Below are 62,007 nucleotides of genomic sequence, written 5' to 3'. Positions count from 1 at the left end.
GCAAGGTCGAAGACGGTGTAATTGTCTTTTAATATTTTGCCTATTTGAATCCTCCCATGGATTTCTTCAGGAGTCCCTCTTTCATTAGTATACTGTCAAACATCTCAACAGTGAACATTATCAAGGAATCCTTTTATAATTATTCCAGAGATTCCACAAACAGTTTTTACATTCCAGGTTACCTTTACAAGTTTCTTCAAGAGATTTTTCGAATAATCTCCAGTAGATTCTCGAGAAATTGATTTGAGTTTTTTTTTCAAAAATTTCATTTGGCATTTCTATTAGAAATCTCTACCCTAACTTTGAATAGAGCATATCTAATATGTATAAAATTCCGAAAATACCTTCTTGAGAAATATTTTAAGTGTTTAAGACTAGAGAAAATATGGGCTTCTATCTAAATGTGGCCTATATTAGATTTTCCACCAAAGATGCTCTAATAGCAGGGCTCATTCGCTTCTAATTGTTAGGCATGATTTAGTTTTCGCTTTGTTCGAGATTTTACTGACGTTTTCTGAATTTTGAATGTTGATAACTTGCACATAATAAAAGAACTTCTGGTACAAAAAATCGCATTCAATTATTTTCATTTTGAGCGTTGAACTGAACAGTTCAAGCTTAAAGCATAAAATAGAACAGTTATGGCGTTATGTTGTTGGGGAATTCAAAAAATATATAAATGTAAAATTTATTAAAGCCGCCATAAATTGTCAACCTCCTAGAACGCGATCAATTGAGCCAAAAGTCTACTTCACTTGGGCTGTTTATGATGAATGATATTTTTTGACATTGTTAGACCTTTGACAATGGTGCGCTTCCAGTAAGGTTAAACTGTTTACAAAATCAGAAAAGTGAGAAAATAGAAAATAGCAATATCAGTGTTCCGATTTAACCATATAAATCAATTTCTAGAAAACCGGGAAAAAATTTTTAGGTACCGGGAAAAACCGGGAAATAACCGGGAATTTATTTTACCGAGTTGAGTGGCCACCGTGCTACTTTCCCCCTACTATGACCAATACTCACGATGGACTAGACGATGGCGTCAACTTGAGCAAAGTGTGCAGTATTTAGTATTGGGTCGTAGTAGTTATCAAAAATACAGTGTCGCTTACTGTTCCCATCCCACCCGTATTTTGTGGAAGCTCTGAAAATGTAATGTTGTGTAGAAATCCTCTACATAGAGATGAGCGGAAGTTACATACGTCGATTTGGCAACGCTGTTTGTTTTGTTTACAATAGCTGCCAATACTTGCTACAAAGCTAGATGTTCAAACTTTGTGCGTGACTTCGTTGTGGTTCAAGTTGTTTTGTTTACATTTTCTAATTATGGTAGAATTTTTTTTTCAAAATTTTGTTGAAATAGCGGAGAAATCGAAGAAATCTGAAATTCAAAGCAAAAGTGTTGCGCTAATTATATCGGCAGAAGTGATGCAAGAAGCAGCAATGGAAGTTTTTTCGACAAGTGCAGCAACAAAAGTGTCGTCATAAGCATGAGCTTTTGAAAGCAGAATTAATAATTTTTTATCTTTTTATTAAACATACATATGCCGCCAATATCTCGATATTAAAAATAAATCATTTTTATTTATTTAGTTCCGATTGCAATACCGTTCAAACGACGCCTTCCTACGAACGATAGGCATGTTCATTTGGCTCACACTTTGACAGTTCTCTCTGCACGATTGGCTCACAATGGCCGCCTCCGCAGATCTCTATAATGTAGGATTACTAATGTTGTGATACTTTTGAAGACTAAAGCCTGCGCACTTTAGAATCGGTACGCTTTCTACCGGCTGCAGATCAAAAACGGTTTGACCTAGAACAAAATGTTGTAAGAAGCAAATGAAGCTTATTTATTGTGTTTTATAGGAAAAATATGAAAAAATCAGTTTTTATTTGTTCAAGATAAAATTTTGACCTGATTGTGAAATTCATGCCATTTTATTCTGCACAAACCAATGATCGTCAATATTTTCAAATTTCACAGCTTACGGGCTGATATTTCCACAATAAACAAAATTATACTGATCAAACATATGCACAAAACAAGTTACGACATTAAACTTTTGGCAAATATGGTTCACAAGACCATAATAAACTTATAGCCTTATTGGCCATTCACGCTATATTCAAAACATAATTTTACTCACACTATTTTTTTATGAAAAACTATTTCCTGAGATCGTTTTTTGGATCTACAATTCCCCAATTTAAGTGGCTCAACTTAATTCATATCGAAACCTGGATTATTTTTGGAATTATTATCAGTTTTCCCTCACAGTAGTCGATAATTAACAGTCATAAGGCTAACTCCTCATAATAAGCCTAAAATAAGATAGTTTTCATGAATGAAACACTGAAAACCATATAGATTATGGAACTCTAGATGTGATTCTATGATCACAAATAAAAAACTTCTGAGTAGATTCAGTTTTATTAAAAAAAAATCGTTAGATATTTCACGCCATCAAAACACATCCAATGAATTTCGTCAGCAATAGTCCATACAGCTTTCGAGCTACGATTAATTATATTGTTCTGCATCAAATAATTGATTTCTTGTATACCAATACTAATCTATAGTATCCTTCCCGTATGCGTATTTGCCGAACTAAAGCTTATGCGAAAACAACTTTTTTGACCCTAAATATCTATGCAAGTCTTTGATTTTCCATAAAACCTTTCAAAGGCTTACCATAGCTATATTGGAAATTTTAAAACACTCATGGAATATTTTACCTCCCTTAATCAACAATCATAATACCAGGAACTATTATATACTGTGTAATTGATGGGTTTGATAATTATATATTCCTACACAAACCTTGAATCTGACAATGATTGGTTTTTGCTCAATGTGTGCAGAAAAAACTGGCACTATTTACGAATTCAGATCAATAGTTCATCTAAAAATATAAAAACAGCAATTTTTATACTTTTCCTACAATCTACAATAGATAAGCTTCAATTGCTTCTAACAACACTTTTTTCCAAGTGACTCCGTTTTTGAGCGGCAGCCGGTTGAAAGTGTACCGATTCTAAAGTGCGCAGGCTTTACTCAGTGACAATTATCAGAACTAGCGTTTTTAGCCGGTATGGGCAACTAGATTTTCTGACATCATCTCCAAACAATAATCAAAAAATATCCCAAGTTACATTGTGCATTCTGAAAGTTATTTCAAGTTAAATACCAATTTTGTTATGATGAACCGATGTTGGTCATCTACAGCACTGGAATCATCTTCAAATAACTCTCTTTTTGAGCTTCCATTCGATGTTGTGGACAGAAAACTTATCAGTCGAACACCTTATGTTAATATACAGTATCTTATGTCGTCGCTAGTCGTCTTTTGCTCCTCTGTGTTCATCTCTTGTATCCCTATGAAGTCTGAATTATCCTTATGTCCACCGTATCATAACATAGTTTATATTACATTCAAATTACTAAAGTTTTCCATGTTTCTAGATCCTGACAAAAGAACAAGATTAAGTTTTAATTCAGATCACACCATTGTTTAAAGCAACATAACTCCTGCTCTTTTGCTTTTATTGTCATTAATATCGTCTAAGTAAGGTCGTAAGGCAAGGTCGGTTAGTTTGTTATTGTATTAGAAATTAAAACTAATACAGATCATTCATCAACTATGGTGTACTCATCCCTAACGGAATCTATAAAAATGAGAAATTAACTCATTTTAAAATAATGATTTTCTTCATAATCTTCTAATAGTAGTTAATTTGAATGTTAACATAAAAGCTTCAACTGTAAGCAAACTTGTTGTTGGGGCGTGATCGTAGTTCCTATATTATGTCATATAAACACCAATTGTAACACACCCTGTACACCACTACATTATACCCTAGCTCTAAGTAGATCGGAACTCTCTCTTACTAGCCTTCGGCTAGTGAACAATACAGAAGGCACTCGGCCTGTACCTATTATTTTGTCGATAGGATAGAATATCTCTATGTAGAATAATTATCTCAGTTGAAATATATCGCTCGTACAGAACACATCATCCGCGTTTATTGCCCATACCCTAAGTGTCGTTTCATACACACCGCGTGTTTTCGCCTACCACGTGTTCGAGTTTCAACGGTCTTTTCGGATCTTTGGGGAATCCGTGTTCCTACATATTTCTGGTCCTTCGAGCCGGATGCGCCGCGATTTATTTCGGACAATCGCGCGCAGTCCTAGTGTGTTTCGCGTTTCGCTGTTCCCAAAGTGACCTTTTCTTGCCGTTGAATCTCGATCTTTTCGCCGCGAGTGTGCCACGTTGTTGGCGGGTTGTGTTCTGCACAGTGAACCACCGAACGAGGGTGCCGAAGAGAGTGTCGCTGCTAATTTGCTTCAATTAAGTGCTTGCTGCTGTGTGTTATTAGTGCAACCGGATTAGTTCGGGAATTTCTTCGACCATCAACCGGCGCGGCGCGTGCCGCAAAAGTGAGGCTGCTTGGGTCGCCATTTTGCTGTGGGGACAAAAGCTGCTCCATCCTATTCACCGCCGGGTCTAACCAGACTTGACTTCGTCGAAGGTATTTCTAATTGGACCGCAAACGTGAGTACAACATTGCATGCAAGTTGGAGGCTAAGATCAAATAAAGTTGATATCGGACGTTGTTTTATTGGGCATTGACTGATTGATTCGCTGCGTTCTATCCGCAAGTCGATGTTTTCATCCCAGTCTAGTTGGTGGATTGTTGCATAGTGTGCTCTGGTTTGACGATTTGGCCGGTCAAGCAATTACAATTGATCACTTTCGAGCATTGCTGGTCGCTGTGGACAATGGCACCGGGATTGCGCGAGCTTCATCGTATGGAGCGTTTCTATACGAACACGTTGGCCAATGCGAAGCAATTTATGACTGATTATGACAGTGAGCAGCACAGCGGACAACTAGAGGGATGGAAACAGCGAGTTGATGGACTTTTCCAGAAGTTCGAAGCAAATCGTCTAGCTATCGAACTGTTAGAAGAAGATCAGGATGAGGATGCAAAAGGGGGTGATGATGACGCGAAGAGCGTCGCCGACGAGAAACACCGTGTTATCCATCAGCGGTTCGAGCTCGATTACGTTTTGGTTTCCAGTTTCATTGCTAACGAGATTCGGAAACTCGCGCTTGCTACCCCTTCTAACCCGCCTCCTCAAGTTGCTGGACAATCGCGCGTCAAGTTACCCGAAGTTAAACTTCCTACGTTTGATGGCACTATTTCGGAGTGGATCACTTTTCGCGATTCATTCAAATCCCTCATCGATTCTAACCAACAGCTCACCCCGTTTGACAAGTTCTCGTATCTCGTAGCCTCTCTAACTAAAGATGCAAAAAAGGTCGTTGAATCGATCGAACTTTCGGCTGCCAACTACCCGGTCGCTTGGCAGCTGTTGGAGAAGAGGTTTGAGAATAAGAAACTGATTCTCAAAACTTATCTCGATGCCCTTTTCGCTATTGACCCCATGAAAAGGGAAAGCTACGAGTCTCTGATGCGGTTGGTCGACGATTTTGAGCGGAATTTGAGCATGATCGACAAGATGGGAGTTCCAACGGGCGGTTGGAGTGTCCTCCTGGCTCACATGCTCTGCAGCCGTCTGGATCCGTCTACGCTGAAGCAATGGGAGTCACACTACCGGTCAACGGACGTTCCAGAGTACAAAGACATCATTGCCTTTCTTCAAGGTCATTTGTCAGTTTTGCAGTCATTACCACCGTCCAAGTCACATTCATCGGAGTCCAACAAACCAGACCAACAGCGTCCATCGAAGTCAAAGATCAACACCGTTCACGCCGTTACCAGTCCAGCGACCAGCTCTTGTCCATTTTGCTCGAAATCTTCGCACTCCCCATTCAAATGCGAGTTTTTCCAGGGTTTGGCCGTTTCTCAACGATTTGACCTTGTGAAGAAGAAAAACCTCTGCATCAATTGCTTCTCTCCTTCGCACATGCTTCGCAGTTGTTCGTCTAGCAGTTGCAGAGTCTGCAACCAGAAGCACCATACTATGCTCCACCAATCGCCCAATGATCGCTCCACAACTCCAAGCAAGCCAACTACTCCTCCCGTGTCTCGCTCAAGTCTGGTTCCACCGGAAAATCCACCCGCCTCGCCGAATCAGTCTGCCTCGCAATCGCAGCCAACGTTGTCGTCTTCGTTAGAAAATCCAAAACCATCGTCATCTGGTACCAGTCTCGTATCCACCACCGTCGTCGATGCCCCAAGAAGCGCTCCTGCCACCGTGCTGCTGCAAACAGCAATCGTCAAGGTGTTTTCAACGAATGGCCACATCCAGTGGGCCAGAGCCTTGTTGGATCCAGCGTCGCAGTTGAACCTCATCACCGAGAGTCTCGTTCAAAGGTCGAAGCTACATCGCTATCAGTGTCACCAGGAAATTGGAGGCGTAGGCAACTCCGCAATCGTGTCATCTCATGCCGTTCTCATCCAGATTGGATCTCACTGCACGGACTTTTCCGTTGAACAACGTTGTCACATCCTGAAGAAGATTACCAGAGACCTTCCCAGTAGGTCGCTTGATGCTTCAGCCTGGACACTACCATCGAACATAATCCTCGCAGATCCTAAGTTCCATGAACCGGGTCCCATTGATCTACTACTCGGTATGGAATTGTATTACGATTTGCTACTCGAAGGATTCACCAAGTTGGGTCCTGAGAAGCCGATTCTACAGAACACTGTTTTTGGTTGGGTTGCCTCGGGTAAGATCGGTTCCAGTCTACCTGATCGAACTCCAACGGTTGCCCATGTATGCAGCAAACAACCACTCGATGAGTTAATCTCACGTTTTTGGGAAATCGAGTCCTGCTGGTCTCCCAGTACGCAGTCTATAGAGGAAGCTGCTTGTGAAGACCATTTCGCTGCTCACACTTTTCGAGATGACTCGGGTCGGTTTGTGGTGACGCTTCCAAAGCAGCCGTCCGTTTTAGCCCAACTCGGCAGCTCAAAAGAGATTGCCACCAAAAGATTTCTCGCTCTCGAACGTCGCCACGACGACAACCCCAAACTAAAGGAAGCCTACACTGCCTTCATAGAAGAATACCACCAGCTGGGTCACATGAGGGAACTAGACTGCTCTGGAACTTCTTCGCCTGCAGCACTGTCGTACTACTTACCTCACCATGGAGTCGAGAAAGCAGACAGTACAACCACAAAACTGCGGGTCGTTTTCGACGCCTCATGTCGGACCGACAGCGGGGTCTCCTTGAATCAGGCGCTGATGGTGGGTGCTGTAGTTCAGGACGACCTCTTCGCCATACATCTTCGGTTTCGCATGCACAGGATCGCCATTATTGCAGACATCGAAAAGATGTATCGTCAGATACGCATCCATCCGTCGGACTATCCACTACAGCGCATACTGTGGCGTAGTTCGTCATCTGAACCGTTGCGCACTTTTGAGCTAGTGACGGTGACTTACGGTACCGCATCTGCTCCCTTTTTGGCCACCAGATGCCTGAAAGAGCTGTCCATACAAGGTGCTGACAATTATCCACACGCATCGCTAGTTTTGGGCAAGGATTTTTACGTGGACGATATGCTTACCGGGGTCGACAACGAAGAAGACGGAACAGAACTTAGCAGTCAACTCCAGGAATTGCTACAGTCAGCTGGTTTTAGTCTACGAAAGTGGGCGTCCAACTCCCCAGCTGTCCTCTCGAATATTCCGGCCAAAAATCGTGACGAACGGTCGGTGTTTGCTTTAGATTCGCTCTCGTCTCCGATTAAGACCCTCGGAATTCTGTGGAATCCTTCCACCGACACGTACAGCTACGCTGTTCCAGAATGGTCCAAAGAAGCTGTCATTACTCGTCGCGTCGTTGCATCCGACACTGCCAAACTATTCCTGCCTCTCGGACTGCTAGGTCCCGTCGTTGTACTTGCCAAGATATTCATTCAATATCTGTGGCAGACTACCGTGTCCTGGGACGAGCCTCTGACTCTAGAGCAACAGCAATATTGGTCCGAGTTTCGTGACAGCTTAGAGGACATCACATCGATTTCCATTCCTCGATGGGCAGCATTTGCTCATAATCCTGTTGTGGTAGAGTTGCATGGGTTCTGCGATGCTTCAGAGAAGGCATACGGGGCTTGTCTCTACATTCGAACGGTGTCAAGTGATGGCACCATTTCTGCCAGACTACTCGCCGCCAAATCGAAGGTGGCGCCTACAGGAAAATCGAAAAAGCAGACCACGCTCACCCTACCCAGATTGGAACTTTCGTCAGCGTTACTCCTGGCTCACCTGTACCACAAGGTCACCGAAAGTGTCGAATTGAAAACGAAGTCGTTCTTCTGGACGGATTCCATGATTGCTCTCTGTCAGATTCGCTCGCCACCAGCTCGTTGGAAAACCTTTGTAGCGAATCGCGTTTCAGAAATCCAACGCCTGACGGTCGGCGGAACATGGGCTCATGTACCCGGTGCTGAAAACCCCGCGGACATTATCTCGCGTGGTATGAGCCCCGCGCAACTGAAAGATACGCCAGCCTGGTGGAACGGATGCCAGTGGCTAAGTCAACCATCTCGTTTCTGGCCTCCCATCAACCGTCCTATCCCCGAGGATCTACCTTCTACCGAGCTCGAGGAACGCTCGGTCTCATTGCCAGTGCAAGCCACACAATCCAGCGAAATCTTCGAGTGTCGCTCATCGTTCTCCAGTCTAGTTCGGGTAGTTGCCTTTCTACACCGCTTCCGGCACAATTCTTCGCCGCGAAATCGAACTGCTCGAAAGGGCGGGCCTCTCAGCACCTTGGAGCTGAATAATGCTACCAAGACGCTCGTAAAGCTTGCTCAACAAGAAGCTTTTGGAGCAGACATTCTCGCAATTACCTCGAAAGGACAAGTTAGCTCCAATTCCGCCTTGAAAAGCCTCGCTCCCATTCTAGTTGATGGGATTCTTCGTGTTGGCGGTCGTTTACGTCACGCAGCTATTTCCGAGGACAGGAAACATCCTATGATCCTTCCAGCTCGCCATACACTTACAGAACGCATTCTGGTTCACTACCACCTGAAAAACCTTCACGCCGGCCCACAACTTTTGGTAGCCTGCGTGCGGGAGAAATATTGGCCTCTTCGAATCCGAAACTTGGCTCGGAAGGTTGTACATTCCTGCGTGAATTGCTTCCGCTGCAAACCCACCAATCTCGAACAGCTAATGGGGGACTTGCCCCCTGAGAGAGTGACACCAACTCTACCGTTTTTGAACACTGGTGTAGATCTGTGTGGGCCCTTCCAGTTTCGGAAGCTGCCTAGAGCCCCTCCTGTCAAATGCTACGTGGCTATTTTCGTTTGCCTTGTCACAAAGGCTGCCCACGTAGAACTTGTGTACGACCTTAGTACAGCTGCATTCCTGGCGGCGTTGCAACGTTTCGTCGCTCGCAGAGGGCGACCTGGGCTTATCCAGTGCGACAACGCCACAAATTTCAAGGGAGCAGCAAAGGAACTGGCACAACTACGCAAGCAGTTCTATGATCAGCAACATCAGGCAGAAGTAATCAGCACGTGCGCAGATGATGGCACCGAATTCAGGTTCATCCCGCCCCGCAGTCCCAATTTTGGGGGATTGTGGGAGGCGGCGGTGAAATCGTTTAAGAAGCATCTTCGGGCCACTATTGGAAATTCGGTGCTTTCTCAGGACGAGTTTGTGACCCTGCTAGCTCGCATCGAGGCTTGCCTGAATTCTAGGCCATTGACTGCGCTCTCGGCCGACCCTAACGACCTGGAGGTCTTGACTCCGGGACATTTTCTCGTTCATCGGCCTCTCACCGCGTTTCCTGAGCCCAACCTGTCCGAAGTACCGAGGAACCGCCTCGATCGGTGGCAGACAAATCAGGAACTACTCCGACGCGTTTGGAAGCGTTGGACCATCGACTATCTGTCAGGCCTCCATCCACGTACTAAGTGGACTCAACAGCGCAACAACATTGAGATCGGCACTTTGGTGTTGGTCAAGGAAGACAACCTCCCACCCTTGAAATGGAGGTACGGCCGTATCATCCGAGTCTGCCGCGGCACGGACAACAACATCCGTGTAGTCGTAGTGCGGACTGCCGATGGCGAGTATACCCGATCAATCTCGAAGATATGCGTTCTACCTGTACGCCAGCCTGCATTGAACGATGCCGGCTCAATCAACCCAAACTCAGAGGACTGAGTTTCGTCCATCGCATTGCTCCGGCATTGCGCAACGTGGAGGCCTTCGGGCCTCCGACCATGTAAGTTAGTTGTTTATTGAATTTTCAAAAAGTTTAAAGAATGTTTTGTCCTCCGACATGTCCGGGATCCCGATGGCTACTCCAACCCTGAGTACGCCCAACCCTGACGATTACCGATGTTCGGCCGGCCGGCGCCCGCATCCGCGATGCCAAGACGAGGAGACCGAACCATACGAAGATGATTGGCGAACCCCAGCAGCAGCAGAAGACATCGGTGGAGTTCATGGTTTTTCGGTTGAAAGTCGACCCTTTCAACGGGGGCCGGCATATGTTGGGGCGTGATCGTAGTTCCTATATTATGTCATATAAACACCAATTGTAACACACCCTGTACACCACTACATTATACCCTAGCTCTAAGTAGATCGGAACTCTCTCTTACTAGCCTTCGGCTAGTGAACAATACAGAAGGCACTCGGCCTGTACCTATTATTTTGTCGATAGGATAGAATATCTCTATGTAGAATAATTATCTCAGTTGAAATATATCGCTCGTACAGAACACATCATCCGCGTTTATTGCCCATACCCTAAGTGTCGTTTCATACACACCGCGTGTTTTCGCCTACCACGTGTTCGAGTTTCAACGGTCTTTTCGGATCTTTGGGGAATCCGTGTTCCTACACTTGTCTTATTTTTATAATGCCAACTACATTGAAAACATCAACGTATAGAACCTGTCACGATGTCAATCTAGTCAAGTAGTGAGCCATTTCTGTCGAATTTAGTCAAGTCGCGACGTTCCGGCATCAAAAATCCGTCTTACACGTGACCAGTGAATCTATTTGATGGTTAATCACACGTTGGAAACAGAATAGTTATGTTCTTACCTTAGGTGTTTTTTTATGATTTTTACTCACGATTCCTCTTCATTCGATTCCGCTGATTATGATGCATGGTGTTTTGCCTTCGGACGTGGTGATAGAAATACTCGGAGTATTTATTTTGCTCATGTAAAAGGAAGGGAAAAGAAAAGAAGGAAAGGAAAGGATATGATTAGTAGTTGTTATTCAGTACAATAGTTTGAGAGGCTGTGGTGATACACTGGATTCAGTTTCTATATGGCTGGTCGATTCGCAAGATGAAAATATAAAACAATCCAGTGTGTTCACTCAATGGCTATTCAGAATGGTTCCACGGACATGAATAGCAAATCATTAAATATTGTAACATATCGGATGTGTTTTTAAAATGGTTCGTTTATGTAATGTACCCTTTCCATAAAGTACAAAAACACGCGATCACGAGATAATGATTTACATCCCATCTTCAAGGGATCACTACAAGCTCAATGCATCATTCTAGCCCTTTAGAATATCAGTGTTGATGAAGCTGTTCAAATATTACGTAACATGCTTAGGAAAGATTAGATTTTAATTACACAAAATAAATAACATTACATAATCTTTCAACAACCTCTTACTTGTTCTCCCAAGAATCCTGCCTCGACCGAGTTGGCAGGACGCTGCCCAAACCCTCTCTGAACTGAAAGGCAGGGATCTTCTCTTGACTAAGGAGATTCTGCAAAAATAAATTTTAAATAAAAACTTTTACTTTAAATTTATTTTTGTGATTGTGTTTTCTACTGAAATCATTTTAGATCATTTATAAACGTACGCGTAGTACCGTCGCGAGTCGCTTCGTACATGGAACTACAAATCAACCCAAATGTAGGTTTTTTTGACGCAACCTTGCTTTTTCCTGGAATTACTCAAAAATGCTTCAAACGGCGATAGTCGTTGCTTGACCGCGGAAAAAAATCACTCTGTGGTAAATTACTTTCAATCATGTAGAGAATTGTAGATACTAATTTAGAAAAATAATACTTATCTAGATAAATTACAGCAGATCTAGATCAAAACCAATGAGGTAAAAGTGAAGTACTAACCAACGCAGAGAACTTTGCCGAAGACTGCAACCCTCTAGGATGCATAGCTAGAACTCCAAAAAGTCATGTAGAAAACTAAAACTTATCTAGATAAATTATAGCAAAAAAGGTCAAAACCACAGATGAAAAAGTGAAGTAACAACCAATCCAGAGAACTTTGCCGAAGACGCAATTCTATAGGATGCCTATCGAGGATTCTAGAAAATTATATAGAAAAATACAACTTATCTAGATCAATTACAGCAGATCTAGATCAAAACTGAAGACGTCAAGGTGAAGTACTAACCAATCCAAAGAACTTTGCCGAAGACTGCAACCTTCCAGAATGCATATCGAGTATTCTAGAGAGCCATATAAATAATTAAACTTATCTAGATCAGTTACAGCAGATCTTGATCAATATAGAATACGTGAAAGTGTAGAACCAATCAATATAAAACACTTTGCTGAAGACTCGAAACTTCTAGGATGCTTATCAAGAGCACTAGAATACTTGCCGGTCGGGAGCCGTGTTCATTTGTAGCTAGGGATGTTCAAGATAGCTACGCAAATAGTTTACTACCTCTATATCATGCCTTTTTGCCAAATATACCGATTTCTAGTTATTTTACGTGATGACTCTTAAAATTTGGAACGCTAATCAAAAATAGCGAGGTTTTTTTTAAAAATGTTCCTTACACGGTCTGGGGGAAAAATGAGCATCCCTAGAAACATATTGTTTACAGAACACAAAAATAGAAGAGTTGGGTAGAACATACCTAAACATTTTTTTTGAATCGGACCACAGACGGCTGAGAACGAGCTGCTCAAAGTAAAAGTTCCAACTTTTTTCTGATCACGGTATTCCGCGTGAGTTTTTTTTATCACGGTATTTGAAGTGTTAATTTTATTATGGAATCGGTAGTTTCCACAACAAATTTTATTTCAGTGTAGATATCTCCAGATATCGCAGATTGTTTGCATATAGATTGCATGCTGGACAATGCTTATGCTCCTAGGATGTTGCAACATCACCGCTTGTTGATTCTGTTTTGATGGCGCCAGGATATCGAATGCGCATGATTATAGCAAGGGACCTCTCTCCTTGCATCACGAAGAGACTGGGCCCAGGGTTGACGGAATAAATAGTCTGGAATTCATATCCCAGTCTGAGATGAGCTCTACAGGTATGCAGATAAAAAGCTGGAGGAGAAAAATCGTACCCGAAGTGTGGAGTCCATATTTTTTCAATGAAAAATTTTAGTTGAATTTCAGTAGGAATTTTCGATAATACTAGTGATCGGTACAAAGAAATTCATCCACGTTCGTTACATAAAAAAAATCGTTGGCATATTGCTTGTTGCGTTCCTAATCAGAACATATTTCTGCAATGAAAAAATCAATTATTTGCAGTTTTTGTGAAAACTTACCTTTGATACCAAGAGTGATTGTTTAGCTAATAATGAAATTTATCAAAAAATGTGAAAATATGTTGTTTAGTGCATAATTTAGTAGCAAAATCAACGGCCAAAATTTACACTAATAGGATTTGTGCGTCGATACACAACAGGTAGCCGATAACATCTCGTATAAGAAAATCAATATCGATTGTCGCAAAAACTGAAAATATGCCAAAAGTAACACGTTTGAACTCATATTAACATATGTTGCATTATTGGCAGGATTTTAATTGCAAAAAAATGAATTTATTTTACAAAACTTAACATTTTTGCGATTAATCGATATTTTTCACTACATCAAAACAAGTGCAATATTCTGTGTGAATCGTTGTGTGCGGGAGTACGGAAAAAGATGAGATAATTATCTCTTTCGGAGAAAAGCTGCTGAGAAAGATCGTGTTTTTGTTGCAGTTTAAAGCGAGAAACTACCTTGACAAACCAAGTGAATAGAACACGATTGTCATCGACGTGCAGACGTAATTAGTAAGGATTAGTTGCGTTGCTGCTTGGCTAAATTGAACGAACAACGTTTCCAAAATGTTGCCCACGAACGTTATGTCGTTTATGAAAAAGGTAAGCATTTTCCTATTTGTGTATTTTGTCTTATATGAACCATATGTTGTCAGTCAAACATTGAAATAAGTATGTATGATGTTTAATAAAAACACAATAAATGATAATATGTCCCACTTAATATTGGCGCAATATTGAGTGACCGTCATGGGTAATGATAAGAAGGTTATAGTTAAAACCATAAAAGAGAAAATGAGAGATATTTGTGTTGAGCTATAAAACAGGACATCAAACAAATATTTTCAAATAGGTTTATGAATTTGACATTCAACATATACTTTCACCAACATATAGGCTCGACTCGACATGTATGTAGTAATACATTATAGAATGCATTCCAGATATTAAAAAAATACACATGATCGGTTATAAAAATAAAATTAGGTCACTGGGTCTTATCTTAAGCATTGCGAGCTTCATTAAGGGAGCTTTTGGTCTCTTGAAGTGTTTTCGAGGTCAGTACTCTTGTTTGAGATGAATAAAAAACAGAGAGACTTTTGCTATTTCTTGTTTGACAGTATGGGCACTGAGAAATGTACTGATAGACAACTATTGTACTTCCACAGACAAACAGACTTAATACTATGATATTGTTACCAGTTTTATTTTTCTTTCGATTATAACTTGTGCATATTTTCCTAATTTTAATTTGCATTTATAGGGCTTTCTATCGTTTAGGAGGAATACAGCTCTACACTGAAAGACGGCTTGCGGTAATGACCAACATAAAAAATGTTTTCAAATTTACCATGGCAAAACGTGATCATCGACCAGCACACGCTTCTTGTATGCGTTTTGTTTTCTCCCATGTCAACCGGTTCGATAGCTGAGTGGTAGCGTAAGAGCCTGCACTGAGCCAACTCTTCCGATCACTGTTATATGTCAATCATATATTACTGCACTATTGGAATATCATATGAATCTAATCTAAGGTTGAAAATGGGAAGTGAGAGTTATATGCGACGCATGTGGTATGACTCTCAGGTCGCTATGATACTGTTATATGTCATGCATTTTGCTTCTATCATGCGGGCTGGGTGCGCAAATGTATATGCAACTCCAATAATATCCTTCACATTTTGAAAAAAAGTTTCTTCGGCTGGAGCGGGAATCGAACTCACAACGCCTAAATGACCGACGCCGCTAGCCGCACGACCACGAAGCTCAGTTACTGGAATTGCGGAATTCTGCAAAACGTGTTCCACTTTATCTGCCAATGTTGCTTTTTCACTCGGTCAAAGTTATATGCACAGCTGATGTATCGATCGTGTTATGTGCATATAACTCCGATATGCGCAAGTGTCATTTAGTTTCATTAGAAGGTTTTTCAATCGAAACTGTTTATAATATGATACGTATAACGATTCATTTGAAGTGAACGTGTCAGACTAGGGGTAAAATGTATGTGTAGCGTCTGATGAAATAGGCTCTTAGAATTATTTCAGTGTGGTGATCTCAAGGTTCTTTATTTATTTATTTATTTATTTATTTTATTATTAATTCATCTGACATAGTCTTAATGAATGTAGTAAATCTATTACTAATTAAATAAAATCCAGTCTTCGCAACCTAGTCACAAACTGCTTAGACGTTAACCCAAAGTCAAAAACTGATTCTACGGTGTTGAACATTCGGACCATAGCACTAATTAGTTGGTTGTATCCATACAGAGGACGATGAAATCCGGTTTGCATTAGACTTCGCTGTCTTAGCATCCTGCCAGGTACATGGAAGTCGAGCAGTGACAGGAGTCTTGGGCAGTCGATATCACTATTTAAGAGTTTTACAACGAATGCAGCCTGTTGAATTTTGCGTCTTCTGCCAAGAGTTTCCAGACCGAGCAAACGACATCTGTCGGGGTACGCCGGAAGATTCAAGGGATCACGCCACGGGAGACTCCTAAGCGCGAGTCGAACAAACCTTTTTTGCACTCGTTCAATCCTCAGATTCCATGTGACATCATGTGGGGCCCAAACAACCGAGGCATTCTCCAGGATCGGGCGTACGAGGGAGCAGTAGAGCGATTTCAGGCAATGTGGATCTGTGAAGTCTTTAGCAATCTTGAAAACAAAACCAAGTTGTCGATTTGCTTTCGAGATAATACTCGCATAATGAGATTGAAAGCTGAGCTGGCGATCTAGTATGATTCCAAGATCCGTCACTTCGTCCACCCTCTTTAGAATGGAGCCATTGATGTGGTAGTCGAACATTATCGGATCCTTAGAGCGGTAGAAAGTCATCACTTGGCATTTAGGTACGCTGATAACAAGCTTGTTCTCCTCGCACCATTGTGCAAACATGTTAAGCAAGGTTTGCAGACGAAGGCAGTCTTCCATGGATCGCACCACCATGTAGATCTTGAGATCGTCGGCGTAAACGAGCTTGCACTTGAAACCAAGTGTCGATGCTGCATCATTAAAGAAGATGACAAATAACAAGGGTCCCAAATTGCTGCCTCAACACCAGACGAGGCAACAAACGGCGCAGAAACGTACGCTCCGTGTTTGACACACAGCTTTCTGTCCGTCAGGTACGATGAAAACCACGCTAAGAGCCTATTCGAGATTCCCAGTCTAGACAACTTGCATATCAACACCTTGTGGTCAATTTTGTCGAACGCTGCCTTCAAGTCCGTGTAAAATACGTCTACTTGCATCCTTTCTTCCATAGCTGTCAGACAGGTAGTTGTCAAATCCAGGAGATTGGTGGCTACAGACCTACCGGGAATAAAGCCGTGTTGATCGCTCGAGATGTAGGCTTTCGAGGCGCGCATTAAGCGATCACTTACAATGATCTCGAATAGTTTCGAAGCGGTAGAGAGACTGGTAATCCCGCGATAGTTTTTCACATCCTTTTTGTCCCCACTTTTGTGCACAGGGAACATGTACTACGTTTTCCAAATCGTAGGGAACTCTCCTTGTTCGAATGACTGTCTAAAGATGAACGATAGCGGTTCCGCAACGGCACTAATGCAGCGACGAAACACCACGGCGGGAATGCCGTCTGGTCCAGGAGCGAATGAGTTTTTCAGCTTTTTTGAGGCCTCGACAATCATATCGGATGAAATTTCAAACGTGTCCAGATCTACCGCATCCGGAGTAACACGAGAAGCGGCACGTTCCGCCTGGTCGCCAGATGACGGCAATTGAAAGACTGAAGCAAAGTGCTTTGCAAAGAAATCACAAGCTTCCGACTCATTCACAGACTCTTGCCCATCATAATTAACGTTGGAAGGAACAGACGAACTTTTCCTTTTGCTATTCACAAATCTCCAGAAAGATTTTGGGTCTCGGCGTAAACCAAACTGCACCCTTAGAACGTGAGACTTATAGAGCTCCGCATTCATCTTCTTATAATCGATGCTCACCCGCTTGAAATTGCTTTTGGCACATGTTGTTTTATGGGACCGCAAATGGCGCTGCCATTAGTTGCGTTCACGCTTCAGCTTTCGAAGAAGGGGTGTACTCCAAGGTGGCGATAAGGGCTTCTTTTTCAGAGGAACATTTTCGTTCAACCATTGGCATATTGTATTACAGAAGTTGAAAACCATGTCATTGATGTCCGTACAATCATAGATGCAGTTCCAATCCAGATCTGACAAGAAAGCAGAGAGGCAGTCGAAATCGATTTTCGGATAGTTGAGCGCTCCATTACTTGTCAACGGTAAAAAGCGCGTGCTTTCGGTTGCAATATTGATACGGATGTTGAGCGGGGGATGGTGAGTGTCAATAGGAAGCAAAGACTCCTCAGAAGCATCAACGGAAACACGACTCACATCAGACGCGAAAACCAGATCTAGCGTGCGGCCTAAATGGTTCAGCTGTGTATTTGTTTGAATCAAGTTCAAGAAGTCCATGCCGTCGACTAACGATGTGCCCGCTGGAGTCAATTGGGATGAACTGACAAATCGTATGGTTCCACTATCATCTTTCGCCCATGCAATATGTGGTTGATTATAATCTCCGCACACGATGACGATGTCGCCAGGGGAAGCGTAGTCACAAATTTCACGAACTGTTGCGATGTGCTCCTCAAGCAAATCGGCAACACGGCTTTTATCCGGTGGTATGTAGACGTTGCACATCAGGAATCGGGTACCACGAACGTTCGCGGAAACACACACCTGCTCCAATCGTCGCCCGTTGTTCGAAACAAAGCCAGAGCTGCTGTGGCGTTCGGATACAGCAATGAGAACACCACCAAAGCAATGTTTGTCGCTGTTTGAAGGACCACGGTAACAACGGTAAACGTTGAAAGATTGTCCAAAAGCTTGCGTAGAATGTATGCTGTCGTCCAGTCCTGTCTCCGTCATCATGATAACGTCGAAATCGCAGTCGAAGCTCGTCAAATAGAGATCATCCAGCTTGGTTCTCAATCCTCTCACGTTCTGGTAATAAATCCAGACGTCATCGTCTGGAGAGACATCGGGGGAAGCATGCTGCAACACAGGGCTATTGAGTGTGAGATCGAAAGGAATACTATGACAATACTCGCCTGTGATGGGAGCCCGTGGGCTCCCACCGTCCAAAGAAGAGCGCGTAGAAATGTTTACTGTTCCATGGCAGCTTCCGACGTTGCAGATGTTGGCGTCAGAGCTACGACCGAAGGTTTCCGAAATTTTTGAGCATTAAACTCCTCAAACTCTCGGAACAGGATTCCTTTCGGCCAGGTTGATGGGTCCAGTGCGTTTGATTTCAAGGCTGGGTCAAGCCCAGCCTTGAAGGAAATGGAGCTCATGTTGCTGACGTCAGCTCCCTTAGCCACCAGTTTCACAACATCGGGGTCCTCGTTTAACTCTAGGTTTGCACGTACCATAGCAGAAATTTCTTCGTTTGTCACGCTGGGGCGAATACGGGATAAATAGAGCCAAAATTTGCTCACAGGTAGGAACGGATACAACGTTTATTCCCATACCTGCTTTGAGCCAGACCGACATTCAGGTATCTGTGAAGAGTCCGGTCCACGGGGCCGCTTCGCAGCACGAACGGGTAGATCGATTGAGGGCCAACGTTTGACTGCCGGAGATTGGACGGAGCGAATAGATTTCGAGGCCAACTGTTTAATTTCAGTTTGCAAATTCGTGATAGCCTCCGTGAGCGACACCAATGGGGATTTTTCGTCGGCAGTTTTCGAGATAGAGTGCAGTTGAGAATTTTCGAAGCGCTCCCCGCATTTATCACACATCCAATACAAATTTTTGCGGTGGGCAGGGAAATAATTCATCAGGGCTCTGGTGACTCCAGCACACATCATATGGAACGAGCACTTGCAATATCCACGGCATGTAACGAAGTCGGTGCCGGTTATCGCTTGGCAGCACTTGGCGCAATTCTTTTCTGCATTCATCGTCGCAACGAAATGTAAACACAGCACACGTAGGGACGCACAGCAGCAGCGCACAATAGCAGCAAATTCAGTCGAATTGTATTTCGATTTATTAAGCGACATTCGGCATGTACGGTACTGATTGCAGCTTATCCACAAACAACGGACTATTATTCAATATATGGTCCGGTAATTAAAAGTTATAACGAGATACAAATGCTTAAAAACAGTTAAAAATCAACGAACGGAAAATATAGCAAAGCTTAACACGGCAGGGTTGCCATTGGTTGGAATTCGGTTGCCAACAGAAACTTTAAAATCTTCAAAACTTAATTGAAAATCGGGTCCATGGTATTTAAAATTGAAAACATTTACCTGTTGAATTGAAACGAAACTCAGGCTGCACTTATTTACTGGCGTTGTGTAATTAAATAGACCCTCAGAATAGTAATTTCAACCGCAAGCCGTCTTTCAGTGTAACAACCGAAGTGGTTGCATACTTTTAAGAAATTTCTGGCGATAAATAACTGTTAGACAGGCTAGACATATGCTGCGAACTGAAAGGCGAACTGCCAAATAAAACACAATTCCAGGCTAACTGATAGAACAAATATGAAACCTCGTCATCCTGTGAACGGAAATTGTTATCCCTTTTGGATAATAGGGAATATTGTTTAGTATTATATTGTATCAAATTTATGTTTTAAGTAGTGTCAATTTGTGACGTCGTGTCTTATTTTTTTTGCGGCTGGGCACCAAGCGAAAAATAAAATAAAGCCTTTGTAAGGATCCATATAATTTACGTAACAACATTTCCTAACGGTTTAATTCAAAATTAATTTGATAATTGGCCAACAGCCCACTCGTGGCACTCGTTTTTTTTCGTGCTTGACGTTTGCCCACTACCGCCACCTAGTTGATAGTTGGCCAATTTCAGTTCTTTTAGCATTGGGTGATCATGATTCTACGACTATGATTTCAATCAAAAAATGTTCGAAGTGCTACGTCTGGTTGTCTGTGGTGCTTCCTTATGCCGTTTATGCCGTCAATAATTTGATGATAAAAAATGTGATGATTCTGATTTCTTTATTTACTAACACGAAACTAGATACTTTTCATAAACGAAAGTTCCATTAAGCTGAGCATGAAGAAGCTCAGTTTTACGGCCACAGTCAATGGAGACATGGAACAGCTCCGGAGCTTGGAAGTAAAAAAGTGCCAATGTGCCAATGGGTTTTGAATTTTTTTTTTCCATTAAACTCGTGCTTTCGATGATTACATTCATTATTTTTATTTTTTTGTTTATTTACTACTATTTATTGCGTAACTTAAGGCCATTGCACACTTAAAATAAAGTACCTTATTCAGCTGTTCTATTTTCGGTAAAAGTTCAGATTACCGAATGTTCAGCAACATATTACCTAAGTTCGTCAAAAAAATACCGAACGTTCGGTAAACTCTACTGAAACATCGGTAATGTTTACCGAACGTTCGGTAAAGATTAGCCGAACTTCGGTAAAACTGTGCTGAACTTCGGTAATCCAAACTTTTACCGAAAATAGAACAGCCGAACAAGTGACTCTGAAATAAGTGTGTGCCTTTTAATATGTTACATTAAAAATACATTGCTGGTAGATAGTTAAGCACGATTTGTAAATAATGAATTGTACAAATATTGTCGTCACGGTTGAAACCCGAAGTTTCCTCACACGCGACAATAAAGTTTTCTCCAAAAACAAACGTTAAACCTAACGTCGGACGTAGTGCGCTGCGCAGTGGATACCCTCTAGCCTATCCTCGACCATAACCACTGCCTTATCCTTTACCGTACCCTCCATTCCACAGTGGTCCATAAACCAGATTTACGAGGAAAGATGCATGTTGCTACGTCATTCCGTTCAAAAGATATTGATGATTTTCTAGAAAAAATAGGCACTGAAGTATTTTTTACTTGAGTTACAAAAATAACACCGCTCTAATTTTTTGATATGTTTTATAACAATACTTCTTCTTTTGAAAGCTGGGAAAAGATATTTTTTATCTTTGCCCCAACCCGTAATATCGCCTTTTGAATAAACTACGATTTTTAAAGAAAAACACTCATAACTTTTAAACCAAAAGAGATAACGATCGTCTCAGCGCACAAAATAACGCGTTTTCAAATGCTCTACAAATGTTTCTTGGGTGACTTTGATGAGAAATTGAAACTGATAAGGTTAAAGCCAGAAAACCTGTTTTTCTTGAATCACCCTAAGCTTATTCAGAAATATATCTCTAGATCGGTCAATTTTGAAGCTACAAAAAAACTGTCTTCGGCAAACTTGCTCAAAATTAATATGGACCACCCTGTGAAAATATGGACCACCCTAATTTTCATGTAGATTGGAAAGAGGGCCTTATTATTAGCAACAACTGTGTAGAAGACCATATTTGTCTAAAAAATCATTTGAAGGCGCTGCATGCATCTTTCCTCGTAAATCTGGTTCGTGGACCATTGTGCATTCTAACCCTTCACCATACTCTCTATATTGTGCTTAATCGTACAGTTTACCCTACACTCTTCCCTATTGTCTACCCTACCCACTACACAAACCTTGAACTTAGATTTCAAAATGGTGTTGGATATTCATTTTTGAATTCTACTCGTGAAGCCCGATCCACAGACAAACAGACGTATCATTTGGAACAACATGCGATAAAAATCATCGTCACGAAAACATAATCGCCCAATGCTAATTGCGCTGTGGTTCGCAAATTTACTGAGTACATGGCGGTAATGAGCAAACTTCAAACAGGAGCAAAAACCATGCGAGCGCCATGAGCGAGCGATTTGCGAACTACAGAATATTTGAATAATCCGTTAAAAAGGGAAACGATGGGAAATGAGTAGAGTGAGACGTCTATTAACCATTGTCAAGATTCCAGGGAAATATTTTGTTTTCGCATTGGAAATGAAACACATATATCGTGACAATATGTAATCTTTGCAGCATCGTTTACACACTTAATTTATTTCGCTGAATCTCGGCAATTTTTCTCGCTTTTTACCGAGATTGGCACCGCCGAGCACTCAGCAAACTTGTTTTTCAACGGGATCTCAGCAATCGTGTTGTATGTTTGCTGAGACTCAGGAAATGTTTTGCCGAAATTCAGCTAACAAACGTAATTTTTAACCGAGATTCAGTTCAAATATTTGCTGAGCCACGGCGGTGCCGGCGTTTGCCGAGCTCATCTTAGTGTGTACGCCACCTAGTGAACCAGTAACAAACTATATTGGCCACTATGAGCAAGGTATGAATGTGGAGAACATCTTCTCTGAAGAAATCATTCTGAAATTTTGCAGTATTCTGGGGTTATTCACGTGAAACGGACTGTTCTATTTATAGGACGCTGGGCGTTCGGGCATCTGTCCTATAAGTGGACGCTGGGCGGATATGGGTTAAGTTGGGAAAAAGCTGCCTAAAAAAGAGCTATCCTTCAGATATGTGCTTATGAAAATTCGAGGTGTGGCTTCGTTATATATTCACCTTTATTCTTGAAAATTACCCGTTTTTAGTCAGTATAGTAGGATGCAGTTGTGTGATTTTATAAGCCTAAGACCGGTGCTTTCGAATGCTGTATGATTTACTTTGCGAAAACTTGCGATAGATTTCGTGGTTTTCATATGAGTAAAAGGTTTTGGCTGGCATTTGTTCAGCCACGCACTACTGTGCACCGCCAGGAAACTGTTGGAACGGATCACTCTGTCGAGGCTGATGACCTATACTGAGAAACCTGATAACTCTGGCCTCTCGGATAACCAGTTCGGCTTCCGGAAGGGTCGATCGACGATGGGCGCTATTGGGGCTGTAACCAAAATGGTCGAGATAGCGCTCCAAGAGAAGCGATCGGGAATCCGTTATTGCGCGTCACGCTGCACGTAAAGAATGTGATCAACAGCGAGTGCGCCATACACCTCTTAGGAGTCCCGGTTAGCGTATGTCGGATACTGGAGAGCTACTTGAAGAATAGGGTGCTAATCTATGACACCGAGAAAGGCAAGAGGAGCTACGTGGGGTACCTCAGGGCTCAATCCTGGGCCCAGTATTATGGAACGCGGCGTTAATGGCGTATTGAGGCTCAAACTTTCACCTGACGTAAAACTGGTCTGCTTTGCCCAGGGTAATCGTAGTATACGACGAGTCGATATCAGTGGAACTAACAGCAACGCACGCAATTGGCATAGTGGAGGACTGGATGGGATCGAAACAGTTGGCTCTCGCGAACCACAAAACAGAGGTGGGGGTGGTAAACAACCCCAAGTCTGAAGAACGGGCAGTGATCACCACAGGTGGATGTACGATCAACTCATACGCAAAACGAGTATTGTGGCATATTAGTCCTGTTCAATGAAGTAGGTTGAACATTGTTGAAGTTGCCGCATCCTGCTCTTACCTATTCGTCAACAAACGGGAAACATCAGGATGCAGCAACTTCAACCTACTTCATTGAACAAGACTATTGATATCATAAATGTGATGTTTCGAAAATGAATGTATAGACTATTGATTCCCTTATTCAGTATGTGGATTCCATTTTCATCCTACTAAAACCAAAGAATTCGCTATTCATAATCGCTTATTTTCGAATAGGATAATTTTGGGAGCGTGGGATTACTTATGGCACTCGTACCCTATGTATTCTATTTCTAAAGCCAATTCTTCCTTTAATATCACCCTTCACAGATGGTTGCACCCGAGGAGGTTCCACAAAGCAACATGGAAAGCACTGGAACATTCGGGAAGCTAAAACAAACACTATCATCATCACTTCTCACAGCTCAAGATAGAGGTGATGTGTACCAAATATGCTTTAATGTGTTTTAATGCAAACAATCGACATAATTTCTTCTTCTAATACAGTGAACAAAATGTCTCCAAGACCATCCTTAATTCCTGATACAGAAAACAGCGTCCAATCGGAACCTACGACAAGCACACAACAGTCCAGCAGAGCAGCGGAAACGCCTAAACCGATAGGACGATCTGGTTCATGTCGTATTTGTTTGAAGGCATTCAAGCCTAATGAGTTCAGCAAAACATGCGTAGAATGCGACCAGAAGGTGTGCGAGGATTGCGCTAGCTATAGCAAACTGGATGAATGTGAATTTATGGTAGGTTTCCATAGAATACAAATGAAGGTTATGAACAAATTTTTTTTTCTTTTAGGAAACATGGCGTTGCAGCGTTTGTCGTAGAAAAATGGCTTCTAGAGTGTTCATTCCACAAGAATCAACGGATTCTGTGTTAGAGATTCCTGTATTGGAAACTCTACAACGGCGTCATTCAGATGTCAAGCTCGGCTCTACGCAATGCTTAGGTGTGGACAATGGTTCAGCCCTGGTCCCACCTAGAAGCCCAGAGTTGAGGCGTCATTCGGATGTATCGCCTGCGTCCCTCAAAGAACTAGAAAAACTAAAAGGTGCGAAAGCATCTGACACAGAATGGAGGAAGGGTCACAGTGCAGCACCAAGCAGATCATCTAGTCCTCCACGCCGAATGGAGTTGGAGACGGCTACTTCTCGAATAGCTTCGAGGCGGCCGTCAATGCGGATGACTAGGCAACGTAGCTACGATGACGACATAAAATCTAACACTGAATCGAAAGTTATGGAACCTAGTCTAGGATTACCAGCTCCCATGCCTCGAAGGTTCTACCAATCGGCGTTATTAACTTGTTTGATTTGAATAACACTATTTTATTCACATATCAGAAAATCAGCCTACGACGTTTATGCCCCTGGAGTTTTAGCGAGCGCTTTGCAAGCTGCATCCCTGAAGGAACCTGACGCTCCTGGATCCAGAAGACCATCGTTCAAGATGCCCGTTAATGATAATAGTTTAGAGCATGAAGACATGCCCAGTCCTGATCATATTATTCAATCCGCTTTAACTGTAGACGAGGAGCGCAGAAATAAACGACGAGGATCGCAACTGTAAGATAATACCTGCATAATTGATGAATGTACATTCTAAGCTCCAAACTTTTCCAGACCGGACATTTCAGCATTGCGGAATGCTCAAAATGCCGGAAATCTTCCGGTTTATCAGATCCCAGCACTTGAAGATTTGGAAGCTCCTAGGCGGCAGACGTCTCTCGACGGTGAAGCTATCAAAATTGTGATTCATGATGTTGATTCGGGACCTCTCTGTGCTTCTAAGAGGCGGGTTGTTTTACAGAAGGATCCAGCGGACAAAGCACATAGAAGTAAGTATCTGTTATGAAGGTAGTTCTTCCTGACCAGTTATGGATTTGCAATTGTTTAACTTGCGATTTTCGACTGTGGAGATTACTTTGAACGAACTTTGGTCTGGCGTGCAGTCTTTAATAAATTGGCCTAGGATTTTTTTTTCTTGGCTCCAAAGTTTCGATCCCAATTTGGATCTCTATCAAGCATCTATTCTTATTTGTTTGACAGACAGAAACAATAATTATTAGTAGTCGTTTTACATATGTAAATTTATGTTATGATATGTTTTTGCCTTTTTCATTTTTGTAGCGCGTGGTTTTGGAATGCGAGTGGTTGGCGGTAAAACAGGAACAGATGGCCGACTTTTTGCCTATATTGTGTGGACGGTTCCTGGAGGACCTGCTGAAAAGGGCGGTTTGCAGCAAGGTGACAAGGTACAGTCTAGTAGAGTGATTACATACATAAGAAACTCGGTTAGACACTAAAATACATGTTTTCATACTTTTAGATATTGGAATGGTGTGGTACTTCGTTGGTAGACCGTAGCTTTGAAGAAGTTTGTGCCATAATGGATAGAACCGGTGACGTTATCGAGCTACTGGTAGAGCATGCTACAGATTTCAGAATGTGTGACTTGTTAGATGATGGAACATCAGGAAATCCAAATAATCAAATGAAGTCGAATGCGGATATGTCAAATCTGGGATTTACATCAGGTAAGTTCTAAACTTGGTTCCAAATCCAAAAATGTACGCCAATTCGAACGGGTAAATAATTATAAAACTAACGTCCGGTGTGAGAGTTCGTCGGTGGTGAGAGTGCAAATGTTTTCCTCACAGTTTCACAACTATACATCTACAAAAAACACGCATTCATTTGAACGTGATTACCATACCACCGAAAAAATGCAATAAGCATCACACTTAGAATAGATCGCCGTATTCGGTGAAACGTCACCGAAACTGGTCTGTAAACAATCAAACTACAGTGTTGCGGTGAACTCGAAGCAATCACAGGAGACAATTTATGAAATCTAAGAATTTATCAAAGACCCGGTGAAATCAGGCTTATTTTCAGGAGATCTGTCAAAATTTTACTGCACAGATCGGTGATGGGACTGAGATTCACAGTACGTTGACGTTCAGTGATTTATAAAATTTGGTCGTATAGGACGTATTATTATTATTATTATTATTATATTTCATTAAAGACACTTTACCAAATAAGTTGGCATTCGTGTCCATTGGTATAGGTCGTATGTTTGCTGTGATTCCTATGCAGATACGACCTATTCAAACCAAACGCCAGAAATCACTGATCATATCATAATTACATAATCATTACTGATGTATCGTAGCTGTTGAAATTACGGTGAAATTTTACCGTAATCCATCATCGCAAGTCTTTGGAGATCGGTGTGGCTGCCAAAAATCAAACTGACATTTATTTTTATTTTTGGAATTACCAATTATAATAGGGTAGTTTACACCGTACAAAAGTGTAGCATAACGACCTATTTTTCCATGTGTTTTAAAGTGTTGTATAATGAAGCACATTTTATGCAACAGAAAAGCGATGCAGCGCGACATTGACATTATGTGATTATTTTTCTAATACTCGGAAGCAGCGCCAGTAGCTTCTTCTACTTACGCGACGATAGCCCGAAAACTTATGACAGCTGCGCGGTTCTGCCTCACCATAGCCTATCTGGTCGAACAAAAAAGTTGGCTTATACTAGTGGATGTTCACACGTGGGTTCCTTTGAAACATATGCTAGTGCAGCTAGAAAATATCATTCCCATGGCATATTTAAAAAAAAAGTATGCAATTTGTTGCAAAACTCGTTTTTTTTTTTCAGCACTCGTCGTATTTACCCAGTCAACCAGTGATCGTATAAGATGTTGCCTCCTCTCCTCCTCTCCTCTTGTTGGCGTAACGTCCTCACTGGAACAAAGCCTGCTTCTCAGCTTAGTGTTCAATGAGCACTTCCACAGTTTTTAACTGAGAGCTTCCTCTGCCAATGACCATTTTGCATGTGTATATCGTGTGGCAGGCACGAAGATACTCTATGCCCAAGGAAGTCAAGGAAATTTCCTTTACGAAAAGATCCTGGACCGACCGGGAATCGAACCCGTCACCCTCAGCATGGTCATGCTGAATACCCGTGCGTTTACCGCCTCGGCTATATGGGCCCTTATAAGATGTTGCATAGGATGTTAAAGTGGAGGCGATATGTGTACATTTTACATGCGCCTAAATGGAGGCATGCACGCATATAGCCTCCACTTTATCATCTTATACGACATCATGTATGAATACTGGTTGTCTGGGTATCCAACTCGGCAAGCATAAAAAGTGTCCATACTACGATTTAAGGCTTTTTACGACATTATCAGCATCGGCAGCCATGTTGGATATGTGGCTCGAAATTTCAAAGTGATAATTCTCAGCCACGAAAGCGAGTATTGGTATGAAGAAGTATCATCCCATATGCTCACTCGCAGTGATTGCGATGATACTTTTTCAGCTGGGTTACCGCAGAATTATCAGTTTTTTATCACTTCAAAAACGCGAGGCAAACAATCATTGAAAAGCGAAAAGTCAATGATTCGTTTGAAAGCACAGTGATGCATCATGACTCCTTAAGTGCATTCAAATCTACTTTGACATAAAAATCCATGGCTACTATGATCAAATGGTGTGTATTATGCCTCTCGAGAAAAATCAGAATATGGCGATAATCTGCCTTCGGCTACTGATATAAGCGCAACAGTTACTAACCATAACAGCGTCACCAATTCCGATAAAATTCCATCCCATTATAAAATCGGCCTTTTTAACACCCCCCCCTTTGTCACACTTTTTGTATGGGACCTCAATATTTTTTGTATGGGTCGTCACGCTCTGCAAAACCCCCCCTCCCCCCTAAAAGCGTGACGTAATTTGTGCACGGCCCCTTGCCGTTCAGCAGAAACACAATCAAAAACATCTGTCACTTCGCGAATCTCACGTCCTTTTGTTTTGGGCGGGAACATATTTCCTTTTGTTTGCAATGATGTTTCAGATTATGTGAAAGCTATCTGATTTCACGAGTACTTCCCCTCAGAACCAGAACAAAAGGCAACAATAATATCAAACTAGCTGTTCCCGCCAAACTTTGTCTTGCCTTCGAGTTTTGACTTTCTAAATCCCAAATTCCAATTTTTGAAAAAATCGATTTTCAAACATATTGATTTTTATTTCTTTGAATCATGAACCTTTCTTGAGTGAATACTAACAAAACAGTACAAAGATGACCAAAATTGAACCACAGAGAAACCGAAGTTACACCACAGACAAAAACGATGCGAGCGCCATGAGCGAGCGATTTGCGAACTACAGAATATTTGAATAATCCGTTAAAAACGGGAAACGATGGGAAATGAGTAGAGTGAGACGTCTGTTTGTCTGTGCTCCTACTTTTCTAGAAATTGTGCACTACTTTTCAAGAAATTTAGGAAAAATAAAAGCTGCAAATTGATATTGGTTTAGTGCTATGGGCACCAGTCTGTGTGGGGCTTTAGGAAAATTCCCCGAATTCCATTACCTCGAATGCCATTAACTCGAATTCAATTTCCGCGAAGGGTTTTAGAAGCATATTACAGCGAACCCGTTGGACTGAGACACGTGAGGAGTTTCAGTACCCAACGTCCCCATCCCTATTCCCACCCAATAGGATTGTTTGCAGCCAATATCGATTGGGTTTCCCCATTGACAATGCATTTGAGTTCCCTAAACATTGGTACAAGATGCCCTGGTGGTCCCAATCCTTCCTGAAGAAATATATTTCTATGAACTGAAGGCTTTCTAAACACATTTAAAATTATAGTACAGTACCTACTGAACTTTAAGTTTGCTTCAAAGCCACATTTTAATTGAGGATTCTCAAATTTTGTCTTTTCAGAAAACGAACCAGTTGCTGACAAATCTCCTTCGTCACCAACCAGACGAAAACTTCCAAAAACACCGGTATAAATCTGCTAAGTTATCATCATCTTGTTTTATGTGTACTCAGAAACATAAACCAACCAATCATCTTAATTTCCATAATGTAAACACTTATCACGAAATAGGATTGGAAAATGTGTAATTGGAATAATTTGAACAGTCTGGAAGGATGCCAATCGTCAGTTTCGGAGAATGTTGGCTTAGCAGTATACTAAAATTACATGTACGTTCTCAGTAGTAGCTCTAGAATTTTCCTTTATAGATGGCCGTTTAGATCATCGGAACAGAATCACGTTTGGTCGAAAGAAGTTATTCACTTTGTTTATCGTGACAGTTGAGCTTATAATTTATTTTAAGCATATGCACTATATTTTCTATAGCATACCGGTCTAATAAGCATACAAGAGTTTCTAGAGTGCTGAAGACGGCTTTAATGGTATCCCTGGTAAAGTTAATTAAAGATAGTGTTATCATAGATATTACCCAAAGAAACAGACGTAACACTAAGATCAAACTATATTAAAATTATCGTCACGAAATCGTAATCGCCCAATGCTAATCATGGCGTGTTTGGACAAGCCGCCACTAGATGGCGGTAATGAGCAAACGTCAAACAGGAACAAAAGCGATACCAGCGCCACGACTGGTCAATTGAACTACCGAATATTTGAACCAACCGTTAAAAAGGTTATTGGTGGGAAACGAGTAGAGTGTGACGTCTGTTTCTCTGTGGATATTACTTGTTTTAAACTAAGCTATCATCGGAATAAAATTCAGTTTATTGTTTTTTTTAATGTTCTTATTAAAATCTGGATTTTTATAACATCCCCAACTGAGCAATTACGTTGAAATGTAAAATGATAGAAAGTCAAGCCTTCCGTCTATCGTTATTCTTTATCAGCCCTTATTTTTAATACTATGTTTTACCAGGGATACTTTCTTAATCGCAAGACATCTAAGCCAATGAATCATGATGTTTTATTTATAACTATGCTGGTGTCGACTACTTTTTTTTACAAATCATCTCATGAGGCCAAAGTAACACAATAGCAAAGTAGTTGTTTGATATCTATTGGGATAGAACTTACCGTTAGCAGTTGAATATTATAGAACAGTGGAATGATGGCACAGTTTTTTATTTATCTACTTCTAGCTTTATGTTTGCAATATTTGATTCCAAAAACAAAGTTTTAAATATTCACTCTATTTGTTAAAATGGTACACAAAACTGTGATTCGTGAATTGACAATAGTTTTCAAAATCAGCATAGAGAATTGTTGCTGACTGGTCAATAATTAGTATTGTTTTTTTTTTCGTAAAATATACATTTTTAATTTTTTTATTATTATATTTTATTAAATATATATTATTATATTTTATTAAATACTTTACCAAATAAGATGACATTCGTGTCCAACATTTTTTAAATGTTTTCGTCGACGTTCAGTAAGTTCACTTTGAGCATCCTAAGAAGTACTACTTGAGCAAAGCCTGACATCACACTGGAAGCAAATTGATAAAAATTGTTTATTTACAGCAGCAAATTTATATCTCAATTCGATATCAAACCATTTAGGGTAATTTTGATTTCTAATTTGGTTTTGATTTGCTGTTATTTCAAATTATTTTGAGTATTATAGAGAACAGCAAAGTTCGTAATGAGAGAAAATTACTTGAAAACTTTCTAGAATTTTTTGCTTTGAACAAAAGGTGTTAACAATGTTGTAAAGAATTTTAAGGAAGGAATGCATGGTCTGAATACTAAATTTTAGACATCTGTAAAAGCTTATAAAAAAACTGCGGAAAACCTGTTTGACATCAGAATCAGAGTATTTGTTGTAGAACAGAGAATTTTAAATTGCAAGCAAATTTTCAAAGTAAAATTTTGTAATCCAAGTTTTTAAAAATCTGGAATTTTCTCTTCAGTTTTATTGAGCTTGTTGAGCAAATTATGCTAACGAAATAACTAAGGTAGACGTCCAAACAAGGGATCTTTCTGAGGAAATCTCTAGAAGATTTTCAAATGGAATTTCCGAATTTTTCTAATAATTTTTGAAGGATTTCCTGGGAGTACAGTCACGGGAATCCATCAAGAAAATTGTGATTGTGTTTCCTGCAAAGCCTCTAGCGAATTCGACGAGCACTTTTTTTTTAATACCGCCAGACGGGGTGACATTGGGCATGGGGGGTAACTTTGGGCCGAAAATGAAGAAAAATGTTTCGCTCAAAATACAAATATTTATTAAAGTGTTTATCAAAAAGTGGATAGTATATGGTAAATGTACAACTTGCGTTGACCATCCGGTGTAGGAAAAAGTCACATTTAGTCAATTTTCCATTAAGAAATTGCACAGCAGAAAACAGCTGAACACCAAACATGCAATGAATTGCTGTTTTCTAGGTGTATTGAGCAGTTGTTTTGAAAAGTACCGTAATCCGGGGTCAAATTGATCACTTTAAAACAACTTTTGCGAATAACATCAGTGCCAATTCAATTATTGCCAAAAGAATTTCTGTAAAACCAGTACCCTGTAGATCTCCATGGAACCATGTGAAGGAATTTTGTTCAACAAATTTAAACTTTATGTTAAATAACTCCAAATATCAAAAAATTGGAAATGCCACTTTGGGGCGAAATTGATCAGTACACAATTGAGCATCGGTCGGAAAAGAAAATTTCCTTCTCCGCTTAATTTTGCTCTTCTAAAACCGAATAACGCGTTTAAAATCTTACAACTAGTGAATTTAATACTTTAAATGCAAAATTAAATTTTGAAATTTCCCCTTAAACGCCTAAAGGTAGGCAATTTAATTTGAAATAAGTGTTTTTTATCGCAATAAATGACTATTTCATCATAAAATGAACTTTTTTACAACTATTTCATGTTCTGATTAGCTTCATAACTTCCTAACCAAGGTTCCACAAAAATGTTAAAACAGAGAATTTACGGGAAGTCCTATTAGCAATCGATTGTTTAGTAGCAATGATTTCAGCTAAATGAATAATACATTTCAAATTCCTTAAAAAATAAGGCAAAACTAACTTTTTTCCAAAAACTAAAAGTCTACACTCATCTCTAGACAGCTACGAACTAGATGACGTAAAAAGTTTAAGATCATTACGACGCTTAAGAGTTCCTAGTATGGAATTACAATGTAGAACCCGAATGATCAATTTCACCCCACTGATCAATTTGACTCCGGTTTACGGTAATGAGTTTTCTTGGTTTTGTATGCTATTTTGCATGAAAAACTCATCTTCTATATATATAAAAATGAGTTTGAAGTCCCTTTGAGGCAACAAAACTCGATGAACCGATCAGCTTGACTCTTGTACGGTTCGGTTCGTATTCGTGTTGGCTGTGTTTATATGTCCAAAAAGTTACGAAAAACAACTAGAAAAGTAAGAAAATTGATAAAGTACTGATTTTCGTGAGCTGGGAAGGAAATCAACACAATTGAAATGAAACCAATCTAGAGTGCGGTGACGTTATGACCTCAACAGTTGTCAAACCACCACAGCTTGGCAAGACAAAGTTTGTCGGGACAGCTAGTTTATCATACAAATAATTCATTTTGGGGGTGATTTTGGACCATATAAAAGCAATGCAATCAGTACGAGAACCCTGCAAATGTGAATTAAAACAAATGTTATTTTATGCATAATACGGTGTAATTTTTTTGGAAATAAATCAGGCCAAACATGTCTAAAGGTCCTATCTGCAGAAGAGAGGCTCTCTTTGGTTTCCCTCTCTTTCGGTAATATCTCAGCTGTTTATTTCAGTAACAAATTTTGAAAACGACGTATAATCAATGGTTTAGCATTGATTATACGTCGTTTTCAAAATTTGTTACTGATTTGTATTATAATTGTCTCCTTGCATTGAACGATGGTCAAAACAATCGTCTTTTGATTTGTACTGCAAAAATAGTTGAAAAGTGTACCATTACATTGCAATAATTGAAAGAGAAAGTGATCAAAGAGAGCCTCTCAAATGCAGATTGAACCTATTGAAATGTTTGGCCTGAAATGTTAGATTCATTCAAGATAAAAAAATGATTGCATATCAGTTTCTATGTAGATGATAAAGAAATAATACTTTCGTCTTTTAAGAATGCCAGTTGTAGTTAAATTTAAGGGATAGTGGATGTATTGTATTGATTCATTGATCGATTGCAATGAATGTGATCCAACTTTAACGTTTGTTTGTCTGTGATGTTATAAAAGTGATTTGATACTGATAGGTTGTGCATAAGTATCTTTATATTCGATAGTTTAGATTTACAAGCGATATTTTCTTACATTGACCTGTTTTGTTCAAATTTTAGCGGTCGGCCCAATGTCACCCCCTAGAAGGAGTGAAATTGTGCTAATTTAAATTAATCTATATCGTTGTTAAAATTAAAGTTGAAGCATTTATACTTTAAACAATCCTAAATTGTATAAAAATGAACATGTCTACCGTGTTCAGCATGATTCAGAGCTAAAATGTTGTTGTAACGACTGACAAAGGAATGGACTACGCAATTTTGGCCCAATGACACCCCCACTGACGGTAGCTGAAATGTTCGGTAAAGCAACTGGTACTATTCTTTAAAATATTATTGTGTGAATTTGTAGCTAAGTTGGCTAGATTTATTAAAACAATCTCATCAGTAAGGTAAAATTTTTGGCAGAGCGGATGAATTTCCAAGAGGTTTTTCTGAAGGATGATCCAAAAGTTTTTGATGAAATCGTTTGCAAAAAAAAACCTTTTTCTTCGTAAGCTACAGGGAGCGGCACGAAAAAATGCGAAAAGTTCAAGGCACTATTACACTCTAAATATGGGATATATATGACTATTTTTTCATGACAGTGTATCTGTCATTCTGTCAATGTCTATATTCCAGCACTGCAAAATAAAACTGAACATATTTGATGTTTAACATGTGATAATGTAAGCCTAATAAGCGGGTATCAATAAACTGCGCGCCCAATGGTCATTAAACAAAATGACTATAACAGTAAAAAAATAGCTTAAATTCGTTGAACAACCAGACCACACTGATCCAGAGCCATGTAGTTTCACATACTAGATGAAATAAGTACACATATTTGATGATATTATAGAGAAAATTCAAAATTTTGTTTTATCAGATACAACATACATTGCGACCTGTGTACTTTTCTGCGGTTTGAAAATTCTGATTGTCTTCAGCTTCAGGCGCCGCCCTGTAAAGGTTAGTCACCAAAATGGGAAAATGTTGAATTAACTTTTCAGAAAACTAGCCTATTAGAGTTCATGGAACATAGATTGGTTAACGTCAAATGGACATAGATTGGTTAACGTCAAATGGACGAAAACGCTGTTTGAAGTTGAAAAACACTTTCGCATTTTTTCCTGCCGCATACTGTATAGGCATACCCCTAGGAACGGAAGTGTGAATTCCGCAAAAGCTACCGATCGCAAAAGCTTGCGATGAAAACAGAAAAATACATACGCAGTCGGGTGCCTGAAACTTTTACCAGTCTTTAGGCTGACCATCCGTCCCGTATTGAACGGGAACACAATTTTCAAACACTCGCCACTGCAGCACAGTTAATGTTTTTGACTCAATCATTCGGTCTTTCCAGCTGAATTTGCATTATTATCAATATGCAGTTCTGTTTTTGAACATTGATTTATTTTTTGTTGGGTTTCCAAAAAGTGTCCCGTTTTAAAACGGGACAAATCTGGTCAGCCTACCAGTCTTGGTAAAGGTGGTATGAACTACCAACCAAGCCAATCTGTTTAAAAGCACAGGTCGTACGGCAGAACTTTCACGCATTCGATGTATTCGTTGAATACATGGCCTCCTCGCCTAATTTCACCTTCTATAAAACAATTTTCACACTTGTTCGAAACCTAGCGAATAGGGTCTGGGACCATTTGGGCAGCAGCACCTATTTTGGGCACTTGCTGCTATAACTCAGTCATTTTCAAATCGATTGATTTGAATTTTTGAACATAGCTAGATACTGCGCCTTCCTGATCGTGTTTCAAAAATCAAATCAATCGGTTCAAAATTGACTGAGTTATAGCAGCAAGTGCCCAAAATAGGTGCTCCTGCCCAAATGGTCCCAGACCCTACTATCATATCTATTATTTCATTATCCACTTCGATCTCTACTCCCGTATACTCTGAGTAGAAAAAAAAACGATAAAGCCATAAAATGATTAAGTTATAAATATAATACGGTCTATAAATCAGAATTTGATATAAAAAGTTGTTCTTGTACGTTTATAACAATTCAATCAAGTATTTTTAAGTTTTTCTTGATTATGATCATGACAAATTGATTTGCATTAGTTATTTTTGTACATAACTGAGCCTAATTCCACAACTATTGATTGAAATAGCAAATAGAACATCATTTGTCAATGAAGTTAAAATAATTAGAGATATTGTGTACCTACCAAACCTATAAAACTCTTATATCTAATAAAAAAAGTGGCGAACGAAAAAAAAACATAAAACGATTGTTATATTCAGATTCGATTTCGAAAACACGTAACAGCTGAGAGAAATACGCATTTAGATGCATTGAAAGGTAAATAACATATTTTATAACCTTAGTAAAACCATAAATAACGTTGTTTCTAGTCTCAAGAACCCGGTGATGTGTAATCCATTTTCGGAATAACAATGCATGAAATTTAAGTACTTTTCGTATTCTTTTCATAAGTTACTGTATTAGTTCCGAAACATGCGATGTGCTGCAACAATAGAAAAACGTACATATTTTCTTATATCCAATCCTAATACTTAACTGTGATAATTCAATAAGCAAAGAAAAATTATAGAAATATTTTCCAAAAGAACATCTGCATGTAGCATTATTATCTCACTAACAATAATTGCTTCAACCTATAAAAGGCTGTACAATACAACTCAAATTCATGTATGATAAGTTATAGCATGACAATCTCATATTGTTCCATACATTTTGTTAATGGACTTCTAAATTAAGAGCATGTAGCATATGTTGCCCGAGCCGAACAATTTTCCAGTCTTATTATTACTACTAAACTGATCCATAACTCGTGATAGAAAAAGCAACATAAATCCTGACATTTTTATTTTCCTTATTGTAAATAATTAAAAATCGTTTCCTTTTTTTCATCCATTATAAGTAGCATGTATGTGAATGCTTGAAGTAAAATATGAAAAAAGAAGAAGCAATAAAGTTTGTACAAGAAAACACTGTAGAAATTGGAAACGATTTAGACACCTTTATTTTACAAAAGCATGTATTTGAAAGAATATTTATTTGTCAACATGAATATTTCCTTTCTGGCTCCTATATGCGTTTGTCGGTTACGTTTCTGACTAGACAACACTGTTACTATCGTGTTAAATGTACCTTTTTTCCCCATGAATTTGGTTGATAATCCTTATGAATATTTCAAAATTATGATTGAACTTGTCCACGATTGTCCACGATGAGGAAATATGATAGTTATTTGTCTATGGTTATTTTGTGTACACTGAAAGGCGGCTTGCAGTAATGACAAGCATAACAATGTTTTTAAATTTACCATGGCAAAACGTGATCATCGACCCACCAACGCTTCTTGTGTGCGTTTTGTTTCTTCTCACATCAACCGGTTCGATAGCCGAGTGGTAGCGTGCGAGCCTGGTGATGTCAAGGTTCTTGGTTCGAATCCGGTTGCCAACAAAGACTTTTTTAATTGAAAATCGAGTCCATGGTAAAATTGAAAACATAATTCTGTTGAATTGAGACGAAAATCAGTCTGCACAAATCAAGTGGCGTTGTGCATTTAAATTGAACCTCAGAATAGTAATTTTCACCGCAAGCCGCCTTTCAGTGTATACACTGATTTTAGAGTCCCTTGTTCGGCTGTTTCAATTTAGGTAAAAGTTAGTATTACCGAAGTTTAGCATAAGTTTACCGAATTTCAGTTATTTTCACCGAACATTCGGTAAACATTATCGGTGATTTGGTGGAGTTTACCGAGCGTTCGGTAATTTCTTGCTAAAATTTGGTAATGTTTTGCTGAACATTCGAAAATCTGAGCTTTTACTGAAATTCGTCTTCTTTTTTTTATGGCTCGACGTTCGCATTGGAACTTGGCCTGCCTTTTTTCAACTTAGTGTTCTTAGAGCACTTCCAGTTATTAATTGCATGGCTTTATTCTTTGCCTGCCATTGCATGAATTTTGTACATTCTGTTGCAGGTACAATGATACGCTATGTCCAGGAAGTCGAGAAAATTTTCCCGACCGGAACGGGAATTGAATTCGCCGTCTCCATATTGGCGATCCATAGTCTTAACCACTAGGCTAACTGGAGACCTGAAATACTGAAATTAAAAAAGCTGAATACCGCGCTCTATTTCAAATGAAGGATATACTAAAACTGACTTATTAAAATGGGTAAAGTTGTGTAAATGTGTGATGCAACTAAACCCCACTGTTCGGCAATGATATTATGGGAGAAAGTTTTGTATAGTGTATCAAACAATTGTCCGTAAGGATACGGACTCCGTACAGCATTTTTTTCGTCAAAATAATTTTTCATACGAATGTTCATAACTTTTTTATAAGTACGTCAATAAAAAACGCTGAAATTTTGACTAATCATAAATCATGTATTGAAGCTCCATTGGTAAAATTTTGAGCGTGATTGAGTAAGTTTTCTGAAAGTTATAGAACTTTTAGTAAAGCCTGATAAAAAAGATCATAAAAATACAACTAAATGGGTTATTACAATACGTTAAAACGAATGGTCGTTACCATTAATTTAAATGTTTCAAACGATAGAGCAACTACAAAACCTATGGTTTTCCGCCATAGCATTTATTGTAAAACTACATTTACAATAGAAAATGGGGGTTGCTATGTATCTTAACCATAAAAAATCCAAATTTTCTGAAACAAATTCAAGTTGACTACCATTCATTTTATATTGTTTTTGTTATTGAAATCTCTAGTGCCATTGATGTGCACGAATTGTAGTTCCAATACAGCATTTTAAGCAGGAAAATACGTATACAATATAGTATGTTGTTTAGTAATAAAAATTATCATTATTCTATGGTAGTTTATGGTGATTTTATTGGAAATTTTTATCAGGGTTATTAAACATAATTTCAATACTCTATGTCTCAAAGAATATTGGATGAAATATTTTCAAACTTTTTTGGTGATACTGTAAAAAGCTTTTATCCGGGAGATAAAAGGTGATATATCTGGGGTTCGAGCACAGATTTTGTCCAGTCTAAGAGAAATCATTTAAATAAAAAAAACCAAGAATCATATGATTACTACCAATGTGTCTAATAAAAGGTTTCAATCTATATTTTGTAGGAAAATGCAGAAATCAAGCTAATAGGGTATATGTACCATTCCTTGGCCTAATTTGCAAGCCGCCTTGTCAATTTTGACCATAACTCATGAATTAATAGCACTAGGAATAATATGTTGACCCTTTTACACACTCTAGGCAATGCATGTTTCACCAATTGAAAGTAAACTAACGTAAATATTCAAGAATTTACTTAATTAAGTTGAAAAGATTCGATGCGATGGTATGCAACGTTGGTCTATGGTACAAAAATTGGCCTATTAGTGGATACAACGTTGGCCTATTGCTTTCCATTAACTAGAACCACTTACTAACTCATTTTTTTAATATTTCTGCTGAGGTATTATCTGTATTTGTTCACCAATCTTACTTTTAAATTACATTTTTGGAGCCGAATTTTCAAAAAACTATAAATAAATCACTTGAACTAAAGTTCTTTCTTAATTTAGTAACGAAAACAACGCAACCTTATTAGGCTGACACAAATTTCGATTTTCTCTAATGTCACCCACCCCTCGGTAAATTTTGGTCGGAATTCGACATTTTGAGGGGGAACACAAATAAATTATTCAAAAATTTAAAAATTTTGAACTGAAATTAAAGTTGTCGAGAAAATTTCTTAACAAATCCGATGAGTTTTACGATTTTGCCTTATTGTTAGGGTGATTTTTCATCAAATTCATTTATTATTTATTATCCTCCCCCTTGACGAGCCAACGAGCAAAGTGACAAAAGAAGAAAATGAGATTTGTTCCGGCCTTATTGTGTTAAATTTTTACAGTCACCGCACACAAAATCTTTCCTCCTGTTCGTTTTTTCTGGTTCTTACGCAAGCAATGTTGTTGACGTCACTTTATCGGTGTTATTGACGTCACTTTACTGATGGGCCAAGATTTGGGTGTCCTCAATATTCGGCCCACATTCAATTTGTAAAATAGCTATTATTCATTGAAAACAAATATACAAGTTCAAAATAGCGTCTTTGACCGTCGCATCAAATGTTCACTTATTGAAAAATCAATTTGAAATGTTCCAGAATCATGCCATTTATGATCATGTGTATAGACTACCCACTAAGCCGAAGAATCGTGGCGTCTACAAAAGCTAAACAAAGTGACATTTTCATTCAATTTTAATGCTCCAAAGTGCTAAAATTGAAACGAAATGTTACAGTTGTTTGGCGCATAGCTTTTCCTTTATCCAGTTATGCGTGTTTGTTGGAATTTTTTGTTTACATTAAGATAGGCCGAACGAGGGGACTATGCCAACGAAGCATCCCGATACCCTACTTGGTTTTTGTATTAAAAGTGGCATCAAAGCATTATTCCTAATCCTAAAATTATATTAGGATCTAGTAAAAAATAAATTTATACTGATTTAGAACGCACTATGGCCAAAACTGATGAGAATTTTCAACTTATATGTAGATATAGGGTGACGATGGGTATTATCGGCAGGTTTGTTCTCTTCGTCATAGGGGGTTTTTGTGGACCGAATTGTCTGAAATTGGGGCATATAACTTAGCTTGATTGGGAAGGATTTGAGGCCAACTCTGAGACCTACAGGTTTCAGAAAACCCCCCATGACGAAGAGAACAAAACTGCCGAGAATACGTAAGTTCCCCTATAATGCGAGGTATGCACTTCAAACGGAATCGCTCAAGTAATTTTCGTTCAGTGCATTATTTTTCCATGACCGGAATGGTCAAAAAATTTAACACAGCAAGCCCCATTTGATTTGAAGTTTCGTTTTAGCTCCGTACTAGATCCGGAAAAAAGCGACGCTTTATTAGTTCTTGAAATGGGGCTTGCTGTGTTATATTTCTTGACCGTTCCGGCCACGGAAAAATAATGCACTGAACGAAAATTACTTTAGCGATTCCGTTTGAAGTACATACCTAGCATTATCACAGCAAAAGGTACCGTGATTTCGGGTGAAATTGATCACTTTTCGAAGTTTTTGGCGAATAATTTTTGAATAATGATCGATATGGTTAAATTTAATGCTTATAAATAAGTACGTCCATGGTTTTCATCAGTCAAAGAGGTTGAAAATTCTACTGCAAATCATTTTATTACAAAAAATATCATTTGAAATAAAAAATCAAAAATGTTATTTTCGGGGTGAAATTGATCAGTCAGTGAAATGTTGTTGTAAGTGCTGAAAATATTTTTTCCACCTAAACTAACCACCCCGGAATGCGCAAAGCTATGCAAAACTTTTACAAGATTACTAAATTTTTAATTATTTAAGTTCGAAGTTTAACAAATCTTAAGAAAACGCCTGAAAGTATGCAATTTCCATATAAAATATGTTAACTTCCAGAAAAATACAATTTTATGCATAAATTTCAATATTTATAGAACTTTTGCTCATATAGGCAACGTTTTCATCATGAACGCACACAACAGTAGGATCTGGGGTCTCCAGTTAGCATTGTGGATAAGAATTTGGATCGCCAATCCGGAGACGGCGGGAACTTTTCTCCCTGTTCGGAACAATGTTTTTACAAGAAACGAATCAATTAAAAGTTATTGTACGGAAGCTAAATTTCAGGGTTCACCCTAACATAATTCTTTTAATAAATCTAAAGTTAACACATATGTAGAACAATGGTGTCTTCAGCAAAGTTGCTACAAATTAGTTCGTCTAAAAATAATTAGAATATTGTGTGAGCGTATGCAGAATAGTCAAAAAGCTAATGTTTGGACCAGCCACAATAATGAGGGAAAATATAAAAATAAATAAGAAGAAACTTTCCCAGAGACACCATGTTATGTGCCATGTATCTAAAATTAAAGGTTTAGACACCAGCATTTTTGCCTTCGTAAATATGGCTCTGGCCCCATTGTGTAATGGTTGCTCCTCCGCGATTGATCAGATTTGATCTAAATTATTTAGACTGGGGTCTTCAGTTCTAGTGCTAGTAAGGCTATGGATCGCCAAACCGGAGACGGCGGGTTCGATTCCCGTTCCAGTCGGGAACATTTTCTCGACTTCCTCGGCATAGTGTATCATTGTACTTGTCTCACAATACACAAATTCATGCAATGGCAAACAAAGAAAGCCCTTCAATTAATAACTGTGGAAGTGCTCTAAAAACACTAAGTTGAAGCAAGGCAGGCCAAGTCCCAGTGGGGACATAGAGCCATAAAGAAGAAGAAAAAGATGAATCTGAATAAATAAGGGTTAGGATATTCCACTTATTCTCATACTGCAATTTTAGCAGCTCATATATTTTTGATCAATAACGGCGCTGGCCAAGATCTTACAGTCAGTTGGGAAAGCAATGTTATAATGTTTGTTTTGAAATAGTGGATAGAATGTTTGGAAGCATTATTAATAAAATTTCAGGAAAGAGGGAGAGGTATAGCGCATTTCTTAAAGGAATTGCCTAAATGATTTTCTTAGAACAATTGCACAATATTTTATAGAATAATACGGAATTCGTGAAGGAAATTTCCGAAGGTAACTACGAAAACATTATGTAAAATTTGCAGAACGTAATGTTGAGAAGTATTTTTTGGGAAAAACCTAGACTTTTTGGAAAAAGATTTGAAAGAAAACAAAATAACTTTTAACAAGATCTTGGGAATTCTTGGAGAAATTTCTGGATATAGGGGAAATTACCTATTCTCGGCCGTTTTGTTCTCTTCGTCTTTGGGGGTTTTTTGAAACCTATTGAACTCAGATTTGGTCTCAAATCCTTCCTAACTAGGCTGAATTACATGGCCAAGTTTCAGGCAATTTGGCTGACGAAAACCCCCCATGACGAAGAGAACAAACCTTATCGGCAAACCATTGTCACCCTATACCAATAATTTCTGAATAAAAGTACGGGTTGTTTTACAAAAGTTGGAAATTATATAAGTTCGTTGTTGGATAATGATCTTTTCAGCTAAGAAATGATCGTGTCAAAATTTTAAGCCCGTATCTCAAGACTAAGTGGTCCCTCAAAAGGCAGTTGTTAAAAATTATATGGGACCCAAAACATGATTTTTTTTCGACTAAAGCCGATGATTTTAGGACGCTAAAGGGCCAAAAAATGTGCTCAAAATTGCCATATCTCAACTCGTTTTTAAGTTATTGAGCAAAACAGGGTAGGTTTCCTTCGAAATTTAAAACAAATTGTCAAAAATGATGATTTTTCGGTTGTTTTTTGTTAATAACTCAGAAACGAATAAAACTAAGCACATTTTGGCCCTTCGGTTTTAGTAGTTTAGTGTATTTTTTCGTCGAAAAAAAGTTCATGTTTTTTTAGTCCTTTTCCATTTTTGATAACTCCTGAAAATAAATGACATCTGGGCACCGGTCCTTCAGCAGGGCAAATAAAACACATTGCAGGTTCCATTGCCACATGCTACAAAGCTATAAGTAAGTCATTTTATTAGTATAAACATTTAATACACTAAACATATATGATATATGCACCTAAAACTTACATTTACGGTGTTTTCTACACATAAGAATATATCGCTATTTTGACGCCAGTTCTGTCACTTGTTTTCACGGATACTGTTCAGCGTTTGTGACATTGCTGACAGAACGTGGAATGGCATAGAAATTGTAGTGTCTACCTAATGGTTGTGTGCATAGGATATCTACCTACATGAAATACTATTCATTACAGTACCTAAATGTCTAGGTATGATTCTTTATGTCTACCTATGGTAGTATAAATACGTGTGGTCATTGGACCACACAGCGGAGACTGCACAAGCCTTGAACTTGTCAACATCTTCATTATTCTTCTTTTGAAGGATATAAAAGTGGCGACGAGGATCAAGGAACGTGTAATTTCTTTTGAGTTATTCCGAAATTATTTCCTTTTGGTTTTCAGGTTGTTGTAATAACAAATTGTTATTTTTGTGGAGAACGGAATTGTTCTTTTATGGTTTGCCATTATGTTGTGAACAGAATGTTCTTTTTGGCCGATGTTGCATTGACGAAATTGTCTTTTTGTTTTGGTATAACGAAATGTTATTTTTTTGTGGCGAACGAAATTGTTCTTTTGTGGCGAACGAAATTGTTCTTTTGTGGCGGAATTGCCATATGTTATGTTTTGGTGAATGGATTTGTGTTATTTGTACATTTTGGCAAAGTTGCCGATGCCGATGACGAGATCGTCTTTTTGTTTTTGTAGTTTTGTTAGCGAACAGATATGTTCTTTGAAAGTGACGGACTCGTCAGTTCATTTGTGCTATTATTATTTTGGTGATGACTTTCTGAGATTTCTGAAGGGGAAAGGACTGTAGTGTCTACCTAATGGTTGTGTGCATAGGATATCTACCTACATGAAATACTATTCATTACAGTACCTAAATGTCTAGGTATGATTCTTTATGTCTACCTATGGTAGTATAAATACGTGTGGTCATTGGACCACACAGCAGAGACTGCACAAGCCTTGGACTTGTTAACATCTTTATTATTCTTCTTATGAAGGATATAAAAGAAATCAGAACAATACAAGACATTTTTATCTTATATGGGCTCTCAAGCTTGAGGGACCACTTAGCCTTGAGAAACGGTCTTCAATTTAAGGTACACCGGGGCAAGTTGAAACGGGTGGGGCAAGATGAAACAGCGGGTTAACACGATGTTTTTTAATGATGATAAACAGTTCGACCGCCATAACACATAGTTTTTGATTCAAACAATCTTTTAGCGAAGGATAAATTTCCAAATTGTATTGAAATCTATTTCAAAACTTCGTGTTTCATCTTGCCCCACCCGTTTCAACTTGCCCCGGTGTACCTTATGACACTACCATTTCTTAGCTAAAACGATCATTTTCCAACAACGAACTTATAAGATTTCCATTTTTTGCAAAATAAGGGACGGCTTATTGTTTATGCTATGTAGGGGTGGTGGGGGTAAAGTGGACAGGTGGGGTAAAATGGACAGGGTACAGTTTCATGGCTTTTATTGTTTTTCAAAATGTTTTAACGATTGAAGCTTATGCCTAAGCATGAATCATTATACTTTTGCTGATCTTGAACATTAAAATCAAATAAACCTCTTCAAAATGACAAAAACTTTAAAAATCACGTGAAAAATCAGAAATGATGTAAAATCTGCTTATCATTGCTAAGGTTTTTTCGTGAGTTATTTTCAAATTATTATAAGTTTTACACCCTAAACTAATAAAGTCCACATAAAAGAGTATATTTGAACGAAATAAAAATTTAAGTTTTGTAAAAAAAAGTTTTGGAAATAATTTTAACATAATCAGATGGTGGGGGTAAAATGGACAATCGGTTCAAATTTCACCAAAATTTCATAATTTTTTTTTGCAAACTCCAGAATTATCAGCCGTCATACATGTCGTGAGATAGTTGAAGTAAAAAGTTAAAAAAAAAAATATTTTATATCTACAAAACATCATTTTCATCAAAAACAGTGCATGTTTTTTACATTATTTTTACAATAATTACACTAGTTTACAGCATTTTTGAACTCGGTAAGCTGATGATCATTTTTGGTGTAGAATCATGCCCTAAGTTCGAAAACGCGAAGGAAAAAAATTACAGTAGAGCGGAAATTTTTTCGACTTCTCATACAAGGTTGATGATTTGAAATCGATTTTTGTTCTATTTTTAAGCAACGTCGCTCACTTCACACATCACATTCTCCGTAATTAATGCTCCGATTGAGCTGAATTTTTTACTGTAACTTGCCTACATATGATATGTCAAATAAACGTTGAGAAAGAATTTTTAGGTTCTTTTTTTCTTATTGAAAAAAATACATTTCTTCATATATTTTTGGAAATTTGGCTAAAATTTAAGAAGATCGTCCCTAAAACTCGCCAGTATCTTGAATTTCATCAATCTGACGCAAAACCTGCATTCAGATGATCAAATGGTATTGTATTCAGCTTTTAATTTATGGAAAAAGATTTGAAATTGGTTGAACAAAACGCAAGATATTTGAATTTTAGTCAATTCCATATTTTTAAAAGTTGTAAAACTCGATATTGAGCTAAAACTTAAAAACTGCTCTACTTTAAATTTTTTAAAGCACGGTTTCGAAATCAGCACTAAATTGTGCTTCAAAAATTTTGGTCGTTGACAGAAGTTCACGACTTTCATTTTATTTTGTAAACTAGTGTTATTAAAGTGTGTTTCAAAGTTTGTATTAAAAGTTTGAAAACAACAAAATAAAGGTATCGTATGAAATTTGATAGTTTGCATTTAAAAACATAGAAAAAATATGCTGTTATATAACTTTTAACGACTTGTTCATTTTACCCCATCGATTGTCCATTTTACCCCAACCGATTTTTTTCACGCTAGTTTTATGCACGTTTTGGTGAAGAAAATAATCAAAGAAAACAATATTTTTTAAATGTAATCCCTTACAAGATTTCTAGAGTACATCATGACCTTCCATGTTACTCGGAAAAGCAGATGGATTTTGCCGCATTTCCACTGGAAACAACCACAATGCTTAGGTTGTCCACTTTACCCCCACCACCCCTAATGTTAAACTAATTTGTGCAATGGTTTAGCACCGACCAACTCGTCAGCGGAATCAGGACAAAAAAAAATGTAAAACGCGAAATAAATGTGAAAAGTAGTCAAAACACGTCTGCTCGCGTGTAAGCGTAGAATTAGCTCAGTGTAAAAAAACACGTTTATAAAAAAAAAACGTCTGCTCGCGGCAACGCCTACTGCACTTCATCTTTAGTTGCTTCTATACTGCCCCCACTCGCAAAACAGTCCCATATGAATAGGAAACCCAGCAAAGATGGGACTGTTATGCGAGTGGCGGCAGTATAGCCTTTGTGCAAAAAGTGTACTTCAGTACATAAAGCTAAATTTTGGCTTATTGATTTGGAATGGAATATACTTGAATAAAGTCGAGAAGTAGAATTTATTTAGGCAAGTTACTCTAGTGCAAAGCATGCAATATCTTTGCACTAGACGGATTTTAAACGATAATTGTGGAAGTTGAACTCTAAGAGTAACCAGGTCTGTCCCAGTTGGGATATAATGCCAGTAGCACCAATAACTAGAAGATGTATATTTTGTATTCACATATGATAATCAGTTAATTTATAGTTTTGTACATATTTAACCCATCATCAGTAATTAATACAATTGTTAACAAATACTTATTCTTACAGATACATGTGATTTTCTCCAATGGTAGCGTAATCAATTCGTTATTCCTGTACCCTAAAGTCGAGCAACAGTGCTGTTGTGAATACATTTCTACTAAACGTCGACCAATGCATATAGAGATGTGTGTTTGATAAGCTATAACTATTGTACATTTGCAAAAACTACAAAATCGTAGTAGATGTAAATATCAAATCATAAACAATCTGCAAGGCCTATGAGAACAATGCACGCTATATATTATGTAATAGAGTATTCTTTCAAATCTTGCTTGATTTTAGTTTTTGCGTTTGTGCTCAACACTAATCAATTTTTGAGTTCAAATCACACGTTTGTCTTTACAACAATCAATCAAAGCTTTGAAACTTTTCTAGGAACAACTGGCACGTGAAAAACAGGTTTCAGGACGAGTTCAAATTCAAGTGTGGTACCACGGAGATCGCAACGAACTGGTCGTCTCACTCATGGCCGGAGATGACCTACCGCCTCGGGACGAATCGCTAGGATATGGAGGTTTACCGGAAGCTTACGCTTCAATCAAGCTCATGCCTAAAACGTACGAATCATTAACTTTTTTCAACAATCACATTATCGCTTATTTACTACTGGATAGACGAGTGCACCAATGAACATTGAGTTCACTGAGGCTGAAAATTTTTGACAGCACAGCGGGGTCGACTCTCGACAACTTCTACTCAGAGATGCATCACCAAAATGCGATGATAATATTTTTCTTTGATATCTTACATGAATTTACATTTAAAGTGATGCATATGCATATAGTTAATGCACTAGCCCATATTTTTGCAACTTCATCGCGAAAACTAGATGCAATAATTTGAACTAAATTTCAGCTGGTAAGTTGGTAAGAGTCGACCCACGCTATGTCTGAACCAGCAGATTATAAAAATTGAATGTACATCGGATGTTTTTCCGCAGAACATCAGTATTCAACCCATATTTTCATTTGCAGAAGGTTTAAAAATATTCTATCGGTGAAAATTTTTCCATATATTTTGTATGGGAGCGAAATTGACCGAAAACGTGAATTACATGCAAATTTGTATGAAAAACAGCTAAAAAGATGAAAAAATCAAAATTTCCCCGATGAAATATTTTAAAAGTTTCTGCATATGATAATATAGCATGAATTCTGATATTCTGTGGAAAGAAACCCGATGTACATTCAATTTTAATAATCTTCTGGTTCAGACATAGCGTGCGACCTCGCTGTGGTGTCAAAATTTGCGGCCCGAGTGAACTTTCAGCGGGCGGTGCACTCGTCTATATGGCAAGTGATCATCTGAGAAAAAAGATTAGAAAAAAAAATCGAACGAAATTGTTACAACCTAATGAAGTTCGGTATTTCATGGCTCGAATAGTTCTCAGTCGCTAGAGACGATTTGAGACAGACGAACACCTCCTACATTGTTTCCGACGGATTCATAACTAACCCATATCGAATAACAAGCACCATCTGTATCTTCTTGTTGGCGTACCGTCCAGAATTGGTTTTTACGATTGCTCAAATCAATATTTGAGGATGGTGGTAAATCCCAAGCCCCAATACTATTGATTCTTTGTGCAATTTCGCTAGCTCAGGTCAATCACGGAGTAGCTAATACGAAGCGTAGGTCACCAATGCTCATGCTCAAATAAAACTTACTTATTTATTACTCATTGCGGAGATTTATAGGTTCTGGCGCAAAAAAAATGAAAAGGCTTATTTTTAGCGTAGATGCATTACAAATGTTTGTTTACAATGCAAAACCATCGCCAAAGGTGTACTCAACAACGCAGTGTGAAATATTCGCCAGCACACGGTCTGTTTTCACATCTGTGGGCCCACGCAAGAAAAATCCACACAACTAATTTTCGCGCAGGAGTCTAAACAGGTGGAATCTCCGCAATAGAAAGTGACAATTTACTTACTTAGAAAATGACGGAAGTTGATTGACTTCAAATGCTCAAAAATTTAGAGATGCATATCTCAATGCCAGTTTTTGCGACTCATGACTTGTCACAGAAAAAATACTGGCCAGTTGCAGGCTGGGTTCCGCTTAAGCAAGCATACTGCAGACGTTCTTTTCCCACACCAGCGGGCGAATTCCGGTGCATAAATAAAACAAAGAAATATTGTGGATTTAGCACCAAGTTGATGTCGGAAGTAACTTCATTGACTTCCGCTGGCTTTCCTGTGCGTTAAACATAACGTCGGAAGTAGTGCGCTGTATAGTGAATCTGATGCTCTATTCAGCGCACTACTTCCGACGATATGTTTAACACACAGGAAAGCCAGCGGAAGTCAATGAAGTTACTTCCGATACCAATTTGGTGCTAAATCCACAATACTGTTTAGGTATCCTTCAAGCGATATGTGAATGTTTAGGTTGTACGCAGATCGCAAGAAATTTCTTGGCCAATCTCGATGTGTGGAAATCTTGACCCCAATACGAAGCTGAGAAGAAACGGGAAATCAAATCAGCTTGGTCAGGAAAAAATAAAACACTGAACGGAAATTACTTTAGCGATTATGTTTCAGGTCTGTTACGTGTTCAGGTGAGAATGAGCTTGCGAACCCCTGAGCCAAACCCGGGAACATGTGTCGAAGTTGGTTTTGTTGTGTTGTCAATCTTCGGTGTTTCTGCTTTGTTTCGTGCGTGTCAAATGTTTGTTAGAAGAATAACCAATGCGAACACACAACAGCACGGGTGCAAGAATCAATCTTGTTCTTTGCCAAAACACCGAAGATGTGAGTAAATTATAAATTAATTAGTATGTATATTAATTCTAAGATCAATAAAAAAATTAAATTTCAGCTTTATAGCATGGGACAATACGAAATTGTGTGTTTTCGTCATTACTGCCCTGCTGAAAGATCGGTGCCCTTAGCTGCAGTTCGTAATAAGGTCCCAACCTAGCATTACTCAGAATCTACTCATGATCAGTCTTGAGAGCAAAAGCAGTCTTTCCCCTTAGCCAAACTCTCAGCTTAGTGTTCTATAAGCGTTTCCACATCGATAAAGCTTTCTCTGCCAAAACCAGCGGCGTCATGATCGCGATTTATTCCGCAGTCAAGTTCGCAGATTGTGAACTGTGGTAGGGTCTGGGACCATTTAGGCAGGAGCACCTATTTTGGGCACTTACTGCTATAAGTCAGTCAATTTTGAACCGATTGACTTGATTTTTTATACACGATCAGATACGCACAGTATCTAGCCATGTGCAAAAATTCAAGCCAATCGGTTTGAAATTGACTGAGTTATAGCAGCAAGTGCCCAAAATAGGTGTTCCTGCCCAAATGGTCCCAGACAATACTTGTCCAGTTGACAGTTGTAATAATAATGATCCTCCAAACTAGCATGGCCTACTCAGTGATGTACCAAACTACCACATCTCCTTTTGTTTTGCAGATAATGTTCTTTTTCGGCCCATTACACATGGAAAAATATTTGTCATTGCAAAACATGTCGCAAACAATCTAAGGTTGTCATAATGCGCTTTATTTTGAGAAAATATTCGACTACTCAAGTAACATTTTTATAACCAATTAGTCTTGTAGAGGTTTTGGGCAATGTCTTAAAACCTCATACCTTCTATTTTGGTTTTATGACGGTTCTAAGAACCTCTATAGTCTTTTTAGCACAAACAAATGTTACTTGGGTTGTTTGTCCAAATATTTGTCGTGTGTAGTAAATGCTTTACACTACTCGTATGTTGTGCCTCAGTATTGTAATTGCATCGAAATCAAACAGAAACGGTAAGACGCTGTCAAGATTCTATGTATATGCCGTTCATAGTGTAGTGTGTATGACACTACAGATGACGCTCATGTCTGTTATTTGCTCCACAAATCGAGTTTGAACTTAGCTCGTAATTCTTGATTTCAACTACACTTTTTGATTTTTGTTTTTTTTTTGTTGTTTCTAGTCCACTATATTCCTTGATTATTTAAACTATAACATCATAGATTACGCATTTTCTTTCCGACCTGATACATGAATAACCAAGGATGCTAACTTAGTCAAATTTACTTGAATTACTTAGTATTTTTATTTTCATTTGCCTCTTGGGCGTCTCCCTATTCTGAAGCGGGACTTTATTGCCAGCCCCGGCCAGATTTTCATCTGCCGCTTTGGCGTCCCCTTTCTCTAAGGCGAGACATTATCGCCAGCCCCGGCCAGATTTTCATCTGCCGCTTTGGCGTCTCCCTACTCTGAGGCGAGACATTATTGCCTTCCACGGTCAGATTTTCATCTACCGCTCAGGCAAGTCCCTCTTTCGAGGCGAGATTTTTCGATTTCTCCCTCGTGTCTGATCCGATCAGATGCTATCCGTTGGAAATGCAGACAATTGGCTTCTTTAACGGTGTTGAGATAATTCCATATTCTGAATCTGCACGAAAAACTGCGCCGAAATCCAAATTTTCATGAATTTTGGTGCCCGGGAACCTATTTAAAAATCAATTTGAAGTTTGTATGGGAGCGATTTGTCGAATCACCCCTCGTCGCATTTTGTACTGGGCGGAGCTGTCAAGCAGATGCCTAGCTGTCAAAAGCCGATTTCAAAAAATCTCTTTGAAATTGTTTTTAGGTACTAAAATAAAGTTCTAAAAATCTGAAAAAAAACATAGTGGCTCAGAAAAAGGTGCTCTTTCGTATAAAATCAAAATTTCAATACATTTTTCAAAATTTAAAAACCCAATTTATATTTACCAATAACTCCAGCTTCTCACAATTTTGTTGTCCTATCACGGAACGTGACACCAAAAAGAACATCACAACTTTGAGAAATATCACGACCAAGTTGTCCGCTAACTCTTCGTCCACAGACAAACAGACATATCACTTGGAACAAAATGCGATAAAAATCATCGTCACGCAAACATAATCGCCCAATGCTTATGAAGCTGTGGTACGCAAACCCACTGAGTAGATGGCGGTAGTGAGCAAACGTCAAACAGGAGCAAAAACGATGCGAGCGCCATTAGCGAGCGATTTGCGAACTACGGAATATTTGAATAATCCGTTAAAAAGGGAAACGGTGGCAAGTGAGTAGAGTGAGACGTCTGTTTGTCTGTGCTTCGTCTTTAATCTGCTATTGACGATCTTGCGCCAAATACGACGCACAGGCAAACATAATTGTCCCACCACAAAATATGCACACCGGTTTCAGCATACATTGGTTGATGTCGCCGCTACAGTTTTCCAGTAACGGAGCGTTATTTTGGGGTGGTGTTTCGACTAATCGGTTTGTTTATGCACTCTGTTTCCTTTGTTGTTGGATGTGTGAACATTGTGCTGTCAAAGATTGAACATCTGCACGATCGTAGCGAAATCCTTGCAAAGATCAATAATCTCCTTCTGTATTAGATCTTCGCGTCCAAATGTGCTTCAGTGGATTCCAGTCATCCACAATTTGCTTCACAATGTCCGTCCAAAAAATTTTTGGCCTTTCGCACTACAATGGGTTCTTGCTCGTCGCCAATGTGGTACTTGTCCAGTCGACAGTTGTAATAACAATGATCCTCCAAACTAGCATGGCCTACTCAGTAATGTACCAAACTACCATATGAACAATTCTCGGTACCCACTTTACGTAATTTATGTTTAGTCCTTTACTGTCAGATCGGTGTAACACGCTAAATATAATCTACATAAAAGGCAATCTACACGGAAAAAAATACACGGTCATGAATCTTATTGGGTACCAGACTGGACACACAAAATTTGGTCGTTTTCTTTGGCACATCGAGGTCTTGAAATTAGTCTATGGCAGAACTATTTTGGTAGTTTCGGTAATTGATTTTACTGAGGTGCAGAATGTCAACTGTCAAAAACGTGAACAAAAGATACACTCTATAGGCCGAAACAAACAAATTTTGAGCATAACTATTTAAATTATAAAAAATATAATGGCATTACATACATTGTCCTGTCACGGTCGCCATGTGTTTAGCCAGCTGTGATAACGAGAAAAGGACCTCTTACACGCAGAGAATTCTATTAAAAATAACAATATTTGAGGTGCTTAAAAACACAATTTCACATTGTTTTGGCAGCATTAAGAATTTATCATTGTTCATGCAATCCATTAATCAAATCTTTTTGATATAAGAGGGGTTCCAGGCTTACTTGTTTTCCATGTAGTATGATTTAAATTAAAATCAAATAAACATCATTCTCAGGGAAAAATCAGGCAAATACCTGATTTATCCGAAAACCATTTTATTATTACGTGAGCATTTGGCCTAAAGCGAACCTAGTTTCACCCCAGATCCGACCCAAACATGACGAGGTTCGCTCTGCCGTTTTTTTGCGATTCAACCCAAGCGGGGTCCATCTGTCAACATGGATGTAAACAATCCAGCAAAACAAAACTTAAAAATTTAAATATCTAAGCTCTACGCGTAAGTTGAAACCTTTTATTATTATATTACGATTTGCGCAAACTAATTAGTGCGCCAACTAACATTTTAAATTCGATTATGCGCTAAAAGGAAGAAATAATTGAAAATTACGTTTGGGGCCGGATCTGGATCCGTTTTCGTTCGGTTGAATTCGAATCAGGTCAGCACTGACTCAGCTTAGAAGAACCGAAAACAACATTAGATTGATGTCACCCCTACATAAAACAGACTTATCTACACTTCAATATTACATGGCGACCGTAATATGTCAGAATAATACACAGGCAGCATCCATTTACTACGTAACGCTAAAATCGACATTTTTCGACCCTCTCCCCCACTCCGTAACGCTTTTTTGTATGAAAACCACACAATTTTTTGTATGGGCCGTAGCGCTCGGCCGGGCTCCCCCTAGAGCGTTGCGTAGTTTGTGGACGGCGTCACACCGTTGATGCCATGTCCGACTAATCTACATTTTGATATTACATGGCGACCGTGCCAGGACCAAAAACGATTGCAAATCGAACCCTCACCCCATAGCATGATGCGATTCGAAGCTTGGTGACCTTAACCGTACGGTTACGAGGCTACATCTACAGGGGATAGACAAAATGATCGGGACAAGCAAAATTTTCACTTTTCAAAAAATGTTCAACTAGCTGTAACTTTTCGAAAAGTGCATCAAATATTCTCAAATGTTTACTGTGAGTGCATCAACTAGTTGTGCATCAGTGGTTCAAATTTGAAAAAGTTAGGGCCATTTTCAACAAAGTTATGAAGATTCTTAATAGAGTTAATAGTTTCTTAACTCTATTAGATTCTTAAAAAAAGGTAAAATTATCCGATAGCCTGTTATATCTCCGGATTCAATAAACCGATTGAAATGAAACTCTGGAAAACATTTGACTTAACTTGAAATTTTTAACAAGAGACAAAATTATAGCAATTTTAATTTTTTCATGATTTTTTAGTAAATTGGTCCATTTTTAATATGCATTCTAAAACTTTTTCAATTTATTGGTGGCTATGTTGATACTTTCCTTCAAAACACATTTATATATGAGTCAATTAGAGAGGAATTAAATGAACTATAATTTGCATCTTGAGTTTTGAAACGATGTTAATATTTTGGAAAATTTGGTGTTTTATTATAAAAATAATCTAATCGTTATAATTTTCTTCCGTGTTAAAAATATTAAGTTAAGTAAATGGTTTTTCATAGCTCATTATATAAGTCATAAATGGACAAAATTTCATTTCAATCGGTTCATTGAATCCGGAGATATAACAGCTCAAAGTTGGCTATCGGATAATTTTACCTTTTTTCAAGAATCTTTAAAACTTCGTGGAGAATGGCCCGATCTTTTCTAATTTTGTACCACTGATACACACACGCAGAAAAATAAATTGTAAACATAATTAAATTCTAGTTCAAATCAACCGATTTTTCAGTTTACTATAGCGACAAACTGATTTCTAGTTTAAACTGAACTGTTGCAACTGTTTGATAATACAAATGTTTTCATTTGACGAAATTTTTGACAGTTTGTTAGAACAAACAGAGATTTGGTAGTTTCAACATAAAATAACAGATTGTTTTAAACGACTGCACTTTTGTGACTAACAAAGCCGGAATGTGATTGTGTTGGTGACGGCAGCTCCTGCGGCAGCTCGGAAATCTATTTTTAGACCGTCGGTGAGCGGATGGGGAGGAGAACGACTAAAAAAAGACAAAAAAGGCGAAGCCGATCATTTTTTTTGTGGATGCTGTCGTGAGTACCTGCGCGTTATCCATCACGACCAAAGCTGCACTTGGAAGTTGGCGTGATGGATTTGCTGCACCTTCTTCGTTGTGGCGATGTTGGGGTAAGCATTTTATAGGTGTGTGAGTGCTTTCGGACCAAGTTTCGGACCATGTTTATGGTTTTTATTTTGTAGAAACAAATGAAATTTTTGACATTATATGAAATGATAATAATCGGTTGTTTTTATCGATAAACTCTAAATGAAAACAATTGAATATAACTTTGGAATAAGTAAAATCTCAGTTTGAAAATCAACCATGCGTTTTATTGTTTAAAACAAGCGCCATTTTTCTGCGTGCATCTAGTTGATGAACTTACAGTAAAAATTTGAGAATATTTGATGCATTTTTCGAAAAGTTACAGCTAGTTGAACACTTTTTGAAAAGTGAAAATTTTGCCTGTCCCGATCATTTTGTCTAACCCCTGTATTTTTAAAACACAAACTAGAAGATTTTTCATAATTTCATAAATTTAATAGCTGTAGAAGAATTAAAGAAGATATTGTGGAAATAAATCATAACTACAATTTTTATTTCTTACAGCCACGAAACACATGTAGTACAGACCGAAGTCTCATCTCCGTCACTTAACCCCATTTGGAATGCAACGATTACCTTTAGAGGCGTGTCGAGTGACACATTGTTCGACCGATACATCGATGTAGCGTTATATGACTTGTTACCGCAGTCAGAGCCGGTATACTTAGGAGAGTGTAAAGTAATGTTACAGAAGGCTTTTCTTGACGATGTCGCGGTTTGGTACCGATTAGAGGATCCCAAACAATTACGAGGTGCGCCGCCGTCTAAGATGAGCTGGTCATCCCCAAGGAACTCCATCTCCGGAGACGTAACGAAACTGATAAGGGGATCTGACTACCGATTTCAAAGATCGGTATCAGACGACGTGGACAGCATTGGGGATGGGAGCTCTTTGCTCCATCCTGATCATGCGTGGGCTTTCAGCAGGCGGGGATCGTCGCAATCAGAAACTTTGGAAATCGAAACGTATCAACTTGGAAAAGGTTTCTCCAAATCGTTGCCCGGCTCAAGAAGATCCTCCTTCCAGGATCAAGATAAATGCAAAAGTGGTGAATTGACACCTACCCTTGCGTATAACCGTGAACGCAGAAGATCTTCCGCAGCAAAACGCAATCCGGAAGAGCTGAGAAGAGCTTTCAACCAGAGCAGAGGTGAATTTACGCGCACCATGAGCTTGTCGCGGGAATTGGAACGAAAGAATTCCAAGAGTAAGTTTTCCCTGATATGAATCTGTGACCTTCATCTCCACTTCCGGATACTTTCTTCAACGTTCTTCTCTGCGCTAATTCTTTATGGACCACCGCTACTACATCCTTATCTATATCTCAAGCTTAATATTTCCATCACACACTTGTGGTAAGATGTGCCGTACACAATTCGAACCTACGCCATGATTCCTGCTTACTGTAGATTTTCTTTTAATTGCATGCTTTACCCGCAAATATAAGCTTAATTTAGTTTAGAATTAACTGTTTCTATAATTTGTTTAAGATACGCAATTACTAAGCATAAGAATAACACGTTAGCCGGAAATCTCAAGTCAACTAAAGAGGCTAATATTTAAGGTATCTCGTGGTAAGCGGGACCATAAAAAGTGCTAATTTAAATATTTTTGTCACACCAGAAAAATCTTAACACAAATTATTCGATAATTCCTTATCCCGACGTTATTGGTATATTTATTTACATTAATTTTCATTAAATCTGTTTCAAAACATTTAAATTCCATATACATACAGGGGATAGACAAAATGATCGGGACAGGCAAAATTTTCTCTTTTCAAAAAAAAAAATTAAATTAACTGTAACTTTTCGAAAAGTGCATCAAATATTCTCAAATTTTCACTGTGAGTTGATCAACTAGTTGTGTATCAGTGGACAAAATTTGGAAAAGATCGGGCTATTCTGCACGAAGTTACAAGCATTTCAGAAAAAAAAGAATTATCCGATAGCCAACTTTGAGCTGTTATATCTCCGGATTCAATGAACCGAATGCAATGAAATTTTTTCCATTTATGACTTATATAATGAGCTCTGCAAAACGTTTGATTAAACTTGAAATTAATAACAAGAGAAAAAGTTATGGCGATTCCATTAATTTTATGATTTTTTAGTAAATTGGTCTATTTTTAATATGCATTCCATTACTTTTTCAATGAATTGCCGCCTATGTTGTTACTTTCTTTCAAAGAATATCTGTATTCAAGACAATCGGAGGGAATTTAAATGAACGATAATTAGCACCTTGAATTTCGAAACGATGTTGAAATTTAAGAAAATTTGGTGTTTTATTAGGAAAATAATCTAATCGTTATAATTTTCTTCCGTGTTAAAAATTTTAAGTTGTGTTCAAAGTTTTTCAAAGCTCATTATATAAGTCTTAAATGGTCAAAATTACCTTGCATTCGGTTCATTGAATCCGGAGATATAACAGCTCAAAGTTGGCTATCGGATAATTTTACCTTTTCTTAGAATCTTTAAAACTTCGTGCAGAATAGACCGATCTTTTCCAAATTTTGTCCACTGATACACAAATAGTTGATCAACTTCCAGTGAAAATTTGAGAATATTTGATGCACTTTTCGAAAAGTTACAGCTATTTGAAACTTTTTTGAGAATGGAAAATTTTGCCTGTCCCGATCATTTTGTCTATCCCCTGTATGTACCTATTAAGCAAAGAGTAGTAGATCTTCATTTTCTCCGCTGCAGGGGACAAGTGGAACCTATTCGGAAGTTTTGTTCGTTGGTTTAATATAATTGCACAAATAAAATAGCAAAGATTAATTAATTGTTCAATAAGTTCGGATACACCATATAACTTGATTTAATTTCACATCTGTAATTCAGATTTTCAAAGTTAATGTATTTATTGAAAGGTAATTTAACACTGATCAAATGCAACATATGGTTTTGAATAACGTCTTTTTCTACTTTTTTTATAAGCCCTTGATGTATCTAATGTTTGTTAGCTCCGGCACGCTTGAATAATTTTCGAAAAGTTGCTCATGCTACAGAAGTCTAAAACGTTGACTTTTGAGTTTACATCTCACTATACTAAATTAAAATAACTAAATTAATAGACAAAAATTTTACACTGCTATTTCAGTGATGGGCGATAAATTTGCAAGTTAAGTCAAAATGTGCTTAAATGTATGAAAAAGGCATAAATAGTGACAAAATATTTCAAAACAAAGTGACAAAATATTTCAAAACTTGCTTTTCAGATTACATAGTTGATTAATCTCGCCAATAGGAAATCTGGTTTTCAAATCAAGTTATTCAGTAATTTTTTTTCTCTTACATAATCTTACGACCATTATATAAAGTTTTTTTTATAGCGTGAACTTCGATTAGCATGTTTTCCTATTTTTCTATACTTCATGGACGTTTCCCCAATAAAACACATTGTGCAGTATTAAAAGAAAAAAAAGGAAATTATTTAGTAGATAATTAGAAAAATACATTCTTTTGAAAAAAAAAATGTTTTACCCAAGCTCTACCATTTAAACAAGTACTGCATCATCCAATTAGAGGTAATTTCCATTTAAAAAGCAAGGTGTAGAAAAAAAACAAAAGGTTCGTCGGACAAATATCGGTTAATGGTGGCAACAATAACTATTTTTGTATTCGAAGTAGCCATTGGTGTGATACCTATGCTGAACAATATTAGCCTTGAAAATTCATACTTAAAATATTGGCTGTTTCTCACTTGCCCCGGGGTACCTTAACACATGATTGCAGTCTTTTCATTACAATGAGATGATCTTTTGCTAAACGGTTATGTAAATTATGTAGTCTTATTTGATAGTGTAGATGTTACTTAATGAATTCAGAATTTTCGGACCACTTCGCTAACTTCTACAGCTGGTACATATTAAACTACGTTTCCTTGATGTTCGGTTTTCAGTCAATCTGATGCAAATTTCTAATTTGTTTTATTAATACCCCCTTTGAAAATCCTAAAATATTGAAGGAGCAAAAAAAGCTTGCAAACCACATTTTTTCAAAACATTTTTTTTAACAGTGAGATGAGAAATAATATTTGCATCGGCCTAAATTACTTCTTTCACATGCGTCGGATGGCTTTGCGGCCTTCGTAGAGTTCGTTTTTCGTAAACTTGCAACAGAAATCATTCAACGATTATATTTTAGGGGTAGCCTGTGGCGATTTTTATTGAAAAAGTATTTCCCTGATAAAAAAGTTTATAAAAATATGTACATCATAATAGGGGGATTCACTTAACAGCGTAAACTGATTAAACGTCGAAATCATCAAGGCAATATTTGATTATTTCATTCGCAAAATCATGAAACATTTCAAATAATCAGAAAATCATGCTATATAATCTGTTTAGTCAGTACCCCTAATGTATTGTTACAATATGTTAAAATTAATGGTTAGCTACTAAAAGAGCAACAACAAAACCTATGGTTTTCACCATTACATATATTGTAAATATCACTTTTACAATAGAAAATGAGGATTGTTATGTATCTTAACAATAAATAAATCTAAATTTTCTGGAACAAATTCAAGTTAACTGGCATTCATTATATAGTGATTTTATTGTTGAAATTTCTAGCGCCATTATTGATTTTATTGTGCACATATTGTATTTAGTTCCAATACGTTTCAACACCGTAAGTGCCCAGGACTGAAAGTAAGTAGTAAGTAATACGGTTTTTTAGCAGGAAAATAGGTACACAATATGCCTTATTGTTCAAAAATAGAATCTGTGTTGTCTCAATAGTTGTTTATGGTGATTTTATCAAACATTTTTATCAGGGTTTTCCCCATAGTAAATCGTATGAAATTTAAGAACGTAAACGCTAAAATAAAGTTTTTTTTTTCAATCGACCTGTAGTTTTGCACAGCTGATATGGGACCAAAATGGAATCCCAAAAGTGTACAAGAACAAAAAAGTTTTTTTTGTCCCAGGCTACTGAGTATTGGAGAGTTTGCTCTGCTACTCCCCAGACTCGGTTCGCGATAGAACATCCTTTACAAACATCCAGCAAAGTTTTAAAATACAGTTTTGAAAGTTCTCTCGATCGGACCATTTATCATGTTGATCAAGTAAATATATTTTAGTCTCATAGTTTATTATTGTTAAATAATATGACTGATTAGTTTTGTTGAACGCACTATTGTAGATAATTTTCCATGTAGATTTCTAGGAAGTTTTTAAACTAAGTGTTCATAAGCCTTATTTGTTGTTAAACAAAAACTTTACATAAACAGTCTACCTAATGGTGATAAGCAGCATTGACATACCTTATCTTTCGCCCATCCAGAAACATTGAATCAGAGCATGTCCGAGAAAAATACAGATAAAATCGAACGCATGATTTCCAATCTGAAAATAAAAACGGATAATACACGTGATCTACAAGTGGAGCCCACAACCCCAATTTTTTCAATCAGCAGTCTTGGTCCTGGTCAGATACTCCCCAAAGGTTCACAACACAGCTTGAAATGTGTTGGAGAGCTACGTTTAGCTGTCACTTTGGACAAATCGATCTTGGAACTGAAGGTGATAGTGGGTCACATTTAATAATATTCTTAATAATGTGTATTCTATTCTTAATGTTTAATTTCCTGAAATGTAGGTCATTTCCGCTAGAAATTTGGTTCCCGAAGATTCGGAAGCAACGCCAGACACATATGTTAAATGTTACTTGAAAGATGGAGATCGACTGAGGCATAAAAAGAAAACCAGAGTTGTGAAATATTCTCCGGAACCACAATACAATCAGGTGCTGAAGTATTCGGTATGAGAACAAGAGACCCCATTTACTAATTTGGAAGTGTTTATGACTGATTTCATTATTCTTATAGGCATCGGATCTTTTTGGACGTACCATTTTAGTGACCGTTTGGCAAAAATCGTTAGGTTTCGAACACAATCAAAGTATAGGTGGAACAGAGTTATTTTTCAATACATATAAAATGAAGAGCCCTATTGAAAGTTGGTACCCATTGTTTCCTTCTCAACATGTTATACCAAATCAAAATGATTCTCCTTAGGAGTTTAGAGTTGAATTTCATATTATGAAAATTAGTATGTGATGTAATAATTACACATTGAAAAATACTTCTATGTATGTAATTTATCCGAACAATCCCTTTAAAGACCGCTTAAGTCTTCGATAATTTGAACTATGTTGAATCTAATTTTGAATTAGTCTTAAAAACTTTTTTGATGATGACTAATTGCGCTACTAGCGGCAAACGCTAAAACCAGCTACAACTACTGCTACTACTACGACTACTACTAGTAGTTCTTGAAATGCTGAAGCAGATCCCCAAAGGTGGTTACGAGAATCTTCGTTGCTACCAATCAAATAAAGCCTGTCCACGTTAAATTTCGGACACCAAATAGTTGATAGTACAAACAATCCAGTGGCAAAACATGCAGATTGACGAAACATTCAAGAACATAAAACATGACCGAAAACGCATTGATAGCTGTGAGAATAAGCTAGTAAAAATAGGACCCTAAAATTTGAGTTTTCGAGCATATCACTAAAATGTCTCTACTGATGCCAGAAGCTCACTGTATAGGTAATGTATATTTTTCTATTTTTCTATGACTTTAATTTCATGTATGAGT

The 62,007-nt window shown here is 38.3% G+C and overlaps 2 protein-coding genes across 7 annotated transcripts; both read left to right on the top strand.

Annotated features, from left to right (window-relative positions):
* Positions 1-4,789: 4,789 nt before the first annotated feature.
* LOC134290550 (uncharacterized) lies at positions 4,790-10,165 on the top strand. Its single transcript, XM_062857711.1, has one exon. The coding sequence runs from the start codon at positions 4,790-4,792 to the stop codon at positions 10,163-10,165; it is 5,376 nt and encodes a 1,791-aa protein (XP_062713695.1).
* Positions 10,166-13,245: 3,080 nt separating this feature from the next.
* LOC109432845 (regulating synaptic membrane exocytosis protein 2-like) lies at positions 13,246-61,488 on the top strand. Of its 6 annotated transcripts, none has more exons than XM_029863357.2 (15): positions 13,246-13,663; positions 13,965-14,126; positions 24,176-24,281; positions 24,353-24,603; positions 24,659-25,140; positions 25,204-25,425; positions 25,483-25,697; positions 25,990-26,114; positions 26,189-26,396; positions 29,624-29,688; positions 47,516-47,697; positions 55,898-56,601; positions 60,689-60,927; positions 61,004-61,165; positions 61,233-61,488. In XM_029863357.2, exons 2-15 carry the CDS (start codon positions 14,091-14,093, stop codon positions 61,419-61,421), a joined length of 3,186 nt encoding a protein of 1,061 aa, XP_029719217.2. In that variant the 5' UTR covers positions 13,246-13,663; positions 13,965-14,090; the 3' UTR covers positions 61,422-61,488. The 6 variants fall into 6 exon arrangements, 5 of the variants coding, with proteins under 5 accessions (XP_029719217.2, XP_062714629.1, XP_029719218.2 ...); XM_062858645.1 differs by having other exon boundaries at positions 13,935-14,126; XM_029863358.2 differs by having other exon boundaries at positions 13,861-14,126.
* Positions 61,489-62,007: the final 519 nt, after the last annotated feature.

Source organism: Aedes albopictus, chromosome 3 (assembly GCF_035046485.1).
Source record: "Aedes albopictus strain Foshan chromosome 3, AalbF5, whole genome shotgun sequence".
NCBI classification, from domain to species: Eukaryota; Metazoa; Arthropoda; class Insecta; order Diptera; family Culicidae; genus Aedes; species Aedes albopictus.
The sequence above is the reverse complement of the archived record's forward strand: the minus strand, read 5'-3'. Positions and strand labels throughout refer to the sequence as shown.

Bases quoted from the DNA above. Each gene is read 5' to 3' on its own strand.
- LOC109432845 (XM_029863357.2), top strand. From the start codon at position 14,091: ATGTTGCCCACGAACGTTATGTCGTTTATGAAAAAG. The intron at 26,397-29,623 runs GTAAGTTCTAAA...TTGTCTTTTCAG, and splicing joins AAATCTGGGATTTACATCAG to AAAACGAACCAGTTGCTGAC. The intron at 29,689-47,515 runs GTATAAATCTGC...AAACTTTTCTAG, and splicing joins GAAAACTTCCAAAAACACCG to GAACAACTGGCACGTGAAAA.
- LOC134290550 (XM_062857711.1), top strand. From the start codon at position 4,790: ATGGCACCGGGATTGCGCGAGCTTCATCGTATGGAGCGTTTCTATACG.